General features: G+C 42.5%; 1 protein-coding gene across 3 annotated transcripts; it reads right to left on the bottom strand.

The window, feature by feature from the left end:
• Positions 1-1,487: 1,487 nt before the first annotated feature.
• LOC106603838 (prolyl 4-hydroxylase subunit alpha-2) lies at positions 1,488-43,889 on the bottom strand. 3 transcript variants are annotated; one of them, XM_014198019.2, is made up of 15 exons: positions 43,787-43,889; positions 36,489-36,588; positions 35,098-35,194; positions 34,726-34,877; positions 32,548-32,685; positions 31,549-31,788; positions 28,989-29,188; positions 20,214-20,390; positions 19,964-20,034; positions 19,770-19,869; positions 19,165-19,218; positions 16,171-16,224; positions 4,825-4,893; positions 4,501-4,597; positions 1,488-2,074 (listed from the first exon to the last, which is right to left on the bottom strand). In XM_014198019.2, exons 2-15 carry the CDS (start codon positions 36,568-36,570, stop codon positions 2,004-2,006), a joined length of 1,602 nt encoding a protein of 533 aa, XP_014053494.1. In that variant the 5' UTR covers positions 36,571-36,588; positions 43,787-43,889; the 3' UTR covers positions 1,488-2,003. The 3 variants fall into 3 exon arrangements, with proteins under 3 accessions (XP_014053494.1, XP_014053495.1, XP_045573300.1); XM_014198020.2 differs by lacking the exon at positions 16,171-16,224 and adding an exon at positions 16,058-16,123; XM_045717344.1 differs by lacking the exons at positions 16,171-16,224; positions 43,787-43,889 and adding exons at positions 16,058-16,123; positions 36,873-36,894.
• Between the last annotated feature and the right edge of the window lie 17,059 nt (positions 43,890-60,948).

Genomic DNA, 60,948 nt, shown 5'->3' with positions numbered 1-60,948 from the left:
GTCGACCGGAACAGCTGATGCTCTCATGCATGCCTCAGTGTTGCTTGCCTCGAAGCGAGCATAGAAGTGATTTAGCTCGTCTGGTAGGCTCGTGTCCCTGGGCAGCTTGCGGCTGTGCTTCCCTTTGTAGTCTGTAATAATTTGCAAGCCCGGCCACATAAGACGAGCGTCGGAGCCGGTGTAGTATGATTCAATCTTAGCCCTGTATTGACGCTTTGCCTGTTTGATGGTTCGTCGCAGGGCATAGCAAGATTTCTTGTAAGCTTCCGGGTTAGAGTCCCGTACCTTGAAAGCGGCAGCTCTACCCTTTAGCTCAGTGCGAATGTTGCCTGTAATCCATGGCTTCTGGTTGGGGTATGTACGTACAGTCACTGTGGGGACGACGTCCTCGATGCACTTATTGATAAAGCCAGTGACTGATGTGGTGTACTCCTCAATGCCATCGGAAGAATCCCGGAACATGTTCCAGTCTGTGATAGAAAAACAGTCCTGTAGTTTAGCATCTGCTTCATCTGACCACTTTTTTATAGACTGAGTCACTGGTGCTTCCTGCTTTAATTTGTGCTTGTAAGCAGGAATCAGGAGGATAGAGTTGTGGTCGGATTTACCAAATGGAGGGCGAGGGAGAGCTTTGTACGCGTCTCTGTGTGTGGAGTACAGGTGATCTAGAATTTTTATGGTAGAACTGATTTAAGTTTCCCTGCATTAAAGTCCCCAACCACTAGGAGCGCCGCCTCTGGGTGAGTGGTTTCCTGTTTGCTTATTTCCTTATACAGCTGACTGAGTGCGGTCTTAGTGCCGCATTTGGCTGCTCCATTTGGCTGCTGCTCAGCGCCAGGAGACTGTTGCCTATACAGTGCACACACGGCTGATAAGAACCACTTTAGGAGATTTTGGCAATGAAGGCAGCCCTTCTATTTACCCAGAGTCTGAATAACTCATGACATAGACATATGTAATTGTGCATGTCTCTGCGTGCATCTTAGGTAAGTGACTGGCTACAACTGGAGTGAGACACGCCGAGAGTGAGCCGGGGGAGGGGGGAAATTACGATTTATTTGTTTTTAAGTACTATATTAAGCTTACAATTGTTTTAATTAAATGCTCCACACGTTACATATTTCTAGTCCTTTCTGGTCCTGCATCTTTTGCATCTTCTGACCTATAGAAAACAGTACAACAATGATATAGCAAATTAAGGTGCGTGATGTAGGCCTTCTGTTTTGATGACAAAACAAAGTAGCCTTCAGACCTGTGGAAGTTTTGTCTTTCAGGGTCCAGCTCCAACTGACAGGTTGACTACCATTGAAGGGTTAAGGGGGTGGGCTCTAGATGATTCTATCAACCAATCAGACCTGTATGTAAATATATTCAAATTAATATCGCCACGCCAACACAGTCGGACTGAGCATTTCAGTGGCCCAAGGAGGCTCACTGAGATTTATTAGACAAAGTGACGATTAAAAAATAAAATGAAAAGGACTGAATTGGGGCATTAATAAAAGACACTGTTTATTGTGGTTCACATTTTCCATATTTAAAAAATGTCACAATCATACGGTGTAATAATTTAAGCAGTCTCTAAATACAAATGTACTGGACAGAAAACAGTAGGTTCTCATAGGGTTGTGCTGTCAGTATGTGATTATGCATGTCATTTTTTTTTAACAAAAAATCATAATGCTAAACAAACAACAAGTAAACAAAACAAGAAATTAGAGCCTTTAACGCCATATACCCACAGTATATTCACATATCCACCTTCTTTTATCTGCATAGGTACTGAAGATTCAAGACTCAACTCAATGTTAAAAGCCAGAATAGATACCACAGTAGGTGTGTGTGTGTGTGTGTGTGTGTGTGTGTGTGTGTGTGTGTGTGTGTGTGTGTGTGTGTGTGTGTGTGTGTGTGTGTGTGAGAGAGAGAGAGAGATCAATAAAATGTTCAGGCACTGTAGATAGAGTGTACACCTCCAGTCTGAGGTCAGTGGTGAGAGGTTCGGTTCAGTCCACTTCTGTTAGGCCACATGGCCTCCTAAACTCTTGACCTCGCTCATGGATCCATTTGTTGGACACTGGCAACACAGAGAAATATAATATATCAGTGCCAATCTTAATTCTCTCCAATGTGCGAGACTAAGGGCTCGGTTAACCTGTTGGGTCTAGGGGGCAGCATTTGCACGTCTGGATAAAAAAAATGTACCCGATTTAATCTGGTTACTAATCCTACCCAGTAACTAGAATATGCATATACTTATTATATATGGATAGAAAACACTCTAAAGTTTCCAAAACTGTTTGAATGGTGTCTGTGAGTATAACAGAACTCATTTTGCAGGCAAAATCCTGAGACATTTTCTGACAGGAAGTGGATACCTGATGTGTTGTATTGACTTTAAACCTATCCCATTGAAAAACACAGGGGTTTAGGAATATTTTGGCACTTCCTATTGCTTCCACTAGATGTCACCAGCCTTTACAAAGTGTTTTGAGTCTTCTGGAGGGAGATCTGACCGAACAAGAGCCATGGAACGATGATGTCCCACTAGACACCTGGCGCGCGAGTTCATGTTGGGTACCCTCGTTCCAATACGTTATAAAAGAGTATGCATTCGTCCACCTTGAATATTATTCATGTTCTGGTTAAAAAAGGCCCTAATGATTTATGCTATACAACGTTTGACATGTTTGAACGAACGGAAATATATTTTTTCCCCTCGTTCATGACGAGAAGTCCGGCTGGCTTACATCATGTGCTAACGAGACGGAGATTTTTGGACATAAATGATGAGCTTTTTTGAACAAAACTACATTCGTTATGGACCTGTGATACCTGGAAGTGACATCTGATGAAGAGAATCAAAGGTAATGGATTATTTACATAGTATTTTCGATTTTAGATCTCCCCAACATGACGTCTAGTCTGTATCGCAGCGCGTATTTTTCTGGGCGCAGTGCTCAGATTATTGCAAAGTGTGATTTCCCAGTAAGGTTATTTTTAAATCTGGCAAGTTGATTGCGTTCAAGAGATGTAAATCTATAATTCTTTAAATGACAATATAATATTTTACCAATGTTTTCTAATTTTAATTATTTAATTTGTTACGCTGACTTGACTGCCGGTTATTGGAGGGAAACGATTTCCTCAACATCAATGCCATAGTAAAACGCTGTTTTTGGATATAAATATGAACTTGATAGAACTAAAAATGCATGCATTGTCTAACATAATGTCCTAGGAGTGTCATCTGATGGAGATTGTAAAAGGTTAGTGCATCATTTTAGCTGGTTTTATGGTTTTGGTGACCCTGTCTTTGACTTGACAAAACATTACACACAACTCTTGTAAATGTACTGTCCTAACATACTCTAAATTTATGCTTTCGCCGTAAAACCTTTTTGAAATCGTAAAACGTGGTTAGATTAAGGAGATGTTTATCTTTCAAATGGTGTAAAATAGTTGTATTTTTGAAAAATTTGAATTTTGACATTTATTTGGATTCAAATTTGCCGCTCTTGAAATGCACCTGCTGTTGATGGAGTGCACCACGGGTGGCACGCTAGCGTCCCACCTAGCCCCAAGAGGTTAAAACTTACTACTAACAGAACGACTCAAAGCTTAAAGTTTTATTGTCACGTGCACGATTACAGTGAAATTCCTTTCTTGCAAACTCTTTTACCAACAATGCAGTAATCAATATATAGTACTATAAAGTAAAGTAGAACAAAAACACATGATAAATAGATATAAGAACAGAGCGAGCTAACCAAGCAAACCAGATGACAGGTTTCAATACAACCTCACCAGATAAAATTAATGCTAGCTCATGTTAGCTAGCAGGCTTGTTTCAACTTTGATTTGCAAGCTAATGTTAGCTAACGTTAGCTAGCTATCATTCGAGGGCTGACTGTTCTCATAAAAGTGTATTGTGTAGTGCAAAAATAAATGAAGGATCCATCTATAGTGGTAATTCGTGTCATGTCTGACTACTGCAGTACTGCTTGTCATTGTGATAGCTAACAGTCAGCAACAAGCCCAGACAACCTAGCTAAACGTGGTGTCAGCATCCAGCGGTGATCAGCTGGCAGTTGCTTAGTAAAACTGGGCTGTGAAACTGGGCCTCAACCCAGCTCGAATTTGACAATTCCATTCGAGCCAGCTCGAATTCAGCCCTAATTTGGCCTTAATTCAAAGTGCAAGTGGAAATGGGGTTAAGGCCTCTGTTGAAACCTACTACTACCAGGAAGACTCCACTCACAGGTAAAAGCTTCCTATTATCAAAGTAAATGTATGTGCTATCAGAAGTTTGTAAACAAAAACACTGCAGTAACACTGCTATGAAGGTTTGATTGCAGCCTACATGAGGGATACAATAGAGAAACACAAGGAAGACTGACTAGGAAGTAGTCAAAGAAACACATCAAATGACTGACACCAATAAACAGATTGAGATTAGAGAGGCTGCTTGTGTGTTAAGATTAAACTCTCCATCTGACTCACCCCATTTACTTCCTACTAACACAGGACAGGCAGCGTGTCTGGTCCTGTAGTCTCCCTCTCCGCTCCTAAAGAGGTTGTACCAGAAGACTGCAGTTCCCTGTGGACACACATTGAGAAGACATACCCTGTTCAGTACATGTAAGTCACCACTGCATCAACGTAATGGCTCACTATAAGATAGTGTGGGCCCAATCAACCAAGGCTAACATTGTATGATGGCTAAGGCTAGGAGATTTCTCTGACCGTGTGACCTGACCAATATTTTTTCCTGGCCCCTAGTGCTGAGGGCTGTGCTTGAGAGCAGTTAAATTGTTTATATCTCACCTTTTTGGGATAGATAGCTGCTCCAAAGTCTGGAAACACAGTCGCTCCTCCAGCTTCAACATCACTCATCTGTCAGGGAAAAGAATGCCTTGTGAGCTGGCTTCACTAATACACTGAAGTACTCCACCTAATACCATTTACTGTAGCCTACTTCTCTAAGGCGCTGTAGTTCTACAAAGCGTGGCATTCTACCTCTATTTACACACTCGCGTCATACATACAGTATTAGCATGGACCAATAAATGAGATAGCATGTTATGGTGTACAGTCGTGGCCAAAAGTTTTGAGAATGACACAAATATTAATTTTCACAATGTTTGCTGCTTCAGTGTCTTTAGATATTTTTTCAGATGTTACTATGGAATAATTACAAGCATTTCATAAGTGTCAAAGGCTTTTATTGACAATTACATGAAGTTGATGCAAAGAGTCAATATTTGCAGTGTTGACCCTTCTTTTTCAAGACCTCTGCAATCCGCCCTGGCATGCTGTCAATTAACTTCTGGCCCACATCCTGACTGATGGCAGCCCATTCTTGCATAATCAATGCTTGGAGTTTGTCAGAATATGTGAGTTTTTGTTTGTCCATCCGCCTCTTGAGGATTGACCACAAGTTCTCAATGGGATTAAGGTCTGGGGAGTTTCCTGGCCATGGACCCAAAATGTCGATGTTTTGTTCCCCGAGCCACTTAGTTATCACTTTTGTCTTATGGCAAGGTGCTCCATCATGCTGGAAAAGGCATTGTTCGTCACCAAACGGTTCCTGGATGGTTGGGAGAAGTTGCTCTCGGAGGATGTGTTGGTACCATTCTTTATTCATGGCTGTGTTCTTAGGCAAAATTGTGAGTGAGGCCACTCCCTTGGCTGAGAAGCAACCCCACACATGAATAGTCTCAGGATGCTTTACTGTTGGCATGACACAGGACTGATGGTAGCGCTCACCTTGTCTTCTCCGGACAAGCTTTTTTAAGGATGCCCCACACAATCGGAAAGGGGATTCATCAGAGAAAATGACTTTACCCCAGTCCTCAGCAGTCCAATCCCTGTACCTTTTGCAGAATATCAGTCTGTCCCTGATGTTTTTCCTGGAGAGAAGTGGCTTCTTTGCTGCCCTTCTTGACACCTGACCATCCTCCAAAAGTCTTCGCCTCACTGTGCGTGCAGATGCACTCACACCTGCCTGCTGCCATTCCTGAGCAAGCTCTGTACTGGTGGTGCCCCGATCCCGCAGCTGAATCAACTTTAGGAGACGGTCCTGGCGCTTGCTGGACTTTCTTGGGCGCCCTGAAGCCTTCTTCACAACAATTGAACCACTCTCCTTGAAGTTCTTGATGATCCGATAAATGGTTGATTTATGTGCAATCTTACTGGCAGCAATATCCTTGCCTGTGAAGCCCTTTTTGTGCAAAGCAATGATGACGGCACGTGTTTCCTTGCAGGTAACCATGATTGACAAAGAACAATGATTCCAAGCACCACCCTCCTTTTGAAGCTTCCAGTCTGTTATTCGAACTCAATCAGCATGACAGAGTGATCTCCAGCCTTGTCCTCGTCAACACTCACACCTGTGTTAACGAGAGAATCACTGACATGATGTCAGCTGGTCCTTTTGTGGCAGGGCTGAAATGCAGTGGAAATGTTTTTTTGGGGCGATTCAGTTCATTTATATGGCAAAAAGGGACTTTGCAATTAATTGCAATTCATCTGATCACTCTTCATAACATTCTGGAGTATATGCAAATTGCCATCATACAAACTGAGGCAGCAGAGTTTGTGAAAATTCATATTTGTGTCATTCTCAAAACTTTTGGCCACGACTGTACTGTAGGGCAAGGGTGGCCAATTCCAGTCCTTGAGGGCCTGATTGGGTACAACACTGAAATTAACAGACTCCAATGGTCAATTTCCAGTGTTTGACAAACTTTTTTCCCACCACCATCTACTGAAGCAATGTTAGTGGCCGTGTCCGAATACCCATACTTGCATCCTAAATAGTAGGCCGTTTGAGTATGCAATTTTTTTAAAGTTTAATAGTATGCAGTATTTTGAAAATCGAGTATACAGTGTACTATAAATGCCCGGATATCATACTCATTTCGGCTTTAACAACAGCTAATCAATTATATAAATCAACAAATAGTGGGAAACAACGCAATCCCAGATGATGCATTCTCAGAGCTTTTAAACCAAATACTAAACCATCTTTTGATTTCTGAATCTGTCGGCACCAGGGACTCGGGATGTGGCTGTGTTGTAGATGTCATGTTAATCCGGCCTTTTGATAAGGAACATACAGTATGGATTGTTTTAGTTTTGTAGGCTAGGGTACTTATTTAATTACTTAATTTATGGATCAAGCCTTAGCAGTCATTTTGATCTCGTTCCCAATTATTAGTGCTTTAGTTTATTATGTTGTTGTCCAGTGGTTGTGAATTTGCGATGCACCGGACTGTGTAAGTTTTTCTGTGCGATAGCCAATTTGATTTGAACATTTGAAAAGTTTTGGTGTGTGTACTAGGCAATTTGATAAAATGTATATATGTTACAGCACTTTGGTTTCACTAATACATATGTTGAAATGGAAACAAGATTCTGTCTTCAGTCCTTTTCAAATAGGATAGATGGGCTGTATATGGACTACTGTGGTAAATTGCCCCTACCCTGACGACAGCCCTCACCCTATCACCAACCACCATCACCTATCCAATCCCCCTCCAGCAGAGGCAGGACTCCAGCTCATTCACCATCTTTAAATACCCACACTTGTCACTTATCAGTGTGGCAGACCTAACCATTTCAGTTTGCAAGTGTCTTGTTACAAGACACCTTTTCTCTTGTAATCCTTTCCTTTGTGTATTTTGGATGTTTATGACCAAGTCATTCTGTTATTATTTCTTAATTTATACTATAATTTGATTTAGAACATTTACTGTTTGATATATTCGTTTCCTTTAAGCATTTACTCATGTTTAAACCTACTGTGTATGTTTGTTCACCGTAATATTCATATTTAATATATATAATATGTTATTGAGATTCATGAGTATATTTGTTTATCTTGTTTACAGTGAGGGAAAAAAGTATTTGATCCCCTGCTGATTTTGTACGTTTGCCCACTGACAAATAAATTATCAGTCTATAATTTTAATGGTAGGTTTATTTGAACAGTGAGAGACAGAATAACAACAAAAATATCCAGAAAAACGCATTTCAAAAATGTTATAAATTGATTTGCATTTTAATGAGGGAAATAAGTATTTGACCCCCTCTCAATCAGAAAGATTTCTGGCTCCCAGGTGTCTTTTATACAGGTAATGAGCTGAGATTAGGAGCACACTCTTAAAAGGAGTGCTCCTAATCTCAGTTTGTTACCTGTATAAAAGACACCTGTCCACAGAAGCAATCAATCAATCAGATTCCAAACTCTCCACCATGGCCAAGACCAAAGAGCTCTCCAAAGATGTCAGGGACAAGATTGTAGACCTACACAAGGCTGGAATGGGCTACAAGACCATCGCCAAGCAGCTTGGTGAGAAGGTGACAACAGTTGGTGCGATTATTCGCAAATGGAAGAAACACAAAAGAACTGTCAATCTCCCTCGGCCTGGGGCTCCATGCAAGATCGCACCTCGTGGAGTTGCAATGATCATGAGAACGGTGAGGAATCAGCCCAGAACTACACGGGAGGATCTTGTCAATGATCTCAAGGCAGCTGGGACCATAGTCTCCAAGAAAACAATTGGTAAAACACTACGCCGTGAAGGACTGAAATCCTGCAGTGCCTGCAAGGTCACCCTGCTCAAGAAAGCACATATACATGCCCATCTGAAGTTTGCCAATGAACATCTGAATGATTCAGAGGACAACTGGGTGAAAGTGTTGTGGTCAGATGAGACCAAAATGGAGCTCTTTGGCATCAACTCAACTCGCCGTGTTTGGAGGAGGAGGAATGCTGCCTATGACCCCAAGAACACCATCCCCACCGTCAAACATGGAGGTGGAAACATTATGCTTTAGGGTGTTTTTCTGCTAAGGGGACAGGACAACTTCACCGCATCAAAGGGACGATGGACAGGGCCATGTACCGTCAAATCCTGGGTGACAACCTCCTTCCCTCAGCCAGGGCATTGAAAATGGGTCGTGGATGGGTATTCCAGCATGACAATGACAATGACACACGGCCAAGGAAACAAAGGAGTGGCTCAAGAAGAAAATCTGTGGAGGGAGCTGAAAGTTCGAGTTGCCAAACGTCAGCCTCGAAACCTTAATGACTTGGAGAAGATATGCAAAGATCATGCGTTTTTCAGGATTTTTGTTGTTGTTATTCTGTCTCTCACTAAAATTATGGACTGATTATTTCTTTGTCAGTGGGCAAACGTACAAAATCAGCAGGGGATCAAATACTTTTTTCCCTCACTGTATGTGAAATCACTACCATTTATGTTTTTGTTACTTAGTTAACCTGTTGGGTCTAGGGGGCAGCATTTGCACGTCTGGATAAAAAAAATGTACCCGATTTAATCTGGTTACTAATCCTACCCAGTAACTAGAATATGCATATACTTATTATATATGGATAGAAAACACTCTAAAGTTTCCAAAACTGTTTGAATGGTGTCTGTGAGTATAACAGAACTCATTTGGCAGGCAAAACCCTGAGACATTTTCTGACAGGAAGTGGATACCTGATGTGTTGTATTGACTTTAAACCTATCCCATTGAAAAACACAGGGGTTTAGGAATATTTTGGCACTTCCTATTGCTTCCACTAGATGTCACCAGCCTTTACAAAGTGTTTTGAGTCTTCTGGAGGGAGATCTGACCGAACAAGAGCCATGGAACGTTGATGTCCCATTAGACACCTGGCGCGCTAGTTCATGTTGGGTACCCTCGTTCCAATACGTTATAAAAGAGTATGCATTCGTCCACCTTGAATATTATTCATGTTCTGGTTAAAAAGGCCCTAATGATTTATGCTATACAACGTTTGACATGTTTGAACGAACGGAAATATATTTTTTCCCCTCGTTCATGACGAGAAGTCCGGCTGGCTTACATCATGTGCTAACGAGACGGAGATTTTTGGACATAAATGATGAGCTTTTTTGAACAAAACTACATTCGTTATGGACCTGTGATACCTGGAAGTGACATCTGATGAAGAGAATCAAAGGTAATGGATTATTTACATAGTATTTTCGATTTTAGATCTCCCCAACATGACGTCTAGTCTGTATCGCAACGCGTATTTTTCTGGGCGCAGTGCTCAGATTATTGCAAAGTGTGATTTCCCAGTAAGGTTATTTTTAAATCTGGCAAGTTGATTGCGTTCAAAAGATGTAAATCTATAATTCTTTAAATGACAATATAATATTTTACCAATGTTTTCTAATTTTAATTATTTAATTTGTGACGCTGACTTGACTGCCGGTTATTGGAGGGAAACGATTTCCTCAACATCAATGCCATAGTAAAACGCTGTTTTTGGATATAAATATGAACTTGATAGAACTAAAAATGCATGCATTGTCTAACATAATGTCCTAGGAGTGTCATCTGATGGAGATTGTAAAAGGTTAGTGCATCATTTTAGCTGGTTTTATGGTTTTGGTGACCCTGTCTTTGACTTGACAAAACATTACACACAACTCTTGTAAATGTACTGTCCTAACATACTCTAAATTTATGCTTTCGCCGTAAAACCTTTTTGAAATCGTAAAACGTGGTTAGATTAAGGAGATGTTTATCTTTCAAATGGTGTAACATAGTTGTATTTTTGAAAAATTTGAATTTTGACATTTATTTGGATTCAAATTTGCCGCTCTTGAAATGCACCTGCTGTTGATGGAGTGCACCACGGGTGGCACGCTAGCGTCCCACCTAGCCCCAAGAGGTTAACTATCCTTGTTAACCATCCCATTCTTACATACTCAACCTTATCCATCTTCATGATCTTCAACAATTCAACTGAAATAATAAACCGGGCAACAACCCTTTGAACATCAAACTACGCCGCAACAACCACACTGTAAATGAGCTACAGGCATTTTTTTCACACATCCCCATAAATGCATATGCTAACAGAATTCAACACGCGCTAAAACACCCTAGTCTTCTAATGCATGCATCCAGTGTATTTCCCCTATCTGGCACAGTGCCCAGCATCATGCAACATACTGTTGAACACTTCCTGCGGAACGAGGGAGAGCTCGGTTTCTTGTTTTGTAAAGTTTGTTGTTTTGAAAGTGTATTGGAAAGTTTCTTAGTAGCTAGCTAACATTTTAGTTTGGATCCCGCGACACATTTGGCATCAGTTGCTGGGACTGCTACTCTCTGTCCAGTGATCCTGCCCAACCAAGGCCGAGTCTGAGGCGCTATTTGGGGTTGGCTAAATGGCTATCAAGCTAGAGGGTTTCTTGAGGGCTTGAATGAAGCCTGCAACGCGGTTAGCCATTGTGCCGGGTCCGCGGATTTTCCCAGGTTTGTGGCTGTCTAGATCCCTGCTGTTTGTTGTGTTCAATCTTCCCTGTGACCTGCCCTGTCTGGAACTGTGAGGAGTAACAACATAACCTACATTGCTAGCTATCATGACAAAGACCAAAGCCGGCAGCAATACCGTTGAGGACAGTGGTGTCTGTCTATCACAGGTGAATGATCTTTTAAACAAACAAAAAGAGTTCTACAAGCAGTTGTTACAACAACAAGAAAATAGCTTTAAGTGTTTTGTCCAATCGAGGTGGAACAACATGGTTGTGGATGTAATTTCAGAATCTCCACATGAGACCTGGACAGAGTGAGGACAAAGTGAGGGAAATGATCTCTGAGAAATTGAAGATGGACCACCGGACTGGAAGGCACCCACAGGACTGGAAAACCCACCACCAGGTGACAGGCCCAGGCCGATAGTGGTCAAGTTCCTGATGTTCAAGGACAAGGTAACTGTTCTGGAAAGAGCCGTGAATTTGAGAGGAATGTATATCTTCCTCAAGCATGACTATCCTAAAGCTGTGTGCCAGAAGAGGAAAGAACTTAACCCAGCCATGAAAGCTGCCAGAGCGCATAGGGACATTGCTTACATCCGCTATGACAGGCTCATCTTCCACCCTCCCTCCCAGAAGCCTGGTCGGATGAGAGAGCCGAGCCTATGGGTTCATAGCTTCAATCCCGCAGCACACACACACCATTGATTAATGGACTGCTGAATGTATATATTTTTTCTCTTGCTTTGTTTGTTCTTTTCCATATTATGTCTATATCTGATAAGATACCCAGGAAAGGCCTGAAAATAACCCCATATTAATATATGTAGCCTTAGAAATAAGGTTCATGAAATCAATAATTTGCTAACGTCAGATTACATTAATATACTAGCCATTTCTGAGACTTAGAAAATTCCTTTGATGATTCAGCAGTAGCAATACACGGATATAACATCTATAGAAGAGACAGAAATGCTTATGGGGGAGGTGTTGCTGTATATATGCATATGCAGAGCCATATCCCTGTAATGCTAAGATAATATCTTATGTCAAGTGTTGTTGAAGTGTTGTGGTTGCAGGTTCACTTGGCACATCTAAAGCCTTTTCTTTTGGGGTGTTTCTATAGGTCACCAAGTGCTAACAGTCAGTATCTAAATAATATGTGTGAAATGCTTGATGGTGTATGTGATGTAAACAGAGAGGTCTACTTCTTGGGGACCTGAAATTGACTGGTTTTCATCAAGCTGTCCATCAAGCTGTCCTGGGGTGGCAGGTAGCCTAGTGATTAGAGCGTTGGGACAGTAACCGAAAGGTTGGTGGATTGAATCCCCTGAGCTGATAAGGTAATTCTGCCCCTGAACAAGGCAGTTAACCCACTGTTCCTAGGCTGTCATTGTAAATGATAATTTGTTCTTAACTAACTTACCTGGTAAAATAAAAAAAGAGGAAGCTTATCACTGTAACCAATGCCTGTAATCTGGTTCAGGTTATTAATCAACCTACCAGGGTGTTTACAAACACTACAGGAACAAGCTCATCAACATGTATCGATCACATTTTTACTAATACTGTAGAACTTTGTTCTGAAGCTGTATCTGTACCCATTGGATACAGTGATCACAATATTGTGGCTATATCCAAGAAAGCCAAAGTTCCAAAAGCTGGGCCTAAAATAGTGTATAAGAGATCATACAAAACATTTTGCTGTTACTCTTATGTGGATGATGTTAAAAATATTTGTTGGTCTGATGTGATTAATAAGGAGCACAGACACTGCACTCGATGAATTTATGAAATTACTTCTTCCAATTATTGATAAACATGCACCTGTTAAGAAAATTACTCTTAGAACTGTTAAGGCTCCATGGATAGATGAGGAATTGAAAAACTGTATGGTTGAAAGAGATGGGGCAAAAAGAGTGGCTAATAAGTCTGGCTGCACATCTGACTAGCTGACTTAATGTAAATTGAGAAATTATGTGACTAATCATCAACATGTATTGATCACATTTTTACTAACGCTGCAGATATTTGCTTTAAAGCGGTATCCAAATCCATAGGATGGAGTGATCACAATATAATAGCCATATCTAGGAAAACCAAAGTTCCAAAGGCTGGGCCTAATATAGTGTATAAGATGTCATACAAGAAGTGTTGTAGTGATTCATATGTTGATGATGTAAAGAATATTTGTTGGTCTGTGGTGTGTAATGAGGAGCAACCAGACGCTGCACTTGACACATTTATGAAACTACTTATTCTCGTTACTTATAAGCACGCACTCATTAAGAAAATTATTGTAAAAACTGTTAAATCCCCTTGGATTGATGAGGAATTGAAAAATTGTATGGTTGAGAAGGATGAGGCAAAAGGTATGGCAATTAAGTCTGGCAGCCCAACTGATTAGCAAACATACTGCAAATTAAGAAATCATGTGACTAAACTAAATACAAATTTAAATAAACTACACTATGAAACAAAGATAATTTATATAAAGAATGATAGTAAAAAGCTTTGGGGCACCTTAAATGAAATTTTGGGAAAAAAAGCCAACTCAGCTCCTTCATTTATTGAATCAGATGGCTCATTCATCACAAAGCCCACTGATATTGCAAACTACTTTAATGACTTTTTTATTGGCAAGATAAGCAAACTTAGGGATGACATGCCAGCAACAAACGCTGACACTGCACATCCAAGTATATTGGACCAAATTATGAAAGACAAGAACTGTACTTTTGAATTCCATAAAGTCAGTGTGGAAGAGGTGAAAAAATTATTGTTGTCTATCAACAATGACAAGCCACCGGGGTCTGACAATCTAGATGGAAAATTACTGCGGATAATAGCAGACGATATTTGCTTCTCCTATTTGCCACAACTTCAATTTAAGCCTACTAGAGAGCGTGTGCCCTCAGGCCTGGAGGGAAGCTAAAGTCATTCCGCTACCCAAGAATATTAAAGCCCCCTTTACTGGCTCAAATAGCCGACCAATCAGCCTGTTACCAACCCTTAGTAAAATTCTTGCAAAAACTTGTGTTTGACCAGATACAATGCTATTTTACAGTAAACAAATTGACAACAGAATTTCAGCATGCTTATAGTGAAGGACACTCAACAAGCACAGCACTTACACAAATGACTGATGATTGGCTGGGAGAAATTGATGATAAAATAATTGTGGGGGCTGTCTTGTTAGACTTCAGTGCAGCTTTTGACATTATTGATCATAGTCTGCTGCTGGAAAAACGTATGTGTTATGGCTTTACACCCCCTGCTATAATGTGGATAAAGAGTTACTTGTCTAACAGAACACAGAGGGTGTTCTTTAATGGAAGCCTCTCAAATATTATCCAGTTAGAATCAGGAATTCCCCAAGGTAGCTGTTTAGGCCCCTTGCTTTTTAAAATTTTTACTAACGACATGCCACTGACTTTGAGTAAAGCCAGAGTTTCCATGTATGCGGATGACTCAACACTATACACGTCAGCTATTACAGCGACTGAAATGGCTGCAACACTCAACAAAGAGCTGCAGTTAGTTTCAGAGTGGGTGGCAAGGAATGAGTTAGCCCTAAATATTTCTAAAACTAAAAGAATTGTATTTGGAACAAAACACTCACTAAACCGTAAACCTCAACTAAATCTTGCAATAAATAATGTGGAAATTGAGCAAGTTCAGATGACTAAACTGCTTGGAGTAACAATAGATTGTAAACTGTCATGATCAAAACATATTGATGCAGTAGCAGCTAAGATGGAGAGGGGTCTGTCTATAATAAAGCGATGCTCTGCCTTCTTAACAACACTATCAACAAGGCAGGTCCTACAGGCCCTAGTTTTGTTGCACCTTGACTACTGTTCAGTTGTGTGGTCAGGTGCCACAAAAAAAGGACAATTGCAATTGGCTCAGAACAGGGCAGCATGGCTGGGCCTTGGATGTACACAGAGAACTAATATTAATTATATGCATGTCAATCTCTCCTGGCTGAAAGTGGCCTTCCCTGTAGCTCAGTTGGTAGAGCATGGTGTTTGCAACGCCAGGGTTGTGGGTTTGATTCCCACGGGGGGCCAGCACAGGAAAAAAAAAAAATGTATGACATGAAATGTATGCATTCACTACTGTAAGTTGCTCTGGATAAGAGCATCTGCTAAATGACAAAAATGTAAATGTAGATTGACTTCATCACTACTTTTATTTATGAGAGGTATTGACATGTTGAATGCACCGAGCTGTCTGTCTAAACTACTGGCACACAGCTCGGACTCCCATGCATACCCCACAAGACATGCCACAAGAGGTCTCTTCACAGTTCCCAAGTCCAGAACAGCGGTATGTGATAAATAGTATGCGACGACGAGTACATAGTATGCAGTTTAAGTATGTAGCACACTAGTATGTGCATTCGGACACGGCCAGTGAGTTTATGAGTATGCGGTAACACTGATTGACATTCCATGTTTCTCAACCATTTGGCAATCAATTGAAGTCCAATATTGAAATGGAGTTCATGGATCTGCGAAAAACAATCATTATGCAAAACAGAGAGCCAGAAAGAAGAATCTAAGGGCTCTATTCAATCTGTTAAGGTAATTGCCGATTGAGCCGACATATGCAGCATTCAATGTGAATGCAGTCTCCACTAAAGCGGGAACATTGCCTTTAAATTTAATTCACGCTGTAATGTTGAATAGAGCCCTAAATCAGTAGCTGCTACTGTAAATTGACAGCAGCAACTGGATTCCCATACTTACGTAATTTAAAAAAGTAGCCACACGATTTCCAGTGCCTAATGTTTTGAAAGCATCAGGTTCCTCTTTCTATGAAGTAAAACACAAGTTGAATACACACAGAGACATGTACTTACGTAGTTCAGGAAGGTAGCAAGTCTATTTCCATCGACCATGATGTCCTGAGGACGCTGCAACAAATGTTTATAACTTTTAACCCAGACTAAAATGGCTGTAGGATCCCGCCATTAAAGAAATCCTTTGTGACCAAATTGATTGTTAATATACTGCTCAAAAAAATAAAGGGAACACTTAAACAACACATCCTAGATCTGAATGAAAGAAATAATCTTATTAAATACTTTTTCTTTACATAGTTGAATGTGCTGACAACAAAATCACACAAAAATAATCAATGGAAATCCAATTTATCAACCCATGGAGGTCTGGATTTGGAGTCACACTCAAAATTAAAGTGGAAAACCACACTACAGGCTGATCCAACTTTGATGTAATGTCCTTAAAACAAGTCAAAATGAGGCTCAGTAGTGTGTGTGGTCCCCACGTGCCTGTATGACCTCCCTACAATGCCTGGGCATGCTCCTGATGAGGTGGCGGATGGTCTCCTGAGGGATCTCCTCCCAGACCTGGACTAAAGCATCCACCCTCCTGGACAGTCTGTGGTGCAACGTGGCGTTGGTGGATGGAGCGAGACATGATGTCCCAGATGTGCTCAATTGGATTCAGGTCTGGGGAACGGGCGGGCCAGTCCATAGCATCAATGCCTTCCTCTTGCAGGAACTGCTGACACACTCCAGCCACATGAGGTCTAGCATTGTCTTGCATTAGGAGGAACCCAGGGCCAACCGCACCAGCATATGGTCTCACAAGGGGTCTGAGGATCTCATCTCGGTACCTAATGGCAGTCAGGCTACCTCTGGCGAGCACATGGAGGGCTGTGTGGCCCCCCAAAGAAATGCCACCCCACACCATGACTGACCCACCACCAAACCGGTCATGCTGGAGAATGTTGCAGGCAGCAGAACGTTCTCCACGGTGTCTCCAGACTCTGTCACGTCTGTCACGTGCTCAGTGTGAACCTGCTTTCATCTGTGAAGAGCACAGGGAGCCAGTGGCAAATTTGCCAATCTTGGTGTTCTCTGGCAAATGCCAAACGTCCTGCACGGTGTTGGGCTGTAAGCACAACCCCCACCTGTGGACGTCGGGCCCTCATACCACCCTCATGGAGTCTGTTTCTGACCGTTTGAGCAGACACATGCACATTTGTGGCCTGCTGGAGGTCATTTTGCAGGGCTCTGGCAGTGCTTCTCCTGCTCCTCCTTGCACAAAGGCGGAGGTAGCGATCCTGCTGCTGGGTTGTTGCCCTCCTACGGCCTCCTCCCCGTCTCCTGATGTACTGGCCTGTCTCCTGGTAGCGCCTCCATGCTCTGGACACTACGCTGACAGACACAGCAAACCTTCTTGCCACAGCTCGCATTGATGTGCCATCCTGGATGAGCTGCACTACCTGAGCCACTTGTGTGGGTTGTAGACTCTGTCTCATGCTACCACTAGAGTGAAAGCACCGCCAGCATTCAAAAGTGACCAAAACATCAGCCAGGAAGCATAGGAACTGAGAAGTGGTCTGTGGTCCCCACCTGCAGAACCACTCCTTTATTGGGGTGTCTTGCTAATTGCCTATAATTTACACCTGTTGTCTCTTCCATTTGCACAACAGCATGTGAAATGTATTGTCAATCAGTGTTGCTTCCTAAGTGGACAGTTTGATTTCACAGAAGTGTGATTGACTTGGAGTTACATTGTGTTGTTTAAGTGTTCCCTTTATTTTTTTGAGCAGTGTATATGTTTGACTTAGCTTGGTTTTTGGAAATCATTGGGATATATTGACTAATTTCACAAAAATATGAGTAACAATTGAATATTTAGTATATTAAATATAATCTACTATTGAATCCTTTGATTATAGATGAGATTAACTGGATATATTTTCATGTAGTCCAATTTATACAGTATGTTGTGCACTTCAACTGGGTGCCGCTAAGAATCAGTAGAGCCACTGTCTACCACTGGGTTGAGGACCTGAGCATCTTGCGTGCAGTCTGAAATCTTCCTGACAGAAGAAACATACTCACTGAATATAAAACATGAGGTCCCCAAGGCTCAAAATGCAATCTTCATCATGCTGTGATCTGCATGCCAACAACTTCAAACCAGCTTCTGACGGTGTGTTGGATGTAATTGTTTTTGCATGATTCACTATTTCTTCTCAAATAAGTTGAACTTGAGAACTTTTGGTGAGTGCACATGTATTTGTTTACACGTGTATAAAATCTAAACTTAAATTGAGATTTTTCACTTCAAAGTAAAATATGGCATGGACTAAATTTACAAAATTCAAATTAACTTGGTTGGAGGTAAGGATTCTTGTTTATGATGTCGTGTATCTCACCTGTGCTAGGTTTCAGATGCCTACAGGGTAAAAATAGCCATTCAACCAGTTTTGAATAGAGAAAACAGAACATTCTGCTCCGTTGCACTCCATTGTAAAATGCAAGGCTGCCAATATATCTGTACATATTGTTCCTAACTATTCTGCCTCTACTAGGAATATACCCTCTGAGTTATTCTCCTTCTAGGAATATGCCCTTGGGGTTATGGACGTGGTTGAACTGTGACTCAACCCGTCATCTAAGTCTCTGCCATATAAGAATTCAGGGCCCCTCTTGGATACACACCACTCTATCTGTGCCACAAATTACACTGTTTTCCCTTTACTCTATAGTGCACTACTTAAGGAATAGGTTGCAATTTGGGACGCAGTCTCTTGCAGTAGGTGAGAGCCAAAATCCCCCTAATTTTACAGGTCCACATTGACCTTAGACACTGTCTTGCACGTTGACAGCTAAATGTGCAGCGCTAATTTATTTTTAGGTCAACATATATTGTCATTGTAATGGAGAAAAACAACATAAGCAAGTGGCCTGTGGCTACACGTGTGAAAACGTACTTCTCTATAGATCACAGCAGGATAAACGATTACATGACTGTTGCATCCCTTCCCAGACGCAACAGAGAGCACACTTTAGTCCCCGTCTAGAGGTTACCCTTACCCTGGAGAAATCAAAATGTGGCTCGTATTGTCCTCCGACCCCATAGTTAGCAATCTGTTTAGTGAGACAAAGAGTAGAAGCTAAGTTATTGGACAACCCCTGGGCCTTGTTTTTCAGAAGTTAACTGATCGGATTTCTTGAATCGGACAGGATTAAAGTCATAGAACGGGCATCCCCATTCAAGTCAATGATACGCCTGTTCTATTCATTCTATTTCTATGCATTTAATCAAATCCGATTGACGAAATCCGATCAGATAACTTTTGAAAAAATGGGACCCTGAAGTTTACAACAACTCACACAAAACCGGATGACTGTTAAATGATCAGCTAAGTTTCACAAAGTGAAGAGGGGTATTCTAACATGATGCCCAATGTTGATATGAGTGTAACAGGTAGACTACAGTATACACTTGTCTAACAGGACTATATGTATAGTTGTCTAACAGGACTATATGTATAGTTATCTATGTCTACCAGGTAGGCTCATCGCCGCAGGAAGTAGGGGTGCTGAGAGGATTGCAGCACCATCTGATAAATTGAAATTAACGCCCCCCCCCCCCACGGCCATGGGTAGACTGTATGTATTATGTATGTGATCGGTACCTGGAGTAATTCAGCAGTCTGCGTTGTCAGACCTGTGATGTCCTCTATCCTTTGGTTGACGCGTTCAATAACAGGGTCCTCTTCCCCCTCCAGCCACGCACTGAAGGACAAGACATCCACTGACTCAACCCAACAACATGACTCATTCAGCCAGAGATGATGCATGACTAAACGTGATCTACATAATGACTCACCTTTTGGATACCCTGTAGTTTGCTGTGGTCAGGACGCCTGTTATGGGGTCTCTAACAGTAGCTCTTGCAAGCTATACAAAGACATACAGAATAAATTAATATTGACACCATTGTGTGTTTCTGAGACATTCTCTCTCTTATGATAAGATGTTTCAATACTACCACTGAGACATACGGTATAGTATTCCATCTACTAATAGAGACAATCTAAGGTTATAGTGGAACTGGCCCAGTTTGCTGCTCCTCTCACCCTGGGCTTGGCCAGCTCCTTGATCTTCTCTATCTCCTGATCTGACAGAGCGTTGAGGTAGCGGACGATGTGTGGGCTGTCCCACTCATCTTCCTCCTTCATGGGCTGGAGCAGCAGACGAGGGTTCCTGTTCCCATCGTGGTAGCGGCAGTACAGCCGGCTGCGCCTCTCAGTGGTCTGGATGGGGTGGAGGGTGGAATGGGTTGGGAGTGTGAGTTATAGTGGAATTCACATCTCCTCTCCAAAACCCTGTTAAGTTACCTCACATCTCCTCTCCAGTGCTTCATTTGTAAATTGGGAGGTGCCAGACCTAAAAGGGAGCTGAGAGGGGGGTGACCTGGGGGGTTCTGAGGTACCGGAACACCAGTAAAAACAACAACTTTATAATAGAACATTGCATGCATATCATCGCTCTTGCGTGCTGGCATAGAGCAGTAGAGTAGAGGCGCTTTCAGAAGCTGCACACACGGGGGGGTGTAAGCCTAGGGTATGAGAAAAATTGGGCCATTTATTTCATGCAATTCTACTAATTTTTGAAAATTGGAAACTTTAGCTGAATCTTTTTTAATACCTCACAAATGATCGAAATGACAGGCTACTTTCACACTGACAAACTGAGAATCTGAGATCAATAAAAACATCCTTGTCTTGAATCCATCTGTAGCCTAGACCTAGGTGTGTGGAGACACACATAATGTACAATATGAGGAGGAAATTATAGTCCTAAAAAAGCTTTCCAGTTTCACTGACTCACCGAATGATGCGTAGCTCACTCACCGGCGATGGCCGATGCGCTCACGCCAAAAGCTTATATCGCTCTTGTTTAACTTTCTAAAACAATGCTCTTCACTCAATAGGCCTATTTGGAAGTTGATAACTATTTGGTAGCCTACAGTCAGATTAGTCATCTCTTTTCAGCAGGAACCATTTGCTTTCCAACTTGTGTTTTTCCCACGATTGTATTCTAAATATTGCGAAAGGCTTGTTTTGGCTGTATGCTGTTCACTGACAGATGTGCATTCCCGACTGTAGGTATGCCTTGTGATTGGGCTACACACAATCCACAGCTAGCCAATACATATTTTTATTACAAGCTATTGATCCTCTGTGGCTAAATTATAGGCCTGCTCCTGGTGCAGTATTCTGAATTATTTAATTTATTTCTGAACAGACAGCAGTAATTCTATAACTGTCACGTCCTGACCAGTAAGGGGTTATTTGTAGGTTGATCAGGACGTGGCAGAGGGTATTTGTTTTATGTATTACGGGGTTTTGGTGTATGTTCTGGGTTTTGTATTCTAGGTTGGTTTTCTAGTTTGTTTATTTCTGTGTGGTCTGTGTGGCTCCCGATCAGGAACAGCTGTACGTCGTTGTTCCTGATTGGGAGTCATATATTAGTTGCATGTTTTCACCTGGGGATTTGTGGGTAGTTGATTTTGCACTGCTTGTTATTATAGCCTGTAAAACTGTCTTCTGTCGTGCTTCGTTTTTGTTGTTCACTTTATTTAATAAATAATCAAGATGAGCATCCACATTCCTGCTGCGTTTTGGTCGTCTCTACCCAACGACACCCGTGACAGAACTACCCACCACAAAAAGACCAAGCAGCAGAGGAAGGAGAAAAGGGAATTTGAGTTGGACCAACGGGAGAAATGGACATGGGAGGAAATTATGGCCGGAGAGGGTCCATGGAGAAAGTGGAGCGAAGACCAGGAACGCTACAAGGGAACACAACAAGGGAACACGACTGGCGTTAAAGCCGGAGAGGCACCCCCAATAAAAAAAATTGGGGGGGCACACGGGTAGTTTGGCTGGGCGAAGGATGAGCCATAAGCCAGCTACCCGTGTTTATATGGAGGACCGTATGGAGTGGAGGGCGCCGAGTTTTGATGAAGTGTGCAAGATCTCGCCCATACGCACGCACAGTCCAGTGCGAGTTATTCCAGCCCCTCGCAGATGCCGTGCTAGAGTGGGCATCCAGCCTGGTAGGAGGATGCCTACACAGCGCGTCTGGTCACCGGTGCGCCTCCTAGAACCAGGCTACCCTACGCCCGCTCTACGCACTTTAACCATCAGGCCCCTACACAGCCCAGTTCGCCCTGTACTAGCACCCCGCTCGTACAGGGCTGCTAGTTCCATCCAGCCAGGACGGGTTGTGCAGGAGGTGCGATCAAGGCCACCTGTGCGCCTCCATGGCCCAGTTTTTCCAGTTCCCGCCTCTCGTGCTGACCCGGAAGTGCGAACCTCTAGTCTGGCACGTCCAATACCAGCACCACGCATCAAGCTTCCAGTGAGTCAGCCTAGTCCTACTCAGCCTGTTCCCGCTCCTCGCACTAGCCCTGAGGTGCGTGTCCCCAGGCTGGTACCTCCACTACCAGCCCCACTCATCAGGCTTCCAGTGCGTCAAACCAGGCCCGAGTGTCCGGCAACAGTGCCTCGTCCAGAGTGTCCGGCAACAGTGCCTCGTCCAGAGTGTCCGGCAACAGTGCCTCGTCCAGAGTGTCCGGCAACAGTGCCTCGTCCAGATTATCTGGCAACAGTGCCTCATCCAGAGTGTCCGGCAACAGTGCCTCGTCCAGAGTGTCCGGCAACAGTGCCTCGTCCAGAGTGTCCGGAACCAGGTGAGAAGGCCCACTGTCCGGAACCAGGTGAGACGGCCCACTGTCCGGAACCAGGTGAGACGGCCCACTGTCCGGAACCAGGTGAGACGGCCCACTGTCCGGAACCAGGGGAGACGGCCCACTGTCCGGAACCAGGGGAGACGGCCCACTGTCCGGAACCGAGTGAGCCTGCCCGCGATCCAGAACCGAGTGAGCCTGCCCGCGATCCGGAAACGAGTGAGTCTGCCCGCGACACTTGCATAACTATTCACCCCTAACCCCCCCCAAAAGTCAATACTTTGTAGAGCCACCTTTTGCAGCAATTACAGCTGCAAGTCTCTTGGGCTATGTCTCTATAAGCTTGGCACATCTAGCCACTGGGATTTTTGCCCATTCTTCAAGGAAGAACTGCTCCAGCTCCTTCAAGTTGGATGGGTTCCGCTGGTGTACAGCAATCTTTAAGTCATACCACAGATTCTCAATTGGATTGAGGTCTGGGCGTTGACTAGGTCATTCCAAGACATTTAAATGTTTCCCCTTAAACCACGCGAGTGTTGCTTTAGCAGTATGCGTAGGGTCATTGTTCTGCTGGAAGGTGAACCTCCGTCCCAGTCTCAAGTCTCTGGAAGACTGAAACAGGTTTCCCTCAAGATTTTCCCTGTATTTTGCACCATCCATCATTCCTTCAATTCTGACCAGTTTCCCAGTTCCTGTTGATGAAAAACATCCCCACAGCATGATGCTCCCACCACCATGCTTCACTGTGGGGATTGTATTCTCGGGGTGATGAGAGGTGTTGGGTTTGCGCCAGACATAGCGTTTCCTTGATGGCCAAAAAGCTAAATTTAAATCTCATCTGACCAGAGTACCTTCTTCCATATGTTTGGGAAGTCTGCCACATGCCTTTTGGAAAACATCCAAATGTGTTTGCTTATTTTGCTTATTACTCCAGACCTGACTGCCCTTAACCAACACAAAAACATCCTGTGGCGTTCTGCATCAGCATCGAACAGCCCCCGTGAAATGCAGCTTTTCAGGGAAGTTGGAAACCAATATACACAGGCAGTTAGAAAAGCCAAGGCTAGCTTTTTCAAGCAGAAATTTGCTACCTGCAACACAAACTCAAAAAAGTTCTGGGACACTAAAGTCCATGGAGAATAACAACACCTCCTCCCAGCTGCCCACTGCACTGAGGATAGGAAACTCTGTCACCTCTGATAAATCCACTATAATTGAGAATTTCAATAAGCATTTTTCTACGGCTGGCCATGATTTCCACCTGGCTACCCCTACCGCAGTCAACAGCACTGCACCCACCCACAGCAACTCGCCCAAGCCTTCCCCATTTCTCCTTCTCCCAAATTCAGTCAGCTGATGTTCTGAAAAAGCTGCAAAATCTGGACCCCTACAAATCAGCCGGGCAAGACAATTTGGACCCTTTCTTTCTAAAATTATCTGCCCGAAATTGTTGCAACCCCTATTACTAGTCTGTTCAACCTCTCTTTCGTGTCATCTGAGATTCCCAAAGATTGGAAAGCAGCTGCTGTCATCCCCTTCTTCAAAGGAGGGGACACTCTTGACCCAAATTGCTACAGACCTATATCTATCCTACCTTGCCTTTCTAAGGTCTTCAAAAGCCAAGTCAACAAACAGATTACCGACCATTTCAAATCCCACCGCACCTTCTCCGCTATGCAATCTGGTTTCAGAGCTGGTCATGGGTGCACCTCAGCCACGCTCAAGGTCCTACACGATATCATAACCGCCATCGATAAGAAACAATACTGTGCTGCCGTATTCATTGACCTGGCCAAGGCTTTCGACTCTGTCAATCACCACATCCTCATCGGCAGACTCAACAGCCTTGGTTTCTCAAATGATTGCATCGCCTGGTTCACCAACTACTTCTCTGATAGAGTTCAATGTGTCAAATCGGATGGCCTGTTGTCCAGGCCTCTGGTAGTCTCTATGGGGGTGCCACAGGTTTCAATTCTTGGGCCAACTCTTTTCTCTGTATACATCAATGAAGTCGCTCTTGCTGCTGGTGAGTCTCTGATCAACCTCTACGCAGACGACACCATTCTGTATACTTCTGGCCCTTCTTTGGACACTGTGTTAACAACCCTCCAGATGAGCTTCAATGCCATACAACTCTCCTTCCGTGGCCTCCAACTGCTCTTAAATACAAGTAAAACTAAATGCATGCTCTTCAACCGATCGCTGCCTGCACCTGCCCGCCAGTCCAGCATCACTACTCTGGATGGTTCTGACTTAGAATATGTGGACAACTACAAATACCTAGGTGTCTGGTTAGACTGTAAGCTCTCCTTCCAGACTCACATCAAACATCTCCAATCCAAAGTTAAATCTAGAATTGGCTTCCTATTTCACAACAAAGCATCCTTCACTCATGCTGCCAAACATACCCTCGTAAAACTGACCATCCTACCGATCCTCGACTTCGGCGATGTCATTTACAAAATAGCCTCCAATACCCTACTCAATAAACTGGATGCAGTCTATCACAGTGCCATCCATTTTGTCACCAAAGCCCCATATACTACCCAACACTGCGACCTGTACGCTCTCGTTGGCTGGCCCTCGCTTCATACTCGTCGCCAAACCCACTGGCTCCAGGTCATCTACAAGACCCTGCTAGGTAAAGTCCCGCCTTATCTCCGCTCACTGGTCACCATAGCAGCACCCACCTGTAGCACGCGCTCCAGCAGGTATATCTCTCTGGTCACCCCCAAAGCCAATTCCTCCAATGGCCGTCTCTCCTTCCAGTTATCTGCTGCCAATGACTGGAACGAACTACAAAAATCTCTGAAACTGGAAACACTTATCTCCCTCACTAGCTTTAAGCACCAGCTGTCAGAGCAGCTCACAGATCACTGCACCTGTACATAGCCCATCTATAATTTAGCCCAAACAACTACCGCTTCCCCTACTGTATTTATTTATTAATTTATTTTGCTCCTTTGCACTCCATTATTTCTATTTCTACTTTGCACTTTCTTCCACTACAAATCTACCATTCCAGTGTTTTACTTGCTATATTGTATTTACTATGCCACCATGGCCTTTTTTGCCTTTACCTCCCTTATCTCACCTCATTTGCTCACATTGTATATAGACTTATTTTTCTACTGTATGTTTGTTTTACTCCATGTGTCCCTCTGTGTTGTTGTATGTGTCAAACTGCTTTGCTTTATCTTGGCCAGGTCGCAATTGTAAATGAGAACTTGTTCTCAACTTGCCTACCTGGTTAAATAAAGGTGAAATAAATAAAAATTAAAAAATTCTTTAAGCAATGGCTTTTTTCTGGCCACTTTTCTGTAAAGCCCAGCTCTGTGGAGTGTACGGCTTAAAGTGGTCCTATGGACAGATACTCCAATCTCCGATGTGGAGCTTTGCAGCTCCTTCAGGGTTATCTTTGGTCTCTTTGTTTCCTCTCTGATTAATGCCCCTCCTTGCTTCGTCCGTGAGTTTTGGACGGCCCTCTCTTGGCAGGTTTGTTGTGGTGCCATATTCTTTCCATTTTTTAATAATGGATTTAATGGTGCTCCGTGGGATGTTCAAAGTTTCTGATATTTTTTTATAACCCAACCTTGATCTGTACTTCTCCACAACTTTGTCCGTGACCTGTTTGGAGAGCTCCTTGGTCTCCATGGTGCCGCTTGCTTGGTGGTGCCGCTTGCTTAGTGGTGTTGCAGACTTTGGGGCCTTTCAGAACAGGTGTATATATACTGAGATCATGTGACAGATCATGTGACACTTAGATTGTATACAGGTGGACTTTATTTAACTAATTATGTAACTTCTGACAGTAATTGGTTGCACCAGATCTTATTCAGGGGCTTCATGGGAAATGGGGGTGAATACATATGCATGCACCACTTTTCCGTTTAGAATTTGAATCTTTTTAAACAAGTAATTTTTTTCATTGCACTTCACCAATTTGGACTATTTTGTGTATGTCCATTACATGAAATCCAAATAAAAATAAATTTAAATTACAGGTTGTAATGCAACAAAATAGGAAAAACGCCAAGAGGGATGAATACTTTTGCAAGGCACTGTATGTTTCTACTTGATTTGCATTTATTATAGTTCCCATTAGCTGTTGCCAAAGCAGCAGCTACTCTTCCTGGGGTCTAGCAAAATGAAGGCAGTTTATACAATTTTAAAAACATTACAATACATTCACAGATTTCACAACACACTGTGTGCCCTCAGGCCCCTACTGCACCACATATCTACAGTACTAAATCCGTGTGTGTGTGTGTGTGTGTGTGTGTGTGTATATGCATGTGTCTGTGCCAATGTGTGTGTTGCGTCACAGTCCCCGCTGTTCCAGAGGGTGTTTTTTCTATCTGTTTTTTAAATCTAATTTTACTGCTGGCATGAATTACTTGATGTGGAATAGAGTTCCATGTAGTCATGGCTCTATGTAGTACTGTGTGCCTCCCATAGTCTGTTCTGGACTTGGGAACTGTGAAGAGACCTCTGATGGCATGTCTTGTGGGGTATGCATGGGTGTCCGAGCTGTGTGCCAGTAGTTTAGACAGACAGCTCGGTGCATTCAACATGTCAATACCTCTCATAATTAAAAGTAGTGATGAAGTCAATCTCTCCTCCACTTTCAGCCAGGAGAGATTGACATGCATATAATTAATATTAGCTCTCTGTGTACATCCAAGGTCCAGCCGTGCTGCCCTGTTCTGAGCCAATTGCAATTTTCCTAAGTCCTTTTTTGTGGCACCTGACCACACGACTGAACAGTAGCCAAGGTGTGACAAAACTAGGGTCTGTAGGACCTGCCTTGTTGATAGTGTTGTTAAGAAGGCAGAGCATCACTTTATTATAGACAGACTTCTCCCCATCTCAGCTACTACTGCATCAATATGTTTTGACAATGACAGTTTACAATCTAGTGTTACTCCAAGCAGTTTAGTCATCTCAACTTGCTCAATTTCCACATTATTTATTACAAGATTTAGTTGAGGTTTATGGTTTAGTGAGTGTTTTGTTCCAAATACAATGCTTTTAGTTTTAGAAATACTTAGGGCTAACTCATTCCTTGCCACCTACTCTGAAACTAACTGCAGCTCTTTGTTGAGTGTCGCAGTCATTTCAGTCGCTGTAGTAGCTGATGTGTATAGCGTTGAGTCATCCGCATACATAGACACTCTGGCTTTAAAGTTAGTAGCATGTCATTAGTAAAAATTGAAAAAAGCAAGGGGCCTAAACAGCTACCCTGGGGAATTCCTGATTCTAACTGGATAATATTTGAGAGGCTTCCATTAAAGAACACCCTCTGTGTTCTGTTAGACAAGTAACTCTTTATCCACATTATAGCATGGGGTGTAAAGCCATAACACATACGTTTTTCCATCAGCAGACTATGATCAATAATGTCAAAAGCTGCACTGAAGTCTAACAAGACAGCCCCCACAATTATTTTATCATCAATTTCTCTCAGCCAATCATCAGTCAAATTTGTGTAAGTGCTGTGCTTGTTGAGTGCCCTTCCCTATAAGCATGCTGGAATTCAATTTGTTTACTGTGAAATAGCATTGTATCTGGTCAAACACAGGTTTACTAAGGGTTGATGAAGGTGCAAAGGTGGAGAGATGAATGTTGCAGGCTCATGTCTATCAGAGCAGAGAGATATCATAGAAAGGGAATCTCATTCCAGTTCTGTGAGAGATACAGGCGCACGCTTCTCTTACCACAGCAACGGTCATGCATTGGTCTATAGGCTACAATGTTGCTCAAACCATAAACCCGGGCCGGCCCAACACGAATCAATTCTTAGAATATCAGGTACGTTTTCACATTATGTTTTTTAGGGGACAGGAGAATTAAAGAGGAGGCAACTTGAATTAACCCTGATAGCTTTTTTTGAAATTTGTACATTGCACATAGTGAATTATTTTTCATACCACGAGAGGTACCGGGTCCTGGAAAATGGGTTCCGGAAACGAAACAGTCCGGCAGGATCCAGCTCAAATTAAGCACTAATCCCTCATTCATGTCACTACTCGGACAGTTTATTCATCATGGCCCTCTCTCTAGATTGACATTATCGAGGTATTGCCATACAGATTGTAAATCTAACTTTACCCCTAACCAACTGTCATCGGAGAGTCTTAGACAATCAGTCTCTTACCATTTTGACTCCCTCTCCCCTGCACAGGGCCTCGTAGATCTCCCTTTCAGGCAGGTAGTCATTGGGTCTCTTGTAGGTCCCCAGCTGGATGGGCTCCTCTGTGGCTGGCTCCTGGCCCTCCTGGTTCAGCTTGTTCAGCTGCTTGGACAGCAGCTTCTCAAAGTAACGCAGGTTTCCTCCTGCCCTCTGATGGCTAGAGTCTGTAAGGACACCACGGGTCATGCAGTTACGCAGACTAACAGGACATGGGGAATATGAGGGAAATATATTAGAATCAGCATTAATTAATTGTGTGATTGCACAATTCGACAATGTTTAACTCTCATCACTGGTTTGAGTGAATAACAACTGTCTCTCTACTACATGCTACTAAAACATGTATTTTTTAAATTTTCTTTTCAAGGATAAGAAACACTTACATTGAATGTCTGAAATAAGATGCCCTCTTGTGATCTTTAGAGTCAGTCTACTGCAGTTATTTCATAATTGCCATTACGTGTTATGAGATGAGAGGCAAGACTGGGGATTATATGGCAACATTGCATTCAGTTACAGTGCATTCGGAAGTATTCAGACCCCTTGACTTTTTCCACATTTTGTTACGTTACAGCCTTATTCTAAAATGTATTTAATAGTTTTTTCCTCATCAATCTACACACATTACCCCATAACGACAAAGCAAGAAACAGAAATATCACATTTACTTAAGTATTCAGACCCTTTACTCAGTAAAGACCCTTTACTCAGTACTTGTCTTGGCTATGTGCTTAGGGTCGTTGTCCTGTTGGAAGATTAACCTTCACCCCAGTCTGAGGTCCTGAGCACTCTGGAATGGGTTTTCATCAAGGATCTCTCTGTACTTTGCTCCATTCATCTTTCCTTACTAGTCTCCTAATCCCTGTCGCTGAAAAACATCCCCACAGCATGATGCTGCCACCACCATGCTTCACCATAGGGATGGTGCAAGGTTTCCTCCAGACATGACACTTGGCATTCAGGCCAAAGAGTTCAATCTTGGTTTCATCAGACCAGAGAATCTTGTTTCTCATGGTCTGAGAGTCTTGAGGTGCCTTTTGGCAAACTCCAACTGGGCTGTCATGTGCCTTTTAATGAGGAGTGGTTTCCGACTGGCCACTCTACCATAAAGGCCTGATTGGTGGAGTGCTGCAGAGAGGGTTGTCCATCTCGAAGGTTCTCCAATCTCCATAGAGGAAGTCTGGAGCTCTGTCAGAGTGATCATCGGGTTCTTGATCACCTCCCTGACCAAGGCCCTTCTCCCCCGATTGCTCAGTTTGGCCGGGCGGCTAGCTCTAGGAAGAATCTTAGTGGTTCCAAACTTCTTCCATTTAAGAATGATGGAGGCCACTGTGTTCTTGGGGACCTTCAATACTGCAGAAATGTTTTGGTACCCTTCCTCAGATCTGTGCCTCAACACAATCCATTCTCGGAGCTCTACGGACAATTCCTTCGACCTCATGGCTTGGTTTTTGCTCTGACATGCACTTTTAACTGTGGGACCTTATATAGACAGTTGTGTGCCTTTCCAAATCATGTCCAATTTACCATAGGTGGAATCAAGTCGTAGAAACATCTCAAGGATGATCAATGGAAACAGGATGCACCTGAGCTCAATTTCGAGTCTCATAGAAAAGCGTCTGAATACTTATGCAATAAGGTATCTGTTTTTTATGCAAACATTTATTTTTTAAACTGTTTTGATTAGTCATTATGGGGTATTGTGTGTAGATTGATGAGGGGAAAAAATGAATTTAATCAATTTTTGAATAAGGCTGTAACGTAACAAAACGTGGAAAAAGTGAAGGGATCTCAACACTTTCCGAATGCACTGTATTTTAGTTAGGTCAGTTACAATTACCTTGACAAAAAACTATCTACTGACAACTCCCTAGTACGGTATTTCCCTTAATTTACTGCAAACGTTTTAAAGGGTTAAAAGTAGCACTTTTTCAGCCACTTATCCTGCACTTTTCCTGCCACAAACACAAAAAACATACCAAAACTAGGGATAACTACCCGATAATATGTTATTCTAGCTAACTACAGTAGCTAATGTTACTCTTTTAAATCTGATTCTTTCCTTGGTAAATATGACAGCGCTGGTAGATTTTCCTAGTTGTTCGCCTTCGGGTTTGGTCCATTTAACTTCGCATTCAAACAAAGCAACCAGATCGCCATAATTGCAGCCTTCAACACACAACATCACTGATGCAGTTCAAAATAGTAAACCATGACCACTCTTGGTTACACCCTGGAACTATGGAAGATGTATATGAGAGTTGGTGAGATGGTGATTATGTATGAGAATATTAGATTATGTGTGGAATCTGTGTGAGAGAGTGAGAGTATACGAGATTGAGATAGTGAGAAATTGTGAAAGTATAAGAGATTGAGATAGTGACATTGTGTGAGAGTATAAGAGGTTGAGATTGAGTGAGAGAGAAAGACGTCTCTTGTGTTCTCAAACACCCCTAAAAATAAGCTCCTGGATATGAAACAAGTTCTGAAGATGTTTCAGTGGTATGTCGCGTGTGTGTCCTACCAATGGCCACTAGGCGGCGTGTCAGCTCGATGGCGCGGGGCAGGTCTCCCATCTGGTAGACGGAGTAGCTGAGATAGTCCAGGACATCGGCCTTGGACACCACGTGCTCCTCCCCTGCATCCATCTGCCTGAGGGCCTGCTGCATCCACAGCACTGCGTGGTAGTAGTCTGCCTCGTTGTAAGCTGTCTTCCCCATGTCGTAACAGTCATCCACTGTCAGGATGGCGTTGTGGTGCATCCCTGCAGTTATAGTATAGTATAGTTAGGGTTGCAAAATTCCAGTAACTTTCCCAAAATTACCAGGTTTTCCAGAATTCCCAGTTGGAAGATTCCTGGAATCAGGAGGGAATTAGCAGGAAATCCGTGAATCCTCCAAACAGGATTTCTGAGAAGTATTGGAATTTGGGGAAATGTTGCCACCCTTAGTATAGTGTAGTACAGTATAGTATAAATGCACCATTCTGTTCTTAGCACTTCATAACAACTTCCATGAATAAGACTGTCTATAACCAGTTTATGAACTGTTTATGAGGTTTACTACATAAAATTGCTCCATAAATCCATAATGGTGCTGTGATACTGTAGATTATGTTTCTATTGCAGCAATACGAGGGTCATATCAAAACACTTTGCTTTGTAACCTTTTTCTGGCAGAGTTGTCAGACTTGGTGGGGTAGAATACTAAAACAGGATGCACATTTGTCATAAAAAAAATATACACAGTGAATGTGTGGCCAAAGCATCTGCTCTTGGTGTCAAGGCTGTTCTGATTTAGCTTGCATTTCTGGAGAGGTTAGACATCTGTCTGGAAGAAATGGAAACCACTCTGCAGTAGTACTTAGCTTGTTCGAAGCGTTCTGGAAGGGCCAGGTTGAGATACGCTCAGCTCACACACTGTTATAACACATATGGAGGCTTCTAGAATCTTCCTTGGCAGCGTTGGAGTGATTTTATCTGTGTCTGCAGGGAGTCAGAGAGAGGATAACAACACTCCTTTACCTGGCAGTTTGCCCCTGGCGAAACTCTCAGAGTCCAGTTTGTACGTGTCCTGGAGACGCATCAGTGCCTTGGCAGCACCTTTCTCATCCTCCTGGTCAGGGAAGTACTGCCGGTGTACTGTCATGTTGGAGATAAACCCTGAGGAGGGACCACAGTGATACATACACAGAGTGAAACGGTTGAAAATGATTCAAATCTTGTGAGTCATCGAAAGCTTTGTCCCAAGTACCACTCTATTCATTTTATAGTGGACTACTTTTGACCAGGGCACATTTGAGCAAATTGACCAGGGCACATAAATAACAAATTGACCAACGTCGGTTCAATTATTTGAATTCCATTTTGTTACTTTTTTTCCTGTGAGCTCGATGCTCAGTTTCTGTAGAAATAAATCAGATCAAGCCTGAACTGTGCGATGTAGTAGGGAGTTGTAGTTTCAAACAGGCCAATATTCTACATAGTTTAGAGCAGAAAACATGGTAATTAACTACAATGACCATAATCCATTGCACGCCCGCTTACTTGTCCGTTCTGTGTGGAGCAGACACGGAGACGGAGAGAAGAGAGAATGTGTGAGAGGGATAGAAAGCAGTTGCTTCGCGAGGTATCTCTACCTGAAAATATATGATCTAAGTGATTGATAGTTGGTATTCAGCAATCATAAAAATATGCCTTATTTACTTTAAAAAACTACTAAAATTGTAATTTTGTCAGACAGCATAGGCAGCAGCTCTATAGTGATGAGATGATGACTTGGAATAAAGTCATCAAATAAAACAAATATTTTTTTTAAGTAAAGTCATATGAATAAATGATGGTTAATAAGTGATAAGCAGTAATGGGCAGTCACTACCATCATGGGACTTTTAGAATTGTTTTATTCTGTGTTACAGCATTCCCCCCACATAACGCATATGTCACGTCCTGACCAGTAAAGGGGTTATTTGTTATTGTAGTTTGGTCAGGACGTGGCAGGGGGTGTTTGTTTTATGTGTTTCGGGGTTTTTTGTTAATGTTCTATGTTCGTTCTAGTCTCTCTATTTCTATGTTTAGTTTATTGGGTTGACCTTCAATTGGAGGCAGCTGTTCCTCGTTGCCTCTAATTGAAGGTCCTATTGAGTAGGGGTGTTTTTCTATGGGTTTTTGTGGGTAGTTGTTCCGTATGTGTAGCTGTGTGCCTCACAGGACTGTTTTCTCGTCGTTGTTTTGATTAAGTTTTGTTTTTTCTTCATAATAAATAAGATGAGCATACACATTCCCGCTGCGCCTTGGTCGCATCTTTACGACGAACGTGACAGCATAGTGCATTTACGGTCTAAAAAATGACTGAAATCAAAAACAGTAATAATTTTAAGTAAATTCTAAATGAAACTGAACCGACCTCAAACAGCACTAATCGCTCAGCAATAATAGGGTGCATTTGGGACGCATACAAATAGTCAAAGGCACCAAGCACAGAACATCTGCAGTGGAGCTGCCTGGTGTGCAATGATATAATGTGTGATCTAGTGTGTGAGGTTCAGATAACTAGAGAATGTAAACTGTGATTCTAGTCACGTAAAGCAGTGGTTCTCAAACCTCTCCTCAGGGGCCCCCAGACATTTCAATATTTTGTTGATTCACCTGACAAGTTGAATCAGGTGTGCTAGCTCTGGAATATATCAAATACATGGAACGGCTGGGGGTCACTGAGGAGATGTTTGAGAACCACTGACGTATAGGCTAAGGGAGACTAGCTGATATAATAACGGTATCTACAGGTATTTATGTTGCTTCTACTGATGGCTAGATAACAAACAGACAGAGTGTGTTACGATCCAGCCCTAATATCAACAAATACACTGGACCTTCCATTTTGCCTCCTTCCAGACATCTGACAACACCAAGCTGGTGGGTCCACATTTACACACAAAGACAAACATATAGGTAAGACAGAAGACAATTACCTACACACACACACGCACGCACACACTGAAGACGTGACCAATGTAAACAGATACAGTTACAGCTGCACAGCCAGTGTTCTCTCTCAGCTCCACTCTACTCTGCAGATGTGGGGTTGGAGCATGATGGATCACAATTGGCCCCACACCCCTTTCTCCACAAGCCTCCACACACCCACACAGAGAGAAGCTATATAGCAGCTGTAACCTCTCCCTCCCTCCATCCCTGTCGTACCGTCTGAAGGGTCCTGCAGCACCAGGCTCTCCAGCTCGGACCACTCCGTGTTGAGTCTCTTCATCAGCTTGTAGGCGTTGACGGGGTGGGCCAGGTAGCCCTCCGGGTCTAAGGTGGAGACACGCGTCAGCACGTCCAGCTTGTTGGCCCAGCTACAGCACATGGAGGGAAAGAGTCAGGTTCAGTCTAGTAGAAAAGTATCTCCAGTCGTGCTACAATCCGATCATTGATCATCTCTCAAACTGACCTATTCCATCTGTCAGTTAGGCATATTCTGGCAAATGAACATCATTGGGAAAAAAAGGCTAAAAGGATTCTATGGTTACAGATTCTATGGTTACAGATTCTATGGTTACAGATTGTAGTGTTCACCTTTTCACAGCATCTAGTTTGGACTCTTCTGCTTTGATGTATTCTTTCAAGGACTGAACCAACTCCTTCTCTGTGTATATCAGGTCTGTCATTTGACCTAATAGAAGGTTTAAGGAAAAAAAGCAATTCTGTGAAGTTGAAAACTGAAGATGACCCATTCAATATCCTGAATCTTTTGTGTTAGAACTGTGTTATAACAGACTACTGTACACCTATGTTATAAACGTGTTAGGCAACCAGGTCGAGTCATTTCCCATGATCATCATTTCCTGAGAGAAAGTGGATGCAGTAAGTGCTTCGGTTTAATGGTCCGTGAAATATTTAAGCTATTTTCTGAACAGTTTCCTACACAGACTTTAGTAAGTGAAAACGCAAAAAAATGCTCAACACGTAGCCTCCTCTGCTGAGATTGTATAGTATTATGTGTCCAACCACACCGCATTCTAAATACCCATGTGTCTTTGAGGTAAGGGGGCGTGGATGCCGCTGTATGCAGAAAACAATTCCATAGCAACGCTGGACAGTTAGGAGTGAGCTCAATACGGTGCCCGGAGGAGAGTGAAAAAGCTTCACGGCACATTTGTATATTAGTCTAATGGCTGCCAAACTAAGCAAAGTAAAGTAAATTACGCAGACTACTTCAACTAACATTATACAGGCTGCTGGTGCCACTTGGAGTGAAATTAAGTTCAAAATGTTATTTCAGAAATTGGACTGAATAAGAACAACTTCTACTTGCTTAGTTACTAATATTTGTTGTATTGAGAAAATCTGTTAATAAGGCTGCTTTAAACGATGTAAACTCTCCTAGGCTTTGTCTGACGCAAGCGTTTCCTTCTGTTGATAGCTTTGCTGCTTTTATGCTGCTTTTACGCGGGTCAGATGTGAGAAGAGTTCAGAGACTTCGAAAATGTGTTTGAGATAATTTTTTTATTGACTTATGCCATGTTCTTATGCTATCTGAGTGACTCAAACATTATAATAAAATCAGTGTGGGTCCCATGCCATGACAAAATACTCCTGAATGCATCATCTTTGGCATTTTAGATTCTCCCTGACTGTCTAGCTTTAATTTTGGTGATTGTTAATTCTCAAAGATTCTTTATTTAAATACTATATAGGTCCATTATCTTTTCTGCATACTTTATATCTGGTTTTAGTTGTTTAAGTTTACACTGAATTTTTTTTATTATTATTTGATTTTATTGTTTGGACTTAGGTGGTCAGAAAAAACATTTAGGCAGCCCACTCAATACTTTTCTACGCAAAAAACCCTGATGTCATGTCATACATATAAGGGTAATGCTATAGGCCTACTTGTAGATTTGTAGTGGTAAAGGCATACACTACAGAGGCGTAATGGTATAGGTATACAGTACATATATGCTTACCTATAGAGGTGAATACTTCAGCCTGTACGCTCCAGCAGCAGCAGACCAGAGCCAGGGAGAGGAGGGACGGGTATTTTCTCATTGTACTGGTAGACAAGACCTGCAATGACATCACACAATCACGTCAGTCAGTCATTCAATTCAATTCAACATTATATATTCCCTCAGGGGCAATTAAGAAAGGCAAGTCAGTTAGTCAATCAGGCATATCCTTTTCATTATCCGCACAACAAATTACATTAGGCATTCAGAGATGCAATATGAGAAATTGTTTAACTGGCAATGTTTCCATTATTTGAAAGTTGTCTGTGCAATAATGCTGTGTGTTTATAGTTTCCAACAGGCCTTTTCCTATTATGTGAGCCATTACTGGCCAGTTGTTACTTGGTAGGCCCTGTGCTGTCTGGCGTCTTGTCATCTGAGTCTAAAATGGCTGCAAAACCAAGGGCCTTCATTGGGGCTGGCCCACCACGTGCCTGATGAGAAAGGATGACTAATAGAGTGAATCTCAAAATAATTTCCCTTGACCCATCATATCCGCTCTCCTCGCCTCCTAAAACACATCAGAGGGAAGCTAGTAGAGCTTTGGAGTAGAAGACTGCTAAAAGGTCTGGTTACCAACTACAGTATGTCTGGAACTTGGGTTCATGGGGTCATGGGGTTAGTGGACAGGCAGAGTGTACTAGACTGCTGTTTCATTTGCTTCCCTAATGGTTAAGAAGCCCAAAAACATGTCTGGCTCACAAATACAGAGGAATTACTTGGTTGAAAGAAGTACTCATTTGACCAAAGACAAAAAAACATTTTCCACTTTCTCTCTCCTATATAAAACCCCAAATACTGTTGACATAGACACACACAAGACATACTTCAGAGAGAGAGAGATAGAGTTTACAGTGAGGTTATAAAGGGTGTGAAGCAGCATTGTGCAGAGTGTTTCTAAACTCTCTCCAGCTGCTTCACCATATAATTTCTCAGTTATGACTGTTTACCGACAGTTTGTCTAATAAAGCACAGCTCACTCCACACTGTCTGGACCCCTTTCTTCTCCTTAATCCAGCTCTAATTTGGGATTACCACCAACAACAACATCTAGTTAAATACAGTGTGGTATCTAATTGTCAAACAGAGCTCATGAATCTGAAGCATTGTCACGGGAGTCGTTGTGTAGAGATGACCAAAACGCAGCGGGAATGTGGATGCTCATCTTTATATTTATTAAATAAAGAGAACACGAAAAAACAACAAAACAAAGAACGGCAGATGACAGTTTTACAGGCTATACGCAGCAGTGCAAAATACAACTACCCACAAAAACCCCAGGTGAAAACAAGCTCCTAATATATGACTCCCAATCAGGAACAACGATGTACAGCTGTTCCTGATCGTGAGCCACACAGACAACAAAGAAATAGAACAAACCAGAACATACACTAAAACCCCGGAATACATAAACCAAACACCCCTTAAATACTACACACACAACCCGAACCATATGAAACAAATACCCTTCTGCCACGTCCTGACCAAACTACAATACAAATACTCCCTCTACTGGTCAGGACGTGACAAGCATGCTAAAGGTGCTCTCTGGAGAGAAAAAAAATGTGCGTAATCAATAATTGTTGTGTCTAGTTTTGATTGAAACGTGAAAGCTATGACAACGGATTTAAAATTCGGAAATATTTGTGACTAGTCTTAGATTATGCTTCAAATTGTTTATTACTATGCTATACTTTTAAAAGTGAAACACTGAAAAAGGAGGGCAGAATTGATAGATTTATACGTACAGCCTATGCCATCATTTTACAATTCATAGTTTTTATCAAAATTATACCAATCCCTTGAGCCTTTCCAGATGATGAGTCCAATAATAATTTATGTGATGTTATGAGCAGAGGGAAAGGAGGAGTAGCAGAGATGGCTTCTAGCTAAAGCACTACCTACAGTGCCTTCGGAAAGTATTCAGCCCCCTTGACTTTTTCCAAATTTTGGAAATAATTTGACCCTGAGCCTGCCTACCATCCTGTACCTTTGCCCCTATCTGGATTACCGACCTCTGCCTGACCCTGACCCTGAGCCTGCCTGCCATCCTGCACCTTTGACTCTGTTGCTGTAATAAACATTGTTACTTCGACACGGTCTGCATCTGGGCCTTACCTTATCCTGATATATATAAGGTCCTACAGTTGACAGTGCATGTCAGAGCAAAAACCATGCCATGAGGTCGACAGGATTGTGTTGAGGCACAGATCTGGGGAAGGGTACCAAAACATTTCTGCAGCATTGAAGGTCCCCAAGAACACAATGGCCTCCATCATTCTTAAATGCAAGATGTTTGGAACCTCCTAAACTCTTCCCAGAGCTGGCCGCCTGGCCAAATTGAGCAACCCGGGGTTGAAAGGCCTTGGTCAGGGAGGTGACCAAGACCCTGATGGTCACTCTGACAGAGCTCTAGAGTTCCTTTGTGGAGATGGGAGAACCTTCCAGAAGGACAACCATCTCTAAAGCACTCCACCATTCAGGCCTTTATGGTAGTGGCCAGTCGGAAGCCACTCCTCAGTAAAAAGGCACATGACAGCCCGCTTGGAGGTTGCCAAAAGACACCTAAAGACTCTCAGACCATGAGAAACAAGATTCTCTGTTCTGACGAAACCAAGATTTAAAAAAAAAAATAAAAATATTTAACCTTTATTTAACTAGGCAAGTCAGTTAAGAACAAATTCTTAAGATTGAGCTCTTTAGCCTGAATACTAAGGACGTCTGGAGGAAACCTGGCACCATCCCTACGGTGAAACATGGTGGTGGCAGCATCATGCTGTGAGGATGTTTTCAGCGGCAGGGACTGGAAGACTAAGATCAAGGCAAAGATGAACGGAGCAAATTACAGAGAGAACCTTGATGGAAACTTGCTCCAGAGCGCTCAGACTGGGGTGAAGGTTCACCTTCCAACAGAACAACGACCCTAAGCACACAGCCAAGACAACGCAGAAGTGGCTTTGGGAAAAGTCTCTGAATGTCCTTGAGTGGCTCGAAAGAGCCCAAACTTGAACCCAATTGAACATCTCTGGAGAGACCTGAAAATAGCTGTGCAGCAACACTCCCCATCCAACCAGACAGAGCTTGAGAGGATCTGCAGAGAAGAATGGGAGAAACTCCCCAAACACAGGTGTGCCAAGCTTGTAATGTGATGCCCAAGAAGACTCGATGCCGTAATCACTGCCAAAGGTGCTTCAACAAAGTACTGAGTAAAGGGTCTGAATACTTATGTAACTGTGATATTTCTGTTTATTATTTTTTTACTAGCAAACATTTCTAAAAACCTGTTTGTGCTTTGTCATTATGGGGTATTATGATGTCATTATGGGGTATTGTGTGTAGATTGATGAGGGGAAAAAACAATTTCATACATTTTAGAATAAGGCTGTAACATAACAAAATGTGGAAAAAGTCAAGGGGTCTGAATACTTTCCAAAGTCACTGTATATCTGTGATATAGGTTGTATCACATCCGGCTGTGATTGGGAGTCCCATAGGGTGGACCACAATTGGCCCAGTGTCATCCAGGTTTGGCCGGGGTATACCGTCATTGTAAATAAGAATTTGTTCTTAACTGACTTGCCTAGTTAAATAAAGGTTAAATAAAATAAATAATTACAAAATATCGGCATGGGTAAGTTTTTTTCCCCCCAAAAAAATGGCAATGGTATCGGACCCCCCAAAAAACGTATCGGTAGGGCTCTAGTTTATATACCAATCTAGCTACTGACATTATATTTACATTCTATTTATTTTTGCTTAACATTGACCAGAGGCTGGGATGAACTCACAGTGAAACTGTTGTTGTGTAAAAATAGATATTCTCTAGTTAATCTGGATAAATGACCTGATCAAGCATAAACACACACACCCTCCCCAGGCTGAGAACATGTTGAGACAACCCACCCAAGCCTCAGACTTCACCTTTCCAGATATCTGTCATTACTCACAACACACTGCTAGAACATACATCCCACAACACCTTTCACCTCAGGAGTAATATTCCCTCTAATTTTTTGGGGCGCTGAGCGCAAACTTCAATGTTGTGAAAATTCTGTGCGTTTACTGTGAAAACTGAGGCTGTACCCCCTTTACGTTACTGTTTCAGACAGTGGTCAAGTAGGTTACTGTGGATGATGATAATGTAGACCTACCAGAGTGGCCTACCATCAAAAACAATTTAGAAAATGCATCCCTTAACATAGAAATAGTTGTTCAATCATTCAGCCTAAAGCAGCAGCCAACGTGTGGTGTTCAATGTAGTTCTACATCCCATGAGACTGAATAAAACATGCAGGGCTGTTTATACACTTCCCATACCATTTTTACAGAGAATCAGACAAATCATGCCACCTTCCTATTGGCTACTTAGCTTATTCAAACCTGTCTCAAAATACAACACTGCCCCTTTAAGACAAAAAAAAGCTCTTTACCCTACTCGCCTTTCAAAGTTGTCTAGAAATGTACACGTTTTGTGCTCTTGTAAGAAGCAATCACTCCCCCATTGCTGACTGCAAATTATCTATAACTGGGCTAATTACTCACAAACTAGCAAGGATATGAACAAATGTGCACACATGGCTACATCAAATCAAATTTTATTTGTCACATGTTTGTCAGCCTGAGCAACCTTTGACGTGAGCTCCACAATGAACTGCAAAGCATCCAATCAAGGACGCAGCAACACTGTAGACTTTACAGTAAAATGCTTACTTACAAGCCCTTAACCAACAATGCAGTTCTAAGAAAATAACCAAAAAATGTAAATTAAGAAAAATTGAAGAGATAAGAAAAACAAATAATTAAAGATCAGCAGTAAATAACAGTAGCGGGGCTATATACAGGGGCTATATACAGGGGCTATATACAGGGGGTACCGGTACAGAGTCAATGTGTCAATGTGCAGGGGCACCGGTGTCGAGGTATTTGAGATAATTATGTACATGCAGGTAGGGTTGTTAAAGTGGCTATGCATAGATAATAACAGAGTAGTAGCAGTGTGTGTGTGGGGGGGGGGGTGCAAATAGTCTGGGTAGCCATTTGATTAGCTGTTCAGGAGTCTTATGGCTTGGGGGTAGAAGCTGTTTAGAAGCCTCAAGCACATCTACTCACGACCGCTCATACTGTTAACAGAGTCAAGTTCAAAGTGAATGGCACAGATACATATGGCAATGGTCTATTTGCATATAGGCATGCTGCAGCTCTTATTGGTTATGGTGCACCGGTCTGTGTAGAGTACGGACCTGAGTCGTGCCTCTCAATGCAACAGAAACCTACTCCGATGCAGTTTGCATACTAAGTCTTGCATAGTTGTTTCGGCACGTTGCATTGAAAGTGGCTAAAATTGCATTGATTCGATCACAATTCCCACAGTAAAGCAAACGTTGATAGTGTTGCCTAAGGGGGAAAAGTTGAATATTGTGCTTCTCTGTGAGGGCTGATCATTCTTCTGAGCGGCAGTCCCCAGGGAGCTGCGCGCCCCCGCACAGCTTAGAGGGAACAGGAGGCCAACGCGCTCACTTCCTTCCACCTCGGCAGCACACTGGTCAAAAAATGTTTTCTAGGTGTTACTTGAGTTGAAAGGAGGAGATGTGTCCAAGAACAGAACTCTGAACCATTCCAGAGCAGTATTGGCAACCGAGTGACCTCTCCAATATGTATGATGAGCTGAGATCCAGTAAGTTTGATAAGGGTCCAGAGTTGACACAAGGTCAGGGCTAAGTGATCAAGATCCTCAATACAGTCCAGGTCTTACTATAACTGTTTGTTTTTTGTCAGCCTGAGCAACCTTTGACGTGAGCTCCACAATGAACTGCAAAGCATCCAATCAAGGACGCAGCAAAACTGTCCAGCATTCAGCCTCATGATGTCACTGCTAGCTCACCTCTATTTTGGCATTTCTCTGGATATCTGTTTATACAGTTTGACTCAAGCAGTGCAGGCACTCATTACACAAACTCGATCTAGCACCAAGCTCCCTCCTGGCTGTGTACGTACACATATGGGCTCAAATAATTCCGGTGTTATATTGCAGTAACATTCGCAAACAGTTACACCCCACACAGACGTACGCACAAGCACGCACACACTCCCACAAGTAATGCTGTTCTTTAAACAGAATATTGAGATATAAACCTACATTGTAGTAGGGTCTCTGTACACAGATAATGACATTGCATATGATAAATGTCCCTTGCAAGTTTTTCCCCCCAATGAAATCGAATTTGTTTCTGGGGAATGATGACTTTGTTCCTTCGTCTTATTTGAGCAGTTCCCTCTGACTGTAGGCCTATAGAGGAGTAAATGACGACTTGTCAATGACGACGTTACTGAGTCTGATGGATTATAGAGCAGAAAGGGTTCAATTCAGTCTGAATATGTGTAGACATTTTCTTATTTCTTATTTCTCAAACTGATTGTTTTGGGATGCTTGCTTCTCAGTTCTGTAACCTGCATGGCTGCTTGCCATATCTGCCGCCAGAATGCACAAAGATGTACTAAAAGTAAGAGGTTCAAATATCAAATATGCATTGTAGTACTGTTATAACTAGGCTACTTAGCCTATTGCAGATCTTTCTATTGTTTCCCTGTTACACAGATAAATTAGATATGTGTATATTTGATTCACGGTTCAAAGTAAAGTATCCAATACCTTTCCCCAGCATAAAGACAAAAATAACCCAGACCGGCTGTCTCAACGTCTGGAAATCACATCTTCTTGCTACTTCACGCAGTTACAATGCCAGTGACGTCAGCCAAGACACAGACTTTTCTAGAAATCCCCGTCACTGGAACACTTCTGGGTCTCGCGAATGTAAATTGTTCTGAAATCTCTCTATTTTTTTTTATGTTGAGAGAAAGGTGAATGTATATGTAATGTTAGAAATACCTATAGCTTACCTACCCCTCAAAAACCTGAAGTTATAATGGCATTCTGCAATATTGGCTAAAACTTTTAAAACTTTCTCTGTAAGTCATGTTACATTGTTGCTGCATAATGCTACAGTTGCCAACAAGGCACGTAAAGCAAATGAATGCGCAAAAGCGAGCAATTCACGATTTCATTAAATAATTCGGCAGAAATCCCAAGTTTAGCATCAAGAATGTCCCATAAAACGGGGCAGTTGTTATTGACAACCATACACAGCATGTTAAAGTAATAACATAATGCGCGCCTCTGTGTGGATATTACATATTAGATCAAGTACGATATCATGACAGTATGCATCTGGAACATTAAAATGTATATGAAATCTTACCGTTTCTTTCCCTTGTAATTGCAAGACTATCCTACACCTTTAACAGCATCAGAACATATATTCAAGACCGCCCGGGGTTGGCATTAGCACGAGTATTCTGCCAGCAGCACAAATGATGACGTCAGTACTATATGGTAATGACCTTCAAAATAAAACGCACTCATTTCAAAACAGTGCAACTCATTCAGATTATATTGAATTTTTATACATTTTTATGAGGGCTTTTTTAATAAATGGCCACAGGGGTGGTGGAGAACGAAGTGCTGCTGGGTATGTATGACACAGTCCCCCTCCAAAAATAACAATATTTGGTTAGTAGAGACCCTACTGAGTATTTCCCACCCTACTTTAGCTGAGACAGGTAGAATAGTTTTCCCTTTACAAGCCAATAAGCATCCCGTATACTGTGTATTGCAGTGAATGGAGTGGGTGGATTAAGGAGTCACCAGTACTCTGTATTAACACCGTTACGCAGCACAAGAGACCTATTTAAGTTTTGCAGACTGTATTGAGTAATTCAAATACCATATATTTGTATTTCATTAAAAGTGTATTTAAAAAATATATAGACTACACAATAGCTTTCAACAAAGCAGTATTTGTGTAAACGTTCAAAGTAAATGCTGGTATAAATAATACAATATATTTTTTTAAATACGTCAATTTATCCTTTACATTTTTTCAAAGGTGTTTTCAATGCAGTGAAAAACAGTTGTACTACACTAGAGTGCAAAAACATTGTAATATTACAAAGTTTACCATGTCTTTGCAGGGGGACTCTTGTTTTTTTTATAATCCACGATCGTGCTGCGAGCATAATATCCTGCTGCTAGGAGAACGGTAGTGTGACGAGCAGAGATGTTTTCCCCTGCCACGTACAGAACCTCCTCTCATCCGTAGAGAAGGTCAAAGACCTCCTACAAAATGCGCACTTCATTCTAGGACCCTTCAACCCTACCGGTGGTATTAGCATTAAATCAGACTCGTATAGTTGGCAACTGATGACAAACCGTAATAGAAGGGCTGTGGATACCATGGCGCACTTAATGGAAGGAAGGTCCTTATTACCACAATTATACATTATAAAATGGTAGCATACCTACAACCTAGCGCACAAAATGACGCCATCTGTGGAATGGTCCAAATTCCTTCTTGTAGGCTACTTTCCAGCACATGTCTGAAGCAATCTTAACTGGAATGTTATGTAAATAATGAGCTGGTTCCAGCTGTTCGACACGTCTTGGAAGAGAAAATACATTTTGGGATATAGACTAGGCTACAGACGCAACCAACATTCATACTGCTGTCTGGACTGAAGGTAATTACGGTAATATAATACATGCCCATCTGCACGTTTACAAAGTCCAGTTTTTTTTTCTAAAGCTCTAAAGTTCTACATCTTTCTGGAAACTCAGACATTCCACCAGAACTCCTGCTTCACCCGGCCTAGTTTGCATTTTAGTCCTGTAAAGTGCCAATCTTTTAAGTAATTTGGTTATTCATGATTAATTGCTGACCACTCAGTAATGAAGTTAACAATTAGGCTACAAAGAACTGATTCCGATTGTGAGGTCAGTTTTGTGCATGCAGCTACAGCCTGTATGCCTACAAGCAACAAGCCTATTGATCAATTTTGAATGAAAACCATAAAGGAAAATGCAACACTGTTGCATATAATCTGTCTAACTATAAACTGCTTACAAACTAGTAGACTGTTTCCATAGTCATTATATTGACATTAGGCATTATACATCAGTAAATAGTAGGTCTATATGTTTATATTAATTACAAGAGCCTGTAATCATCTACTAATCATGAGCAATAGCCCTTACGCATGTATGTTTACTTAATTAATCATTAAATGAACTACATTATAATGTTTATAGAAAGATTATTTGAAAGGAGACTCAAATTAAGTGTTGCCAAGCTTAGGGTTCTTGCGCAGGTTAGGTTAATTCCTTATAAACACTTACTTGGGATGAATAAATGGCTCTGGATAAGAGTGTCTGCTAAATTACTCAAATGTGAATGTAATGAATATATCATTTAAATCTGAATTTAAAGATATGTTGTCTCCTGAACTACTTATAACCCTTAAAAAAGGGTTGTTGTCAAATACTATCCTTATTTATGGATACGTCAAACTCCACTTTTTGGTGAGAATATTGTATTTTCATTATTTTCTACTTTATGAACCACAGTATTGTTTCTGAACGTAAATCAACTCTTCAACAGTTCACCATTGAATTGAGGGGTCATGCTCCGTTTTTGAGAGAAATCAAAGATCATCTAGTATATTGACAAGATAGCCGAGTGACCGCTCTAAGAATGGAAATGCATGTCCTCAATGATTCAATGCAGGCGAGATCAGGTGGGACCATTCTAGCCAATGAGAGGGCAGATACAGGTGTAAACAACAGTCACAACTAAGTAATTTTTGTCAAATCAAATTGTATTTGTCACAAATTTGCACCAAATACAAAAGGTGTACACGTTACCATGAAATGCTTACTTACGAGCCCTTTCCCAAGAATGCAGAGTTAAAAAGTGTGTGTCAGTGGAGGCTGCTGAGGGGAGGACAGCTCATAATAATGGCTGGAAAGGAAGGAATGAAATAGCGTCAAACACATGGAAAACAAGTTACCTTCGATCCACAGAGGCAAAAAGGACAATGTCGGAGTTAAATTCAATAAGACAAAAGCTGTGAAATGGAGAGTTGAAAATAAAGAGAAGGGAGGGACAGAAAAGGAATGTTTCTGGTAAAAGAGGATGATAGCAGTGCCGACTATGTTATGTGTGATGATAGTGAGGTACTATACAAATTTGACAGTCACATGACGGGGACTTAAAATAGGCCTATGGCACTTCAAGGGAACGGTTGCCGACTGTTCAGGTGGGTTAAATGGAAACCGAAATCTGGACACTGACTGTAGGACCATAATCTCTGACATATCCTAATATGAACTCCTGCAGAATTAAGCATTTTCTGCAGTAACATGATACACCAAATATAGGCTAAATTTTGACTTGGGAACAGTAACATTAGTGGAGAAATATTATTTCATTCTTTCAGCATCTTGAGAGAATTAGATATCATCTGTAGAGGTGCTATCTTTATCAGCATCATAAAAGCTGATAGTATTTCCAGCAGATAAAATGTGCATCCAAGCCAAACTGAAATCTAATCAAAAACATGTTGGGTTGTTTTCACAGATATCTATTTCCTTACAACAGGTCAGAATGATGTCATTTGGAAATGTTGCCCAGAAAATGTTACCTGTTTTTTTTGGTTATTGCATTTTCTCTCTGGTGCCTAAACGTCTTTGCTCCTTGAACGAAGCCAGCTTTTATTTCTTTCATCACATTCCCAGTGGGTCAGAAGTTTACATACACTCAATTAGTATTTGGTAGCGTTGTCTTTAAATTGTTTATCTTGGGTCAAACGTTTTGGGTAGCCACAAGCTTCCCACAATAAGTTGGGTGAATTTTGGCCCATTTCTCCGACAGAGCTGGTGTAACTGAGTCAGGTTAGTTGGCCTCCTTGCTCGCACATGCTTTTTCAGTTCTGCCCACACATTTTCTATAGGATTGAGGTCAGGGCTTTGTGATGGCCACTCCAATACCTTGACTTTGTTATCCTTAAGCCATTTTGCCACAACTTTGGAAGCACACTTGGGGTCATTGTCCATTTGGAAGACCCATTTGCGACCAAGCTTTAACTTCCTGACTGATGTCTTGAGATGTTGCTTCAATATATCCACATAATCTTCCTGCCTCATGATGCCATCTATTTTGTGAAGTGCACCAGTCCCTCCTGCAGCAAAGCACCCCCACAACATGATGCTGCCACCCCCGTGCTTCATGGTTGGGATGGTGTTCTTCGGCTTGCAAGCCTCCCCCTTTTTCCTCCAAACATAACGATGGTCATTATGGTCAAACAGTTCTATTTTTATTTCATCAGACCAGAGGACATTTCTCCAAAAAGTACGATCTTTGTCCCCATGGGAAGTTGCAAACCGTAGTCTGGCTTTTTTTATGGCGGTTTTGGAGCAGTGGCTTCTTCCTTGCTGAGCGGCCTTTCAGGTTATGTCGATATAGGACTGGTTTTACTGTGGATATAGATACTTTTGTACCTGTTTCCTCCAGCATCTTCACAAGGTCCTTTGCTGTTGTTCTGGGATTGATTTGCACTTTTCACACCATAGTACGTTCATCTCTAGGAGACAGAAGACCTCCTTCCTGAGCGGTATGACGGCTGCGTGGTCCCATGGTGTTTATACTTGTGTACCATTGTTTCTACAGATGAACGTGGTACCTTCAGGTGTTTGGAAGTTGCTCCCAAGGATGAACCAGACTTATGGAGGTCTACAATTTTTTTCTGAGGTCTTGGCTGATTTCTTTTGATTTTCCCATGATGTGAAGTAAAGAGGCACTGAGTTTGAAGGTAGGCCTTGAAATACATCCACAGGTACACCTCCAATTGACTCAAATTATGTCAATTAGCCTATCAGAAGCTTCTAAAGCCCTGCCATAATTTTCTGGAATTTTCCAAGCTGTTTAAAGGCACATCCAATTTAGTGTATGTAATCTTCTGACCCACTGGAATTGTGATACAGTGAATTATAAGTGAAATAATCTGTATGTAACCAATTGTTGGAAAAATTACTTGTGTCATGCACAAAGTAGATGCCTAACCGACTTGCCAAAACTATAGTTTGTTAACAAGAAATTTGTGAAGTGGTTGAAAAACGAGTTTTAATGACTCCAACATAAGTGTATGTAAACTTCCGACTCCAACCTAAGTGTATGTAAACTTCCAACTTCAACTGTTTATATATATATATATATATATATATATATATATATATAGTTGAAGTCGGAAGTTTACATAACTTAGGTTGGAGTCGAAGTTTACATACACTTAGGTTGGAGTCATTAAAACTCTTTTTTCAACCACTTCACAAATTTAAACATATACACACACACACACACACACACACACACACACACACACACACTAGTGGTGCATGGGCCAACAGTTTGTTTACCTGCACCCGCCCACAATTCCAAACAACCACCTGACTATATGTGATGAAGTGAAAATCTGAGGCCAGCACCCAACCCTAACCCGCTATATATCATCGGATGGGGCCACAGTGTCTCCTGACCCCTCCTGTCTCAGCCTCCAGTATTTATGCTGCAGTAGTTTGTGTCGGGGGGCTAGGGTCAGTCTGTTATATCTGGAGTATTTCTCCTGTCTTATCCGGTGTCCTGTGTGAATTTAAGTATGTTCTCTCTAATTCTCTCTTAATTTATTTCTCTCTCTCGGAGGACCTGAGCCCTAGGACCATGCCTCAGGACTACCTGGCATGATGACTCCTTGCTGTCCCCAGTCCACCTGGCCGTGCTGCTGCTCCAGTTTCAACTGTTCTTCCTGCGGCTATAGAACCCTGACTTTTTCACCGGACGTGCTACCTGTCCCAGACCTGCTGTTTTCAATTCTCTAGAGACAGCAGGAGCGGTAGAGATACTCTCAATGATCGGCTATGAAAAGCCAACTGACATTTACTCTTGAGGTGCTGACTTTTTGCACCCTCGACAACTACTGTGATTATTATTATTTCACCATGCTGGTCATTTATGAACATTTGAACATCTTGGCCATGTTCTGTTATAATCTCCACCCGGCACAGCCAGAAGAGGACTGACCACCCCTCATAGCCTGGTTCCTCTCTAGGTTTCTTCCTAAGTTTTGGCCTTTCTAGGGAGTTTTTCCTAGCCACCGTGCTTCTACACCTGCATTACTTGCTGTTTGGGGTTTTAGGCTGGGTTTCTGTACAGCACTTTGAGATATCAGCTGATGTAAGAAGGGCTATATAAATAAATTTGATTTGATATAGAAAACTAGACTTGGTGCTCCACTACTGCTTGCCATGCAGTAGTAGAGTGAACAGTCTATGGCTTGGGTGGCTGGGGTCTTTGACAATTTTCTGGGCCTTCCTCTGACAGGTATAGAGGTCCTGGATGGAAGGGAGCTCAGCCCAAGTGATGTACTGGGCCATCCACACCACCCTCTGTAGGGCCTTGTGATCAAGGGCAGTGCAGTTGCCATACAAAGCGATGATGCAGCCAGTCAAGATGCTCTCAGTGGTGCAGCCATAGAACATTTATTTTTTTACCTTTATTTTACTAGGCAAGTCAGTTAAGAACATATTCCTATTTACAATGACGGCCTACACCAGCCAAACCCAGACAACGCTGGGCCAATTGTGCGCAGCCCTATGGGACTCCCAATCACAGCTGGTTGTGATAGAGCCTGGAATTGAACCAGGGTGTCTGTAGTGACACCCCCAGCACTGAGATGCAGTTCCGTAGACTGCTCTGCCACTCTAGAGCCTAGGTTCCATGCTGCATGTTTTCAAACTCCTGGAGGGGAAGAGGCGCTGTCCAATATAATCTCTTATTTTGCTCTGTTTGCTTCCGTTTGGTTCTTAAACGGTAAACGGTTTCCGTAATGAATACACCCCTGGTTAGATACAAGGCTGCATTATTCAGTTACATCCATTGGGTGTCAGCAATGGTCTTTGTGTGAGAAAAGAATACTGTTCTGAAATGGTAATGTCTCAAATAAAGGACCATGTTCTTTCCTTATTGTACCTTGGGCCTACAGGGCCTCTATATAGGTATCATAATAGGCTACTAACATTGATTATCAGGTGTATCTTATTATTACATATCGTATCATTGTAATACCATTGAAGATACTAAGGTCAGCAGATGTCACCCTCTACAGAACTTTCTGAACTCTGAACTCCATCAAATGGCAGAGTAAAGCTTTCCATCATAGAATTGGTTTATCACTTGTAGTTGTTTTGTCATGTGCGACGTAGGCTACAATATGTATGTTTTGTAGTCTGGGTCAGTTTGATTGTATGAATACTCCGATATTTTGCTATTGTTTATTTACGTAAGGCCTCACCTCTCTTTCACCTTTCTCATTGTGACGCTACACGAGGAATCACATCTTGTTGACTCAAACAGGTGTCTCATTTATTCTTAGCTACTGAACACAAAGGTATTCAGTCACCTCATTTGGTATTAAAGAATAACATGCCATTGGGTGTATTTTACACCTTAGCAGAGACTGAGACAGTGATTTAGTAATTACGTGTAAAGTGGTGAATGCATGGTATGAAACCAAAGACAGTAGTCCTCTATTTAGAGATTGTAGAATGTATATAGTATGTTCCATCATCTGACACTGATGACTATGTACTAAATATGTTGGTGGCTTTGTCTACTCGGGCATCAGGTAGCCGAGTATTGTGCCTATAGTGACAGAATTGCTCGAAAAACCGGCATTCCTTCCACCCATTTACTTAAGTTAACTCTAATCAACTTTTATCAGTCATCTGAAGGTACTGTACTTGAAGGTATACCTCTACTACTACAGAACCATTTCTCCAGAGCTGATCGTTCTGCCTGGTTTCCAGAACACAGAACATGACAGAGAAACAAAAGGCAGGGAACAGGAGATTTAGGCTGGGGGAATTAGTGTGTCCAGCCGCCCAGCCAAGGAATGACTCATGGGCGATCTCTCAACGAGAGGGATCAGGTTACAAGCTGTGTCTGTCATTACAGCTCTTTCTCCAACAATAGAGCTAATAGTCTTTTTGTTGGGGTTAAGCTGGTAGATCATTTCAATCAGTTGGTGACATCACTCTGGCAGAGAAATTAAGTATGATTTGTGTGATTGGGTTTATTTAGTGAGCAGGCTTTTCTGATCCTGATGCTATATCTGGAGTACGTACGTACTATTTGTGCATGTGTGTGTGTGTGTGTGTGTGTGTGTGTGTGTGTGTGTGTGTGTGTGTGTGTCGCTTGAGTACGCACCCATGCAAATCTGTGTGTGTGTCAGTAATGGCCCTGTCACTCAAGCATCCCTTACTGTTTAACATATCACTTTGTCTTTTGTGTATTTTGTATTCTTCTGTAATATTTTATGGACACGCTGCTATTTCCCTGTTTTGCCTTCTTGCCAGGTCGCCCTCGCAAAATAGTTTTTTTAACCTCAATGGGTTTAAACTGGTTAAATAAATGTTGAATTAAATTAATTAAAAAATTAAAAGTTATGGCTTCACGAACCTGTCACTCAAGCATCCCTTACTGTTTAACATATCACTAAGTTATGGCTTCACTAATATTAACTCAGTTCTTTCCTGAAAGGATAAGTAGCCAAGCCAGATGGACAAGCAGGTTGCCACCCATTACAGTGGTGAAATACAGGTGAAAACAAGGGAGAGGCTTTTCCTTACACCAAAATAACCACTGAGTTCTGACCCAGGTCAGAGTGGGACCTCTCAGTAGGGAGTAGCTCTCAGCACCAAGCCCCTGATTCAAAGGCCTCTAATGAAAGTGTTCTGTAGGTCCTATCTGGTTTATAGCGGCACAGAACATAGGCAAGGGACCCAAGAATAAGAAGAATATGAGGTTGAAATATAACTTAACCTAAAGAGACTCCATCTCTGGAGGGATAAACGTCCACTATACGTCAGTACAGATGTAGGATCTTCGATTGAACACTATTTTGTTGCTGAGAATTTTGCTGAGGAAATGCAAAATTGTAGTGTATTTGAGTTTTAAAAAAGCTTCTAAAGTTTGTCATTTCCACTTGGAAAATTCAGACTTGATTTGCCCCAACAAAAAATGTATCAACCTCTACAAAAATGTCCATTAATTATAATCCACATAATAATTTACATTTCCTGTTACTGCAGGATTATTGTCCTGCTGTAGCAAACTGGCTCAAATTATGATCCTACATATCTACCACACAAGGACTGGAAACCACCCTTCTGGCATTCCCAGAAATTCCCACAGCAATAAAAACAATGAATGAGAAAGACAGATTGACAGACACTGCTGCAGAACTGCTTTTCAATCTGGCTAGCGTATGGCTAATGCCACAACTCAGCTGGAGGAGCTCTCCTCTTTGAGATCTGAAATCAGGTCAAACAATTTCCTATTATAATGTTAAGCCCAGAGCCCAAATACAGTTTTAAGCATCTCTAGGTTTTGGACAGGCTCTTTTATCGTCAAATTACATCTATGGTACACTATATGACCAAAGGTATGTGGACACCTGCTTGTCGAACATCTCATTCCAAAATCATGGGCATTAATATGGATTTGGTCCCCCTTTTGCTGCTGTAACAGCCTCCACTCTAATGGGAAGGCTTTCAACTAGATGTTGGAACATTGCTACTGGAACAAGAGCATTAGTGAGGTTGTTCCAATTCATCCCAAAGGTGTTCGATGGGGTTGAGGTCAGGGCACTGTGCAGGCCAGTCAAGTTCTTCCACACTGATCTCAACAAACCATTTCTGTATGGACCTCGCTTTTTGTACGGGAGCATTGTCATGCTGAAACAGGAAAGGGCCTTCCCCAAACTGTTGTCATAGAGTTGGAAGCACACAGAATCGTCTAGAATGTCATAATATGCTGTAGCGTTAAGATTTTCCATCACTGGAACTAAGGGGCCGAGCGCGAACAGTGAAAACCAACCCCAGACCATTATTCCTCCTCCACCAAACTTCACAGCTGGCACTATGCATTCGGGCAGGTAGAGTTCTGCCAAACCCAGATTCGTCCATCGGACTGCCAGAGGGTGAAGCGTGATTCAGCACTCCAGAGAACTCGTTTCCGCTGCTCCAGAGTTCATTGGCGTCAAGCTTTACACTTCTCCAGCCGACGCTTTGCATTGCGCATGGTGATCTTGGGCTTGTTTGTGGCTGCTCGGCCATGGAACCAATTTCATGAAGCTCCTGACAAACAGTTCTTGTGCTGATGCTGCTTCCAGAGGCAGTTTGGATCTCGGTAGTGAGTGTTGCAACCGAGGACAAGCGGTTTTTATGCACTACACGCTTCAGCATTCAGCGGTGCCGTTCTGTGAGCATGTGTGGTCTAAAACCTCACAGCTGAGCTGTTATTGCTCCTAGACATTTCCACTTCACAATAACAACACTTACACTTGACCGGGGCAGCTCTAGCAAGGTAGAAATTTGACTAACTTGTTGAAAAGATGGCATCATATGACAGTGCCCCGTTGAAAGTTACTCAGCTCTTCAGTAAGGCCGTTCTACTGACAATGTTTTTCTATGTAGATTGCATTTTCTATGTAGATTGTGTGCTCAATTTTGTACACCTGTCAGCAATGGCTGTGGCTGAAATAGCTGAATCCACTAATTTGAAGGGGTCCACATACGTTTGTATATATAGTGTATATGGCTATTCTCATTTGGAAAGGGTGCTTGACTAGCAACACTCAGGGTGTAATATAAATATATAGAGGAGAGGAGGCATGGGCAGTGTTTCAAAGAGACGCTTAGAGAGGGAATCCAGACCCCCAGGTCTTCTGTGCATTTCACTCTAAATCCTATATGACCATATAAGACCAGAAACCATGAATCTCTAACCACGGCCTGTTATAAAAAGCCAACGTAGTTCCTTCCTGAGTGAAAGATTCCACCACTCAGCACAAAATCCTTGAGGCCTGCAACTCAAAACAAATATGCAATTGTAATACGTTAATTGACAGGCCAATTGTGCGATACCCAAGCCTGCACACCACACATCGAAGGAAAATAAACATTTCTGAGTTATTGTTTAGGACTTTTGTTGCATTGGCTATCTAATATGAAACACACCAAGACATGTTATGTCATGTTATGTTGGTAAAGTGTGTAAAGTACCTGAAGAAATAAGCAGAATATAATGGAAAACATGTGTGCACCCATAATTACATTTCCTTTGCATGGCAGTAGTGGAGATTTCCACAGATATTGAAGTATTGAATTTCACCAAAGGGTTAGATGAGGACGGTACAGTGGGCTGATTGTTGAAGCTCATCTGTTTGAAACTCTGAAGTTGGCCATAAAAGGTTGTTGAGGACGTCTCTCACCGAGGGTCAACTCACTGATGTTCCTTGACAGAGGTATGCAGCTTAACGAGAAGGAAACAGCAGATAGTCTGGAAGTAATTATGCAAAGAAGGTAAGGCATTCTCCTAGAAACTCCCCCTAAAGCCACCAAATACTTTCCATTCCTTAAGTCTGGGGCCGTAAATAAGGGTCAGAGCTAGATTCCCTTCCATCACTCAAAGGTATGTGGACACATGCTCGTTGATCATCTCATTCCAAAATCATGGGCATTCATATGAAGTTGGTCCCCCCTTTGCTGCTATAACAGCCACTCTTCTGGGAAGGCTTTCCACTAGATGCTGGAACATTGCTGCGGGGACTTGCTTCCATTCAGCCACAAGAGCATTAGTGAGGTCGGGCACTGATGCTAAGCGATTAGGCCTGGCTCGCAGTCGGCGTTCCAATTCATCCCAAAAGTGTTCGATGGGGTTGATGTCAGGGCTCTGTGCAGACCAGTCAAATTCTTCCACACCTTTCTCAACAAACCATTTCTGTGTGGACCTCGCTTTTTGCACAGGGATATTGTCATGCTGAAACAGGAAAGGGCCTTCCCCAAACTGTTTCCACAAAGTTGGAAGCACAGAATCGTCTAGAATGTCATTGGATGCTGTAGCGTTAAGATTTCCCATCACTGGAACTAAGGGGCCTAGCCCGAACGCCCCAGACCATTATTCCTCCTCCACCAAACGTCACAGTTGGCGCTATACATTGGGGCAGGTAGCGTTTCTCCTGGCATCTGCCAAACCAAGATTCATCCATCGGACTGCCAGATGGTGAAGCATGTTTCATCACTCCAGAGAACGTGTTTCCATTGCTCCAGACTCTAATGGCGGCGAGCTTTACACCACTCCAACCGATGCTTGGCATTGCACATGGTGATCTTAGGCTTGTGAGCGGATGCTTGGCCATAAAAACCCATTTCATGAAGAGTCCTACAAACAGTTCTTGTGCTGACATTGCTTCCAAAGCCAGTTTGGAACTCGGTAGTGAGTGTTGCAAGCGAGGACAGACAATTTTTATACTCTACGCGCTTCAGCACTTGTGGTCCCGTTCTGTTAGCTTGTTTTGCCTACCACTTCGCAGCTGAGCCGTTGTTGCACCTAGACGTTTCCATTTCACAATAACAGCACTTACCCGGGACAGCTCTAGCAGGGTTGAAATTTGATGAACAGACTTGTTGGAATCAAATCAAATCAAACTTTATTTGCCACACGCGCCGAATACAAGTGTAGACTTAACCGTGAAATGCTTACTTACAAGCCCTTAACCAACAGTGCAGTTAAAGAAGAAGGAAATATTTACCAAGTAGGCTGAAATAAAAAGTAATAATAAAAAGTAACACAATAAGAATAACAATAACGAGGCTATATACAGGGGGCACCGGTACCGAGTCAGTGTGCGGGGGTTCAGGCTAGTTGAGGTAATCTGTACATGTAGGTGGGGGCGAAATGACTATGCATAGGTAACAAACAGCGAGTAGCAGCAGTGTACGGGGAGGGGGTAACTGTAAATTGTCCAGTGGCGATTTTTATGAATTGTTCAGCAGTCTAATGGCTTGGGGGTTGAAGCTGTTGAGGAGCCGTTTGGTCCTAGACTTGGCGCTCCGGTACCGCTTGCCGTGCGGTAGCAGAGAAAACAGTCTATAGCTTGGGTGACTGGAGCCTGACAGTTTTATGGGCTTTCCTCTGACACCGCCTATTATATAGGTCCTGGATGGTAGGAAGCTTGGCCCCAGTGATGTACTGGGCCGTTCACACTACACTCTGTAGCGCCTTATGGTCAGATGCCGAGCAGTTGCCATACCAGGCGGTGATGCAACCGGTCAAGATGCTCTCGATGGTGCAGCTGTAGAAGCTTTTGAGGATCTGGGGGCCCATGCCAAATCTTTTCGGTCTCCTGAGGGGGAAAAGGTTTTGTCGTGCCCTCTTCATGACTGTCTTGGTATGTTTGGACCATAATAGTTCGTTGGTGATGTGGACACCAAGGAACTTGAAACTCTCGACCCGCTCCACTACAGCCCATCGATGTTAATAGGGGCCTGTTCGGCCCGCCTTTTCCTGTAGTCCACTATCAGCTCCTTTGTCTTGCTCACATTGAGGGAGAGGTTGTTGTCCTGGCACCACACTGCCAGTTTTCTGACCTCCTCCCTATAGGCCGTCTCATTGTTGACACACTGTTGTATCGTCAGCAAACTTAATGATGGTGTTGGAGTCGTGTTTGGCCATGCAGTCATGGGTGAACAGGGAATACAGGAGGGGACTAAGTACACACCCCTGAGGGGCCCCAGTGTTAAGGATCAGTGTGGCAGACGTGTTGTTACCTACTCTTACCACCTAGGGGCGGCCCGTCAGGAAGTCCATGATCCCATTGCAGAGGGAGGTGTTTAGTCCCAGAGTCCTTAACTTAGTGATGAGCTTCATGGGCACTATGCTGTTGAATGCTGAGCTGTAGTCGATGAACAGCATTCTCACATAGGTGTTCCTTTTGTCCAGGTGGGAAATGGCGGTGTGGAGTGTGATTGAGATTGCGTAATCTGTGGATCTGTTGGGGTAGTATGTGAATTGGAGTGGGTCTAGGGTGTCCGGGAGTATGCTGTTGATGTGAGCCATGGCCAGCCTTTCAAAGCACTTCATGGCTACTGACGTGAGTGCCACACAGCGGTAATCATTTAGGCAGGTAACCTTTGCTACCTTGGGCACAGGTGGTCTGCTTGAAACATGTAGGTATTACAGACTCGATCAGGGAAAGGTTGAAAATGTCAGTGAAGACACTTGACAGTTGGTCCGCGCATGCTTTGAGTACATGTCCTGGTAATCTGTCTGGCCCTGCGGCTTTGTGAATGTTGACCTGTTTAAAGGTTTTCTTCACATCGGCTACCGAGAGCGTTATCACACTGTCATCCAGAACAGCTGGTGCTCTCGTGCATGCTTCGGTGTTGCTTGCCTCGAAGCAAGCATAAAAGGCATTTAGCTCATTTAGCTCATAAAAGGCATTTAGCTCTGGTAGGCTCGCGTCACTGGGCAGCTCGCGTCTGGGTTTCCCTTTGTAGTCCGTAATAGTTTTCAAGCCCTGCCACATCCGACGAGCGTCAGAGCCGGTGTAGTAGATTCAATCTTAATCCTGTATTGACGCTTTGCGTGTTTGATGGTTCGTCTGAGGGCATAGCGGGATTTCTTAAAAACGACCGGATTAATCTTCCGCTCCTTGAAAGCGGCAGCTCTAGCCTTTAGCTTGATGCGGATGTAGCCTGTAATCCATGGCTTCTGGTTGGGATATGTACGTACGGTCACTGTGGGGATTACGTCATCGATGCACTTATTGATGAAGCCGATGACTGAGGTGGTGTATTCCTCAATGCCATTGGATGATTCCCGGAACATATTCCAGTCTGTGCTAGCAAAACAGTCCTGTAGTTTAGCATCCACGTCATCTCACCAATTCCTTATTGAGCGAGTCATTGGTACTTCTTGCTTTAGTTTTTGATTGTAAGCAGGAATCAGGAGGATAGAATTGTGGTCAGATTTGCCAAATGGAGGGCGGGGGAGAGCTTTGTATGCATCTCTGTGTGTGGAGTAAAGGTGGTCTAGGATTATTTTTCCCCTGGTTGCACATGTGACATGCTGGTAAAAATTTCGTAAAACTGAATGTCCCCGGAAAGGTGGCATCCTATGACGGTAACACATTGAAAGTCCCTGAGCTCTTCGCTACGGTTCATTCTACTACCAATGTTTGTCTATGGAGATTGCATGTCTGTGTGCTCGATTTTATACACCTGTCAGCAACGGGTGTGGCTGAAATAGTCGAATCCACTTATTTGAAGGGGTATCCAGATACTTTTGGCCGTGTAGTGTACCTTTAGTCTGTCCCAAATGGCACACTATTCCCTACATAGTGTCCTACTTTCGACCAGACCCTATAAGGTCCTTCCTGGGAGAGCTAGAACAAAGGCTTGGGCATAGGTAGGAGGAATGCCTCTTCCTGGGGAGAGCTAAACCAAATGCTTGGGAATAGGTAGGAGGAATGCCTCTTCCTGGGGAGAGCTAATGTTGACCGTTGCTCCTCGGCTGGAGCCTGACCTCTTGTTATTCGAGGATAGAGAGGGACACTAGGATAAACAGACAGATGGCTCTTTTTCAGCTCTTTTTTCAAACTTTGCAAATGCTTTCTGTCTGACAGTAGGCCAGGGATTTCACAGATGGTTTTCAAAATATATCTGGGAGAAAAGAAACTGTGCTTCCCTGTGGATCACAGCTAAATTCCCCTCCATCAGTCAAAGATACCTTTAGGTGGCCTAAATGCCACCCTATTCTGTATATAGTGTGCTACTTTTAACCAGACCCCCATGGGTCCTGTTCAAAAGTAGTGCACTACATAAGGAATAGAGTACCATTTGGGACAAAGTCTCTGAGTAGTTCTACCACCCATACCCCAAAACAGGGCAGAAAGGAACCTACAAACAGTAGACAAGCTGAGCGCTAGCAAGCAAACAAACCCTTAGGGTCTGGAGAGCATCAGTGAAAGGCTAGTTGCTCATAGTGGACAACGTGTGGGGGATAGATGTCGGAATGATGGGGATCGATTGCCAAAACCACAATAAACACCAATCAGTGTCTCTGCTTTGTTCCTCTGTCATCCACTTTTCTCTATTTAGATATGTACCTTCTTGTGGTAGCCTACAGAACACAACCCACTGTGCACAAACTGGTTGAATCAATGTAATTTGTCAATGTATTGTGACATGGAATCTACGTGGAAAATACAGTGGATTTGAAAAAAGTCAAAACGTTAGTTTTAAGGGTGAAATTTCAACCACAGGATTATGTCATCGTTGTAACGAATTTTCAACATTGACAAATCTTGTATAAAATATGTTGAATTTGTACCTTTGAAACAACATCAGATCTCTAACATTAAATCAACTATCAGAAGAAAAAAACTATTGGCTGGGCAGCACCTCCTACTGGAGAGTTCTATCTACAGCTATGAATTTGGTTTCCCATGTAGGGTTCTAACAATGCCCAGCCCTACTTAGCTTTGATATCTGTCACTGACTACTACACTAATGTGCTATCGTGATAATGATTCTTGAGCAATCTCTTAATAATATTTACTGTTGATAGTGAAGACATTGCAAAGGGCAGGTTTAGCAGAACAAATGAAATGTGACCATACTATATCACATCAATGAGACTATTTAGGACTACATAGCATTTAAAAAAAACAAAATTGAACTAGGCAAATCAGTTAAGAACAAATTCTTATTTACAACAACAGCCTAGGAACAGTGGGTTAACTGCCTTGTTCAGGGCCAAAATGACAGACTTTTACCTTTTCAGCTCTGGGATTTTACCTAGCAACCTTTTGGTTACTGGCCCAACACTCTAACCACTAGGCTACAGGTAGCCGAACTTTGGTTTGCAAAGTCATCAACAGCTATTGTTTCAATTAAACCCAGTGTTGACCTAAAAATAGACAATACATACAGGCCTAGAGTTTGAAGCTTTGGTTGATTTCAAATGTAATCTTCAATTTACAGTAATCATTAATATGTTGTATTCACATCTCAATCCAAACCAAAATCTAAGTAAAAGAATAGGACTAAATCAAATCAAACTTTATTTAAAGTGCATTTAAAGTTTGTTTAAAACCTGTTGGGGCTAGGGGGCAGTATTTGCATGGCCGGATAAAAAACGTACCCGATTTAAACTGGTTACTACTCTTGCCCAGAAATGAGAATATGCATACAATTAGTATATTTGGATAGAAAATACTCTAAAGTTTCTAAAACTGTTTGAATGGTGTCTGTGAGTATAACAGAACTCATATGGCAGGCCAAAACCTGAGAAGATTCCATACAGGAAATGCCCTGTCTGACAATTTGTTCTCCTTCTGTGGCATCTCTATCAAAAATACAGCATCTCTGCTGTAACGTGACATTTTCTAAGGCTTCCATTGGCTCTCAGAAGGCGCCAGAAAGTGTAATGGGGTGTCTGCAGTCTCTGGGCTAAGTACAGCAGCTCTGTTTGTGAGTGGTCAGGCTGAGAACAGTGACACTGGAGATGCGCGTTCATGTGAATTCTCCATGATTTTCTTTCTCTCTTTGAATGAATACAACGTTGCCCGGTTGCAATATTATCGTTATTTTACGAGAAAAATAGCATAAACATTTATTTTAAACAGCGTT

Source organism: Salmo salar, chromosome ssa04 (genome assembly GCF_905237065.1).
Source record: "Salmo salar chromosome ssa04, Ssal_v3.1, whole genome shotgun sequence".
Taxonomy (NCBI): domain Eukaryota; kingdom Metazoa; phylum Chordata; class Actinopteri; order Salmoniformes; family Salmonidae; genus Salmo; species Salmo salar.
The sequence above is the reverse complement of the archived record's forward strand: the minus strand, read 5'-3'. Positions and strand labels throughout refer to the sequence as shown.

Bases quoted from the DNA above. Each gene is read 5' to 3' on its own strand.
- LOC106603838 (XM_014198020.2), bottom strand. From the start codon at position 36,570: ATGAGAAAATACCCGTCCCTCCTCTCCCTGGCTCTGGTCTGCTGCTGC. The intron at 20,035-20,213 runs GTGAGAGGAGCA...GTCTTTGTATAG, and splicing joins AGGAGCTGGCCAAGCCCAGG to CTTGCAAGAGCTACTGTTAG. The intron at 19,870-19,963 runs GTGAGTCATTAT...CTTGTCCTTCAG, and splicing joins AACTACAGGGTATCCAAAAG to TGCGTGGCTGGAGGGGGAAG.